The 72,089-nt window shown below is 32.7% G+C and overlaps 3 protein-coding genes across 3 annotated transcripts; 2 read left to right on the forward strand and 1 right to left on the reverse strand.

Moving 5' to 3' along the window:
* Window positions 1-27,613: 27,613 nt before the first annotated feature.
* Window positions 27,614-30,388, forward strand: LOC120082572 (RING/U-box superfamily protein). The gene is made up of 5 exons (XM_039037809.2): window positions 27,614-27,901; window positions 28,456-28,606; window positions 28,888-28,954; window positions 29,103-29,337; window positions 29,918-30,388. Exons 1-5 carry the CDS (start codon window positions 27,834-27,836, stop codon window positions 30,126-30,128), a joined length of 732 nt encoding a protein of 243 aa, XP_038893737.1. The 5' UTR covers window positions 27,614-27,833; the 3' UTR covers window positions 30,129-30,388.
* A 4,370-nt stretch (window positions 30,389-34,758) lies between these two features.
* On the reverse strand, window positions 34,759-37,188 carry OTP81 (Tetratricopeptide repeat (TPR)-like superfamily protein). The gene has a single exon (XM_039037595.2). The coding sequence runs from the start codon at window positions 37,052-37,054 to the stop codon at window positions 34,853-34,855; it is 2,202 nt and encodes a 733-aa protein (XP_038893523.1). The 5' UTR covers window positions 37,055-37,188; the 3' UTR covers window positions 34,759-34,852.
* Window positions 37,189-62,536: 25,348 nt separating this feature from the next.
* Window positions 62,537-65,304, forward strand: LOC120083571 (large ribosomal subunit protein uL10-like). Its single transcript, XM_039039390.2, has 5 exons — window positions 62,537-62,874; window positions 62,960-63,028; window positions 63,739-63,837; window positions 63,917-64,309; window positions 64,901-65,304. The coding sequence occupies exons 1-5, from the start codon at window positions 62,617-62,619 to the stop codon at window positions 65,048-65,050; spliced, it is 969 nt and encodes a 322-aa protein (XP_038895318.1). The 5' UTR covers window positions 62,537-62,616; the 3' UTR covers window positions 65,051-65,304.
* Window positions 65,305-72,089: the final 6,785 nt, after the last annotated feature.

A 72,089-nucleotide genomic window follows, 5' to 3' on the forward strand; every position in this document is an offset into this window, starting at 1 on the left:
TGCTTTAGAACCCCGATATGCATTTATGACTTGATAACGACAATATTTACAACCTCAGAGCTTAACATACTAAACGTACTGAATAGATTAACCAAAACTTAATATTCTTACATCAACAGGGTTTCATAGCTACTATTCACATTCACAACTATGTATACTATTAAATCCAGTGAGCCCATGACACTAAGTTTAATCCTTATACACATAAAACATGTGTACTAGTATTTACAGAACAAACACATAGTGTTCTTTTAGCCTTGGGTTTTTGAGTTGTAGAGCAACAACATAGCTTCTAGGGAGTTGATTGCTACCTGAGGAGGAAAAAAATAGGGTGAGCTACTAGCTCAGTGAGTGACTCAATAAAACAAAAATCTCATGCTTAAACTGAAAGCTAGAAAATTGAATACTGAAATTAAAAACTTGCCAAGCAAACATGTACATAAAATTTTTAAAACCATCATATCTGAAAACATAGTTGAACTGATTCCCGGTTGAGAGAGAACCCTTTCACTCGATCTCTCAACGTCGAATATCCTTGTTTAAGAGAGAACCCTTTTGCTCAATCTCTCAAACATAAGCTTGAGCTGGGGTGAGAACCCTTTTGTTCGACACCTTTCTGCCAATGCTGGGAAAGAACCCTCGTGGTTCAATCCTACTGAACTGATTAACTATCATACGTGCACGTAGAGAAAACTAAATCCTGACGTCAAGGATCATAACTGAAGCAGGGTACCACTGCTTATTACTAAATGTGAATTATTCTGATACCTTCTCTAAGTACTTCAGTATCGGAATCATAACATAACTGAAACTAGGTAGTACAGCTCAGATACCTTCTCCTTATACTTCAGTATCAAGTTGAAAATACCTTATAGGAAAACATTTTCATAAGATAAGCTTACTGAAAACCTGATCTCATAAAACATAGTTTTCATAAGAATATCATTTTCTAGTGCATTCTCAACAATATTAAGAGCACATATGCTTTAAAACATAATACAAATACTTGTAACTTAAACATGTCATAGAATCTTCTTTTGAGAGCTACCATGGCACAACCACTGTACCAAAGCATACTTCATAAACTTTGTAACTAACATGCATTTATAAACTTTAGGAAAATGTGTTGCTTGGAACTTCTTGTAAAATAACTAGCATAAAAGTAATAGTCAATGAAACATGGATTATTTAAACATTTATAAAACATTTATACACTACTACAAAATCTACATTACTTAACACTTGTAGTTTTTAATTACTTGATGTTTCTTTGGAAAAAAAAGTCAAGTAATGACCTTTTAAAAAAGAAAATGTCAAGTAAAAGGGTTAAAAAAAGCGGAGATTGACGGGATGTTTCGGATATTTTCACGCGAACCATTACTTGACACGTTTTTTGTGCCAAGTAATATAAGGTCTTACCTGACACGTTTTTCATGTCAAGTATAAGAAGCTCTTACTTGACATATTTTTCGTGTCAAGTAAAATATAAAAAATAATTGACTTATTATTTTAAAGAAGTAAAAGTGTTAAATGCCCTAGATTTAGTCGATCAACCTTCAACCTCTTATGCACAGCCGCTACGTCCGTTCGACCTTTCCTCCCTTTATTGAAAAGAAAAAAGTAAAAAGTAAAAAGAGAGAATAGAAGAAACCTTAATCCCCAAAATCCCTTTATTTTCTTTTTATCTTCTCTCCGTTTTTACTTTATTCTTGTTATGAGGGAGATTTATAGAAAATAACAAATTATTTAGGTGGGTTTTTATTAGGAAATTGGTGGAATTAAAGGCCCAAAGGCAAACTTGTAAATATGGGCTAATGGCATTTTTGTAATTAATCTCAATCTTCTTCTTAGGCACCCATCGTGTACCACCTAAAATAAGAGATTGGAGCTACCAATTTTGAGCAAGAGAGAACACACGAAGCCGTCTGAAGTCGTCCATCGTCGACGCTGGCGTTCGAGGTGGGTAAATCATGTACCACCCATCTGAAGTCGTTCGTCATCGACACTAGCGTTCGAGGCGTGCAGTGTCCAGTCTGTTTAGTGCAGCCACATGGGTTTCAGTTCGCGTCCGGCGAGTGGGTTTCCGATGTGGGTGTTTTTTGGGCAGATTGATTCCAGTTTCAAGAGCTGTCTTTCGCTAGTGTGTCTCGCTTTCAGAGGCGTTGTTGTCCGCGGATTTCTCGGTATCAGCGGGTATTTTTGGTCGGGGTAGAGTTTGGTTTACCTCTTTCTCTTAAATATCATTTTATTCCCTATAATTTGAGATTTTTTCAATTCTAGTCCCATACTTTCAAATATTTAATTTGTGATTTGGGCTACAATGTAGCATCTTCTATAATAATTTAATTTGCTTGTTTGAATGTTTGATGATGAGATTGATTCTGAAGTGTTGGAAGATCTTGGCAAGGTTTTGATAAGTTTGGAGGTTAGTATTAATAGTTATTTGTTATCTATTAAAGTATTGGTCTAATAAATGAGTTATTTTTAATTTTTTATGTTCAATTCAAAGATTTTAAGGGATTGGAGTCACTGTCCAACAAAGTTAACGATGTTTGGATGTTTTGATAGGTATTAAGGTCTTGAAACTCGTTTGGAATTGTTATATAGTTGCTGGAATTTGGGTTTGTAATCATTATTATTGAACTTTTCGTAGGTTGGATTACTTAGTTTTAAAGTTGTATTCGAATCAAGTCACACTTTAGGTAATATATTTGGAGTTAATTAGTTAGTTTTTTTATATTAATTTTCCTTTAAGAAAAGCTTGTTCCATAGTAAACGGAATGACAATGGCGCTACTGTAAGTATTTATACATTTTCATTCAATATTGCTTCCAATGATTTGGTATGATCCTTGCTGATGAAAATATAAATTCAAAGTTCAGTGTTTCCAAAAGTACATGGATTGATATTCAAGTCAAAATGACAAATCACTTGCTTTGATTTGAGAGAAGCCATGGGAGAACTGATTTGCAGGTGCAAGCTTTCGGGGTATTTGGTGAATGTTAATACAAACATTGATGATTGTAAGGTGGCCTGCTTAAACAACTGCTCTTGCTTGGCTTATGGAATAATAGAGCTTCCAACAGGCGGCTATGGCTATGTTACTTGGTTTCATAAACTGGTGGATGTTAAATTTGTTCTTGAAAATGGACAAGATCTCTTTGTTGAGAGGTTATTTAGTTGATCCTTAATTCTCGATCTTTAGACTTCAAAGCTCAATGTATATATTAAATATAGTACTTTGTTGAGAGGTTACTTATTAAACAATTTGTCACTTTTGTGTTTGTTGAAAGTTGAGTTTTGTATAAAAAAACAATAGTTGAGATTTTATTTTGTGCATGTACATGTGAGAGAGAAATATTGTTGTAATCTATGAGGAGTGTTCATATGAAAGATCATAGTTGACCGTATGGAATTTTTAGTGAATATATTGAGTTGATAGATCTTAAATGTATTTATTTAGTTGATGTAATTGTATTGTTGGAATACAAGGCAGAAAATGAGAATATCAATTGGGGTATTTAATATAAAAAAAAAAAAGACATATACTTGACAAATAAAAAACGTCAAGAGTTATCATATATGATACGTAATCAATGTCAAAAATCAATAAACTTGATATACCACCAATGTCAAGTGTATTATCTTTCTTGACACAAAAATTGTATCAAGAAACATTTGTATTGACGTTTTTTCGGAGTCAAGTTATCACATTATACTTGACAATCGAATACTCAACGCTTTTATAAGCGTTAAGTATACTCTTTACATGACATTGGAAAAACGTCAAGTAATCTAATTTCTGTAGTAGTGTATAAATCATTTATAATCAGCCACTACTCGTCTGAGCTCTTAACAGTTTGTAGGCTTCTCCTAGCTCCTCTTGGCCTGAAGCAACATAATTTATTGTTAGATTCCTTAGATTTCTCATCAAGAAGCTTCAAATAGTTTGCTTACTAGCGAGATCAATACTAGCGAGATTGTCACTAGCGAGATCATCACTAGCGAGATCTTCATCAACGAGATCATCACTAGCCAGATCATCTTCTAAGCGAGACTTAGCATGAAAATCAGTGAGATTGGGCACAAAACTAGCGAGATTTTCCATTCTTAGCGAGACTTACAATTATTAGCGAGATTTAGTGTAATTTCTAGCGAGACTAGGTAGAAAACCAACGAGATTTGAGTGACCAACGAGATTTACACCAAAAATTTAGCGAGATTCTCTTCTTGAGCGAGATTTAGCACAAAAACTAGCAAGATTATCATTCTAAGTGAGATTCACATCTTCCTTGTCTCGCTCTCGCTCTCTATGATGAGCTGTTTGCTTGATCTTGCCAAGCAGCTGCCTGTTTACGCACCAAATTCCTGTTTCAACTTCAAAAATTCATAACTCAAAATTCAGAGTTGTTTTCAAGAAACTTTCTTCTACAAACTTATTTAGAATTGAGTTAACTTCCTTACCTTAAAATTTCAGCTCTAAAGTTCTTGTAATTTGGCATGGAGCTTCCAATCTTCACCCTAGCCTTAATTAATCCGAGAATCTGGCCTTTCTGCAATTTCATTACTTTTCGTCCTTTTTCCTATGAGATATGTTGCGAAATCGACAATTAAAGAACACAAAAAGGAACGTAAAGTAGGGAAGATCAACACACAGATATACGTGGTTCACTAACAGTGTGTTAGCTACATCCATAGACAGAGGGAGAACAATAATATTTAAGAGGTTTTCAAAATTACATCATAACGGTGCCTCTAGGGTTAAAGAGTTTATATAGTGCACTATTTTGACTTGAAGCGCCAGCAAACAGATTCAAGGCATTTCAACAAATCTCCACCTTGACTTGAATTCTCTTCCAGATAACAGATGTACCAAATGTAACATAAGTCAATATCGCCAGATGTACCCAGACTTCTCCCTCATGCCTCAAAGTGTCCCACAAAGGGGACCACTAACAATTCAAAACATTCAACAAGTCCAAACAATGTTGGAACTTGCCTTGTGGATGTGAATGTATCAGCAGTACCAATTTCCATCACTTTAACTCTCTGCTCACCTCTTAAGAAGTGATATCTTACATCTATGTGCTTAGTTCTCTCATGATGAACTTGATCCTTGGCTAGGCATATTGCATTCAAACTATCACAATATACAATAGCTTGGTCATGATGCAAACCAAGATCACCAACTAACCCCCTCAGCCATATTCCCTCTTTAGCAGCATCTACCAAGGCCATGTACTTTGCTTCAGTAGTAGACAAAGTAACTGTAGGCTGTAAGGTTGCCTTCCAACTAACAACAGAACCACCCAGAGTGAACACATAGCCAATCATAGACCTCCTACTGTCAACATCTCCAGCATGGTCAGAATCAGAATAATCAGTCACCAAACACTCTATGCAATTCCCATAAACAATACCAACATCAGATGTACCTCTAAGGTAGTGAAAAATCCTTTTAACGGCTTGCCAATGCTTCTTCCCAGGTTGACCCATGAACCTGCTGACAACACTAACAACATGGGCAAGATCAGGCCTAGTACAGACCATAGCATACATCAAACTTCTCACTACACTAGCATAAGGAACTCGAGACATGTACTCCTTCTCAGCTTCAGATTGTGGTGAAAACTCAGATGACAAACGAGCATTTACAGCACTAGAAGTATCTATAGGCTTAGTTGATGACATACTAAACCTGGACAATATTTTCTGAATATATCCTTTCTGTGATAAGAAAAGCTTATTCTTATCTCTGTCCCTATAAATCTCCATACTCAAAATTTTCTGAGCAGCACCCAAATCCTTCATATCAAACTCGATACTAAGAAGATTCTTCAATTTTAGAATATCAGACTTGGACTTTGCAGTTATGAGCATATCATCTACATATAAGAGTAGATAAATCATCAAATCATCATCAACTTTGTTGTGATATATACAACAATCATACGGACTCCTGTTATAGCCAAGTTCAATCATATAGCTGTCAAATCGTTTGTACCACTGCCTTGGAGACTGCTTTAACCCATACAAAGATTTCTTCAACTTGCAAACATATTCTTCTTTACCTGGACACTGGAACCCATCTGGTTGGGTCATATAAATCTCTTCCTCTAACTCTCCATATAAGAAAGCCGTCTTCACATTTAGTTGTTTAAGTTCCAAATTCTGATGTGCTACTATAGCTAGTAACACCCTACTGATAGAAGTATGTCTGACTACTGGTGAGAAGATCTCATTATAATCAACTTCTTCCCTTTGTGTGAACCCTCTAGCAACAACTCGAGCTTTATATTTAATGCCCTCTGAAAGTGATATTCCCTCTTTTTTCTTGAAGACCCATTTACAAGTGACAATTTATCTCTACTTAGGTCGTTTAACTAATTCCCAAGTTTGATTTTTGTCAAGAGATTCCATCTCATCTCCCACAGCAGCAAGCCATTTAGCAGACTTACCACATGACACAACTTTTCTATAGGTGGATGGCTCATGAGGATCCACCTCTTCAGCAACCTGCAATGCAAAAGTAACCATATCTTCAAAAACATACCTCACAGAAGGTTCAACACCAACTCTTCTAGCTCTATCACGAGCTATGCTCGGTTGATCTACTCGTGATCTAGAGTTCTTAAGCAAATCAACTTCTAACGTTCTAAGCACATTAATTTCTGGTTGCATATCAGTTTCTGTAGTAACGTGTTGATCTTCTCCACCTTGATGTTGTAATTCATTCACAGTTGAAATGAATTGCATCTTCACCTGTTTATCAACACTACTACTTTCTCCCACATCAGTAGACGTCACAAAAGGCTTTACAGTTGAGTTAAGCATGGAATTTTCATTAAATATCATAGTCCTACTAAGTATGACTCTATTCTCAGAAGGTGACCAGACTCTATATCCCTTAACTTCATCCCTAAAACCCACAAATATACCCTTTCTAGCTCTCGGTTCTAATTTACCCTCAATAACATGATAGTAGACAGTACAACCAAAAACTTTTAATAAAGAATAATCTGCAGGCTTACCAGACCGCATCTCGTAAGGTGTTTTACAATCAATAGCTGTGTGAGGTCCACGATTGATCAGATAACATGATGTATTTACTACTTCTGCCCAAAACTTTCTAGCCAACCCTGCATTAGAGAGCATGCATCTTGCTCTTTCTAACAACGTCTGATTTATACCTTCTGCAACCCTATTTTGCTGTGGAGTATTCCTAATAGTGTGATGGCGAACAATCCCCTCAGCTTTACAGAACTCATTAAATTCAGATCCACAGAATTCCAGACCATTATCAGTTTGCAGCCTTTTGATCTTCTTCCCAGTTTGATTTTCAATCAATATCTTCTACTGCTTGAAATTTTTGAAGGCTTCACTTTTATGTTTCATCATAAAAACCTAAGTCATTCTTGAACAATCATTAATTATAGACAAAAAATACCTACTGCCTCTAATAGATTCAACTTTGGAAGGTCCCCAACAGTTTGAATGAATATAATCAAGTGTCTCTTTTGTACGATGAACATCTCTTGGAAACTTGCTGCGATAGAGCTTCCCAAATACACAATGTTCACAAAATTTAAAATCCTACACCTTATGCCCACAAAGAAGATCTTTTTTTGACAGAATTTGCATCCCTTTTTCACTCATATGACCAAGTCTCATATGCCATAACTTAGTCATATCATCCTTGTGAACGACCGACGATGCAACAATAGCATAACCTGTTATCGTGGAACCTAATAGATACAGTGTTCCACGCTTTATGCCTTTCAGAACTACCTCAGAACCCTTATAGACATACTTGCTCCACCTTTACCTTCAAAATTGTAACCCTTGCTATCGAGTACACTAAAGGATATCAAACTCTTCTTCATTAGTGGAACATGCCTAACCTCTTTTAAAGTGTAGAAGGCACCATTATGTGTTCGTATCTTGATTGAGCTGATTTCAACTATCTTGCACACAACACCATTAGCCATACTAACATTTCCTCCATCTATTTGTTGATAGGTTGAGAACCACTCTCTATTTGGGCACATATGATAAGATGCCCCAGAATCAAGAACCCACACATCATTAGAATGTGACTGTTCATTCACAACTAAAGCTAGATCTCCTTCAGAATCGATCTTGACTTCTTCAAAATCAATCTCAACTTGTGCAACAGAGGCGGATGCTTCCCTTTTGTCACTCTTTTCCTTCTTTTCTTGATTCCTTTTTATCTTAGCACATTCAGTTTTCCAATGCCCTTTTTCTTTACAATAGTTACAAATATCATCTGATCTAGAACCCTTTGACTTCGAAGACCTTTTATTCTGGTTCAACTTCTGCTTACCAGAATTCCTATGTCCCTTGCTTCATGTAACAGCTAATCCAGATGCTTGACTTTCTGTAACTGAACTTCCTGTATTCTGACGGTCCTCTCTCATAAGCAATGTGGACTTTGTATCTTCTAAGGTCAAAATTTCTTTCCCTCCAATATACGAGTCAACGAAAGTCTCATAAGATAGTAGAAAAGATGTCAACAGAATTAGAGCAGCATCCTCATCATCAACCTTAACCTCTACATTACGCAGATTTAATAAAATTTTATTTAATTGATCAAAATGGTCTCATAGAGACATACCTTCCTGCATACGTAGATGATACAAATGTTTCTTCAGAAACAACTTCTTGGTTAAAGATTTTGTCAAGTAAAGACTTTCCGACTTCAACCAAAGACCAGCAATAGTTTCTTCATCTGCGACCTCAATAATGACGTCATCAGCCAAACATAGCATGATCGTCGAATGAGCCTTCTCCTCAAGAGTCTGCCACTCTTCGTCATCCACGGTAGCCTTCTTTGACTTACTCGTCAGTGGCGCCCACAGCCCCTGCTGCTTTAGCAGGGATCGTATCTTGATCTGCCATAAACCAAAACTGTTTCTCCTGGTAAATTTTTCGATCTTTACGTTCATGCTAGACATCTTCAATTGTCGAACAAATGCAGAATTTCAAAAAAACCCTAACAAAGGCTCTAATACCAGTTTGTTGCGAAATTGACAATTAAAGAACACAAAAAGGAACGTAAAGTAGGGAAGATTGACACACAGATATACATGGTTCACTAACAGTGTGTTAGCTACATCCACGGGCAAAGGGAGAACAATATTATTTGAGAGAATGTTTTCAAAATTACATCATAACAGCGCCTCTAGGGCTAGAGAGTTTATATAGTGCACTACCTTGACTTGAAGCGCCAGCAAACAGATTCAAGGCATTTCAATAAGATCTTCCTTTGGAAAACCAGCCTCAACAACTAGATTTTCCCAGCTTTCAAATTGCACCAATCTCACTTAATTCGCTCGAGTCATTTGCCAAAACCGAGCTTCTGAAATTCATCTTTCTTTTATATTTCTGGCCAGTTCCCATGAATGAATATCAAACTGCCACCTCACCCAGCAGTATCTGAATGCTTTTTGGCCAAGTTCCATTAATAAATTTCTTTAATTTTTTTTCTTTCCTTCATTCGTAATTTCCTGTAATTAAACCATAGATTTCCTCTTATCAATTAATTAACATAATATTCTCATGGCAAAATATACTTATATAGAAAATATAGAATTCGGGGTTTACAATTACCTCCCCCTAAAAGAAATTTCGTCCTCAAAATTTACCTGATATTTCATTACAGAAGTTAAAGATATCTCCTTCTCATTTGCTCTTCGGGTTCCCAGATTGCTTCCTCGATTCCATGATTACGCCATAGTACCTTTACCAAAGGTATCGTCTTATTTTCGAATACTTGGTCTTTCCTATCTAAAACTCGATAGGCACTTCCTCGTATTATAAATCTTCTTTGAGTTGTATTGGTTGTGCTACTAGTATGTGCATAGGATCAGAGCATAAGATTTTAGGAAGAGAGAGTTCATGTATGAGTCTAGGTCCCTTAACGTAAGTTCCTAACATGTGTACTACATAATTAGGAAAGGTTGCTGAGAAGAACTGGCGTGCAGAGTAGTCAGACAGCAGATGGGGACCTTGACCCTACCTTTAGAAGTTCTAAGATTCGAAGGAATCCAGATTCTAGCGAACAGAAAGGTAAAGACCCAGTAACTCAGGAAACGACTTCAGACGGGGAGTCAAGGATTCCGCAGATAGGAATAAATCCTCAGTTAGAGGACAAAATATTTAACAGGATCACCAAGAGGTTGGCGGAAAGTGTTGAGTCCATTCTGGCGGATTCAGAAAGGAAGTACGGTATTGAAAAGACCTAACAAATATTGATAAAGGACAAGGAGCAAAGGAAGAACGACAGCGAGCTTCAGCAAAGTCGAGAGGTGAGAGTTATAGACCACCACTTTCTAGTTAGGTAGTTAGGAAGAGACAGAGAGCTACGAGTCAGCATAGTGTAAGTTAGGCAGTAAGTACCAACAAGAGGGTCGGATTAAGAGGGTAATCTAGGAGGGGGTGTGACATAGGTGGTGATCCCAAAAGGACTCTAAATCAGTCATAAGTAGTGAACTCGAAAGTCACAAGCCTAAGATGTACACAGCCTAATAGGAAAGCTAACAGTCACCATCTAATCTAGCATGCATCGGACAACTAATAGGCCTCATTCCATAAATCATAATCATATTATCATAGCCATCATATCCAACATGCAAAATACAAACATAAGATCTCGTGTTATGTTCATATCAATTTAGCCCATAGGCTTACAACACGTCCAAAAACAAATCATACATCATGAAACATAGCTAGTCAACCGAATACATTCAGAAGCATGCTTTCATAGTAGGTATCCAATCCTAACCGGCAACTTGATTAAGGCGCCTGGCTTGAGAGTGAACCAGTAGTAAGACATTTACCTCGATATCAACTCCTAAATAAAATCTGAACCTCCAAATCCCTCAAATCCTTTTATCCATAACTTAAATTGAATTACCTAATCAAGTCAATTTAATTTTAAATTTCCAAATTTCATAAAAAAACACTTAAATAACTAAATTTTTAAAAAAATATATCTGAAAATTTTGGATGTTACAGAGCTTATTGAGATATAAAAAATTTAGATGACCAAGACGAAAGTGTCATAACATGACTTGATTTTCACTAGACAAAGACCTAGAACTAGAAGAGGACTTGGGATGAAACTAACAGAATGAGAAGAAGATAATTATTTAATTATTTTAATTATTAATTATTAATTAATTATATTTATTTAATTATTTTAATAATTGAATAAAATATTTAATTAATGTTTAATGTAAACATATTCATTTATTTTTATTTTAGGTGGTCAAATAGTTAATTAATATGACAATATATATTAAATAATACCAAATTTAATTTATGACTATATTCATTGATCTCTTACATTAATTGTCATTATTTAATTTTGGTTTCTATACATAAAATTGGTAAAATAAATTCAGATATTTAACTTCTCGATATTAATTATCTTACATATCCAAACACAAACATTAATTATCCCATACATTTCAAATATATTTGGTTTACTATCCAAATTTTATTTCATGTCTTTTAGATTAACTGAGTTTAGCAAATAAATGTTTGTTAGTCAATCTGGATAACTAATATCCATTCTTGTTGATGCCAAATTTGGCCAAGGAAGACACACGTCACCTTCACGTGGCAACAACGTAAATTTGTAATTTGAGGAAGAAAAACCCTGCAAAATAAAGAAAATGGCTCTTATGCCTAAGTCAATATAAGAATTATAGGGGAGAAAAGAAATCAGAACTTTTATTTACCTTCCTTCATGCTTTCATCCCTTATTTATAGGCTTCTTCGACTCGGCTTTTCCATGTCCCTATTTCTATTTGAAATAGGGATATTTCCTACCCACTCTCCTAAGGAAATATTTCCTTGAGCTGAGCAGCACGGTATGGGCTCAACCTATACCGTTCTTCTTTCCTTCTCTTCCTTTGACTCTTGCTATTCCCCTTTATAACCCTAAAACCAGTATTTTGTTTGTTAAATGTCTATTTGCCCTTTAGTCAAATTTTAGCCTATAACAATTCCCATGAAACAATATTATATGATCTAAATGAGTCGTAAGGGAAAAAAATGTATTTCAATTATTATTGTGCTAAGCTCACCTTAACTAGATTGCCTTTTAATAAACTATCAAGTATCATTTTACCGATACAACTTCATCAAATTATTGATTGCCTATTATATCTTTACATTTACTTTGAGCCCTACTCTAAAATTTTAGTGATACATCTTGAATGGAGGGTTTACAAAATTATTCAATGTTGTTAATTACGTTCCTAACAATTTGATAGAGAGTAAAAATACAACCTTTAATTTATTACTCAAACATCAAAAAAATTGAAAGTATAGGCATGATTACTCCCAATTCTAATGAAAGGAGTTTAAAGACAATAAATCTCAAAAAGATAAATATATGATAAAAACCTGAAATTTAAAAATCTTATAGAATTAACATATATAAAAAAAAAAAAACTATCTATATTTAAAATTCAAAGAAAACAAAAGATAATCATTTTTAAAAATCCAATAACCAAAATCTTAGGGTTTGAAACAAGTGTGAATTAAGGTTACGATGTAATTGCATGAGCGTCATTAGCAAATATGATATAATTTCAACGTCATGTTGATGTCACTAAAAATCAGACGTTTGTATTTCAACCTTGTATTCAATCTGGCACCCCAATTTTGAAAACTATAATTCTTATTTTAAAAAACTATGTTAATTATTTTAAAATGTATTCTCTTCCTTATTTATATAAGAAAAATGTAAAAGAAAAAAAAAACTTCAACTTGGAGAGAAGTAACAAATTTTAGACCATGATACAACTTTGAATTTTGTAACAATTTAATAGTTAAACGTTAGTATGTTCAAATTTACTTTAATTATTTTAAATTTTGTAATAATTTAATTTTTATAATGCACACAAGTATGGTGGTGCTCACCATACAAGTTTTGATACTTAAGTTAGAGAGCAAATAAGTATAGCAAGTTAAGAGTTACCTTCCCTCCTAGAGTTATAATGATCTACTTATTGAAGTGATTCACCTAGATTGTCACGATAGGGTCTCAAAGTATTTTCGAGATAATTCTTCATCTCACTAGGTCGAGAGGCTACATACCTCATTTCGTGTTTGGCCAAGATCGACCTCGGTCGAAGCCGAGGCCGAGCACCTTTCCCTAGGCCTATTTTGGTTCTAAGGTGATACTTTGGGTTGGAGCATACATGAGATATGCTCCATTAATTATTTTGCTAGACTCGATCTCGACCTTGATTTGAGATTGACAGGAGTCAGCCCTTTTCCTTAGATCCAAAATGGGCTTGGAGTACTATTGTTTTGGCTCCAACCTTGTTATTTATTTAACTCGATTGCTCTATCTCTATTTTATGTCGATTATACTTTCAGTTCAAAATTACCCATAACACATAATGAAGTTAACACAGAATTCTTTAGTGGTGGGGTTAAATGGTTATAGATTATAATTAAAAAAAAAAAAAAAAAAAAACCTAAAATTATTACTTTTTTGTGAAAATGTAGGGATGACCGAGAGTGTTTTTAAATCCATACAAAAATCCTCATACATTATTTTATTGAACAAACTAAAATTAAAATATATCTAGCTCACTCTGACAAATTAAAAAAAAATTCTTTAACATAAAAGAAATATAGTTTAAAGTCAAAACTCTATGAAGTACATAATGAGACAAAGAATCTATATCAGATACGTATCAATATCAATATTTCTAGATACTTCTCGAATACGTATGTGACATGCGATTTGACATATCTATTTTTATTCTTACATTTTTTTAAGAAAAAAGATAACCAACTCATTTAATCTTTCTCAATCTAAAATTAGGAAGCCTATTTAAAAAACTTACTACTCGAGATCAAAACTAAAAAGAAAAGAAAAATAAAAGACCAAACCCTAAAATCATCTAATCTTCATCTTCACATTTGAGTTCCCACAAAATCCACCAAAATATAACTCACTTGAATATCTTCAACAATTCAACGAAGAAATTCTTCGCTTATCTTCATACTTCTCCGTCTAATCTTCTTCTTTTTCTCTAATCAATATGAGTCACTTTTTTATTATATTTTATTGATTATTTTATTTCAATATTTTAGATGTTGATTTTTGTATTGTATTATAGTGTTTGTACTATATTTGTATTATTATCATTAACTTATATGCTAAATTTATCTATATCCTAAACTTTTTTTAAAAAAAATGTGTATTCAACGTATCAGTATCTTAATTTTTTATAAATTAACATATAACTATCATATCGTACCTATATCTATATCTATGCTTTATATTTAATAATTCTCTCTACGTGGAGTGCTCATAGGCATTATCCATTTAAAAAGTGTTTTTATTTTTCTTATTTTATTCTGTGGTTGAAAAAATTGTCATTCTAAGGGTTGACATTCCATGGGTTAGGTATAGTTTCACTCTTCTTTTCTTTTCTTTGTTGTCTCTAAAAAAAATAATAAAAAGCCTTAATTTGTATAACATCAAGAACTTTGACTTTTAATTATCTCTCTATATATATTCTTAAAAATATCTTCTAGAAAAGCTATTCTTATATTGTTAAGATATTTCTCTAATTTATTGATAAGTTTTCTTACATTTTTTTTAACTTTTTAGAAAATATTTTAAATTCTTCCTGGTAAATATTTATATTAAATTTACCTTTATTCATCAACTTATTTTTAGGTCAATTAGTAATTTAAAATGATATCAAAGCAAATAGTCCAAGAAAGTCTTATATTCAAGCCCCTGTATTGTTTTGTTTCCTTCCCAAATTAATATGCATTTCTATTTGTTGGGTCTTTTTCATATTTTGTTTAGGATAATTGGTGATTTAAGATTCACTAAAAAAATATTTTTTTAAAACAATAGTTTTTTTTTTAAAAAAAAAATAATATTTGACCAGAATATAAAAAGGTATGTTACAAAATAAAGAAATAATAGAATAACTACCCTAAACTTTAAGAGTATGGATATTAACAAATTATGTCAATAAACTATGCATAGATCCAATTAAAAAAGCAATATGCTTATTTATTTATTGTATTCGACTATAGTTCATATAACAATTTTTATTGTTGATGGAAGACGTGTTTAAGTTGTTAAACCTACGTAATGGAAACAACTAAGAGAAGTTTGAATATTTTAAATATTCAAAGAAATTTAAATATAACAAACGAAAAATAATTTATTGCTATAATAAAAAGAAAAACGGACCCAATACAAATAGTTTTAAGTGAGATAAGGTACCAAACCTCTATTTTAAAGGTGAATAGTTCGATATCATGCTCTACAATTTTCTAATTAAAAGAAGATTAAAAGAAAAATCGTTCAATACCATACTACTATCTCAAGTTTGATCAATTTAATGCTCAGAAAACGATTTTAATTAGTGGCAAATATAGAATTTTTGTTTAGGGGGCTAAGTTTAAGGATTTTTTTCCCTCAAATATTGCAAATGTGAAAACTCTTGAGGCAAAAAAAGCTAGCATTTGTTTTAAAAAGGATAAAAGATCGCAGGTGAAAGATGTGATCTTTTTTTCTCAATACATCACGTCACTTCAACATGCGACCTATTCTAAATTCAAAACTTTCAAAAGATAGGAAATATTCGGAGAAAAGGGTTTTAAAAAATTGAATTTAGAATAGGTTGTAGGTTCTTTTTCCTTTTCTTTGAATTTAAAAATGATTTGATTCAAATTTAAAAAAAGAATTGAATTTGGAGAACAAAAAGATTTTATTTAAATTCAAAACTCCGGAGTTGATTTCTTCTTTTTTCACTCTTTTGATCTCCAAATTCCATTCTCCCTTAAAGTTTTATTTGTGGAATATAAATAGAGAAAAGAGGCCAATTAATTTTGAGTCATTAATTAGATCGTTACTAATTTAATTTGATGAGTACAAATAATCGAGATTATTTCATTGGGAATCCCTATAGATCTAGAAATCAAACATTTAGACACATGTAGTAGCCTCACAAAGTAAATACTAGGACATAAATTTCTTCTCATGGTCAGCTTTATGGATCGGACTTCATGAAGTCTTTGGCCAATTCATTCATAATTTTCCATTGATTTTATGATGTGAGTTGATCTCTTCAACCTTTGTGATTGAACTTAAGAGTCGATTTCTATACTTGACCAAATAATTCATTTATTTTCGAACGACTTATTGGGTCAACCTCTTAGAACTCTTAACCATATTTTTTTACTCATAACAAAAAGAGGCATTTGGGATCATTTTATAATGTCCAAAATCTTTATGCCTATAGTTTACATATTGGAAAAATAAAATAGCAAAGTAAAAGTGAAAGTTGAATAAAATCATTCATCCTTGTTAATTGTCAATCCAAGATTTTTGGATGAAATTTTAAACTTGGACATTTGTGCCTAACAGACTTTTAAAATTAAAATTTTAGTGCACAAGCTTTTGAAATTTATAAAATTTATATAATGAAATAATGTTCAAATTTATATCTAATAAACCAATTATTTTTTTTAAAAAAATAAATTTTCACGATTTTGTTAGACATAAAAATAAAAGTTCAAGAATCTATTGATTAGACAATATTTTTTAAAGGTCAAGAACCAAATAGACATAAATCTTTAAGTAATTGGCTAAACTTCTACTTTAAGTACATGTTTTGAAGTGATTTTGAAATTATTAAAATCATTTTTTACATATTTAAAATCACTCAGAACACGTTTTTAATAATTCAAAATTAATTTTATGTTTAATTTTACATTTTTAAATGCAATTTTCATATAATCAAAATTGATTTTGATAATTAAAAATATGAGTGATTTTGAAAATGTTAAAACTGATTTTAACCATTTTAGAATCACTCGTGAACATGCCCATAGTAGAAGAAAGACGTGAAAGTGAAGATAACATATGTAACAAAATTAGATAATACTCAAAGTGCATTTATTGTTTAGGGAGATTTCTAAAAATAGAAAAATAAAAAAAAACTATTTACATAAAATAGCAAAACTTAATCTTCTTTGATGGAGGCCGATAAAAGTCTATCAGTGTCTATCAATGATAGAAACTAATACATGTTTATCATTGATACTATGTGATAGACGTTGATAAAATGTGTATCAGTATTTTTTTTTCTGTAAATAGTTTGACAAATTTTTATCTGTGAAAATTTACCTATTGTTAATTTGAAAAATATGTGAAAAAAAAAAAAAACAAACATATCAATAGGATGGTCAATAGCAACTTTGAATCGCCAAACATAAACATAATTTAGTTGACATAAGCTTGTAGTACTATCAATCTCGAGGTAATACACGTCAATTATTGTTGAACTATGCTCGCATTTTTGTGTCTTGCTCTCTTTTATAATCTAAAGGGATTTAGGGCTTGTTTGATAGAAAAACTGAAAATATAAATTTGAAAACAAGGGATTTGATAAAATAAAGTTGTATTTTATGTTTTGATATGCGTTTGGTAGCATATTTAATTTAAACAATTGTTTAAAATGTGTTTGATACTAAATTATATAACATAAAACTAGTTGTAATTTTCTATTAAATATTAGTTGACAACAAGCTATTATTATTTTATTTATGAATATGTTTTATATAAAGAAAAATTGTATAATTATTCTCTTGTAACATTAGATAATACGTATTTTAATTTTTAAAAAATGAATTGAGTCTATAACATGACATGTTGTATTTCTAAATATTTTTTTTATCTTCATATAATATAATTTTGCACTTTAAAATTTAAAATTCAAAATCTAGATTGAAAAATATAAAAACGTGGTTGACAATACATTAAAATATAAAAATGTGGTTGACAATACATTATTATTAATTTATTTATGAACATATTTTATGTTAAAAAATTGTATAATTATTATTTTGTAATATTATATAATTTGGAATACACTATATAATACATATTTTAATTTTTTTTAAAAATGAATTGAGTTTAAAACATAACACACTGTAGTTTCAAATGTTTTTACTTTTATTTAATATAATTTTGTACTTTAAAGTTTAAAATTCAAAATCTGGATATAACGAAAACATAAAAATGTTGTTCCAAAATTTTGCGACATTTGGATCATAAAATCTAAAAACAGTTTTTAGAAACAAAACTCAAATTGTTTCGAAACACATATTTGCTAAACCCAGTAAATCTAAAAGTATAAAAGGAATCTAGATTGTCAGCCAGACAATATACGATAAAACTATAAACTTCAATTACCCACTAGAGAATCATTGAATGAAAATATATAACAATAGGGTCATAAGAAAAGGGAGATATTTGACAAAACCAGTCCAAGAAGATTTTGATTATGTCAAACCGAACATAATTCATTTTACATATTAGTGTGCTAATAACCACGAGATCTGTAGTTCGAATCTCTTACTCTTATTTCAAAAAAAAAAAAAAAAAAAAAAGAGAAATTAAACGTGAACAAAAACGTATTCCCTGCAATTGATCAAAATGGGAATTTTATTAAATTGGAAGATAAATTTTGAATTGCTGCATATTATTATTAAATGATCTGGATAATTCCTGGATAAATACTAATTCATATTTAATTAAGATATAAATACTCGAGAATGAAATTATTTAAGGAACCAATATTTGAGGGGAATTTATTTGAGAGAGAAATTATTATTGAGTAATAACAATTTGGGAATTTATGATGAAAGATTGGTTTTTTTTCCCTCTCATTGAATAGTTAAAACGAGCCTAAATCAATTCACATAAAATTTATATCATAGATTTTAAAGTTAGAGGTTACATTTTCTCATACTCATTTACCATATAATTTTTATATATACTGAAAACTATCTTTGGAGAGAGAGGCACATTAAGTTTCAAAAGAAAGATAAAAAAAAAAAAAAAAAAAAAAAAAAAACTAATAGGGAAAAAAATCAAGTTACATAAATGAATGAAAAATATAGTTCTAATTAACTAATTTCGAAGTACAATCAATTTTTTTCAAAAAAAAATCAGAAGTTTTAATTAGGGTTAAAACATAATTTTAATACAACTTAAAAGAATGCAACTTTTAATCTTAAAATAATTTCAACAAAAATACTTATTTTAAAAAAGAAAATTTTCATAGATAGAAAAGATGTCAAACTATTTATAGAAATAGCAAAAAAAAAAAAAAATGATGGACATTGATAGATTTTTATCAAAGTTTATCATATAGTATCAATGATAGACTTCTATGAGTTTCTATCACTAATAGACACTGATAGACTTCTATTATCCTCTATCATTCTTCATCAAATAAGATTAAATTTTGCTTGTGTGAATATTTTCTTTATTTTTCTATTTTTGAAAATTCTTCTTTAAAAAATTCATTTCTTTTATCTCACACAATATTTTTCTTCATTAAAAAATGTGGCATATATTGTAATCTAAGTGTAAAATTATGAAATTAAAATAATGGGTAAATGATTTCACAATATGCATACTTTTCCAATAGAATTAGAAAACTTCATCTTTTAAGTGAAAAATTCAACTTTTGTCAAATATGGAATTCTTAATTACAAGCATCAAAGTACCCATTTAAGATAAATAAATTATAACAAAAGTATTAAATTTATAATATTAATCACAAAATATATGAAATCCTTAAATTTTTATTGTACTATATGCGTGCAACACACGTAGCCATTTACTTGTTGTATATAATAAAAAGTGACCATTCTCTTACCCTCTCTTTACTTTTTTGTTTTGCCATTTACCTATAACTAGATAAAATATATATTTCTGTTAAAAGAAAAGTTAGAATTATTCAATTTTAAAATTCTATATTATTCACTTTCTTTAATGGAAAAAAAAAAAAAAGCACACGATAATTATTTAATTTTAAAAATCTATATTGTTCACTTCCTTTGTTAAAAAAAGACACATGATGGAAAAATTTCATGGAGAAGAGTTTATTTCATAGTAATCTAAAATTTCTATACAATGAATATCTATATTATCTTGTTTCGATTTGTAGGAATCTGATCCCTTGACATTTCAAGATATCCATATATTTGAGCATGTCCATAAGAGGAGATATCTAACTAATTTTTTATACATTTTTAAATCATGGTTGCTAAGTTTTTCATATCGAGGATATTCTCTAATGATATTTTTATCCTTAATTTTTCTTTTATTTATTTTTTTCTTATTCCACATTTTTTTTTATTGTTATGAAAAAATCATGTAAATACTACCAATTATTTTTTTTAAGAGAAAAAACGTTAAATTGAATTAACATTTGATAATTTATAGGAACCTCAAACTAATATATAAATTAATTTATCGTACAAAATATAACATAAAGTTAGTATAAACTAAAATCGATATATAAATATAATGTTAAATTAATAAAGACCAAACTGCTTGTGATAATAAATTTATTTTATATTCGATTAATATGTAAAATGCTTAAAGATTAGTAAGAACAAAATTGTTCTTTTGAAACAAACATACTTATCTAAATATTTATCTAAATACCGAGTGTATGTTTTTCAGGTATCTATAATTTCAGACATCTAAGAATTTTTATTATTTAGGTCCCGTATGGTAATTTTGATTTTTTTTTATTTTGAAAATTAAGTTGGTTTCTTTCCTATTTCTTAGGATGATTTAAATAGTTGAACTCTTAACCAAATTCTAAAAATAAAAACTACTTTTTAAAAACTAATTTTTTTAGTTTTCAAAATTTAGCTTGGTTTTTTAAACCATTGATAAAAAAATAAATAACAAATGAAGAAATTTGAAGGTAGAAGTTGTATCTATAGACTTAATTTTAAAAAACGAAACAAAACACTAAGGTCACGTCTAGTAACCATTTTGTTTTTTCTTTTTATTTTAAAAAACTAAGCATATTTCATTCACATTTCTTACCATAGTTTGCATCTTTCTTAAGTACGATGGTTAAATTATTGGCCAAATTTAAAAAACAAAAACAACTTTTTGGATGCTACTTTTTTTAGTTCTCAAAATTTGACTTAGTTTTTTAAACCATTTGGTGAAAAGTAGATAACAAACGAATAAATTTGGAGGTGAAAATAATGTCCATGGACTTAGTTTTCAAAAACAAAAACAAAAAACAAAACGGTTATCAAATGGGACATAAATAGTTATCAAATTCATGTTAGATTTTCAAAAAAACAAAGAATCCTTTTAAGATTTTATATCTTTTATATTTAATATTTTAATCTAAGAGAAATTACGAGGAAAAATAATTTTCTTATCCTCCTTTCTTTCTCATTTTACCTGAGTTCATCTAAATTAACTCAAATGTATATGAAATACAAAATTTATATATATACACTTTAAAAGTCTATATTCTACAGGTTTCACTTTGTAAATTTGTAATTTGTAAAATTAAATGAAGTAATGTAGTTAGCTTTGATGGTCACAAGCACAACTTATGAAATTGCAACTTGTTGTCCAATTTCAAATTGCATTATACTTTTATTACAATTATAAAATATGATGCATTAGCATCTTATAAAAAATAATAATTAATAAAATACAGAAATAGATGGGATACAAAAGACATTCCCAATTGCTATACTTTATTTACTCTTTTTTTTTTTTAATTTTTGGAAAGCAATTGTAATACTTTATTGTTTAAACATATGGAAAGTGACAAATATGTCAATTATTTATCCCAACCTTATCCATAGTTTAATTTAACAAACAACCATGATTAATACTTTAATTTACAAAAATTCCAATTACTTTTGACCAGAAATACAGTCAATTATGTCATTAACATTATGATTTTGACTAATTAATTATCTTTAAATAATAAATTAGGTAGTTAAAATTCTATTTAATCTTCTGCACTTTCATTTTTATTCGACCTTATTCTCTAAACTTTTAAAATGTTAAATTAATATTAAAATTAACTATATTTGAGTAGATAGTGGAATGTATTTTAAATTGACTTTTCCATAAATATAATTTTAATTTATCTAGTTAGCTACCTCTTTCTATCGTCCATTATAAATCATCACTCGTCTATGTGCAAAAGAAACTTATTTTATTACTTAAAATAATTTATTAAAATCAAATTAAAAACTTAGGGGGGGAAAAAAAAGAAAGAAAGTAGGACTTAAAAGTTTTCTAAATTAAGGAACTATATAATACAAACAAACCTATCAAAGATTAATCTCATAATTGAAATTTAATAAAGTTAACCACTATATAAAAAAAACATTTTGAAACATTTGGTGTGCTTTTAATTGTCTAATTTTAATATTTTTAATAAATTTTAAATTTTGGTCACATTATTGGTTATCATTGATTTCTTTTTTCTTTTTTTAATCCATTAGCATTTTTACTATACATTTTGAAAACATGTTCACATATTGTATTTTCTTACATAAAAATATTATTATTATTTAATTAATTCCTGCAAAAGTTAACTTCCAATGACTCAACTTAAGATTTATTAAAAATACAGAAACTAAAATTGGATAATTAAAACTATAAGGATTAAAATTGAACAAACTTTAGAATAAGAGACTAGTTTTTTAGTACAACAATTACGAAAAGAAAATTAATATTAAAAATACATAAACTAATATTAATGAAATAATATACCAATATGAGTGTAGTTCAACTGGCATCGTGCTTGTACTATCAACCTCGAAGTTTAGGCAAATTTCACAAAATGACCCAAAAACCAAAAACTTTTCTTCCAATAACTTCTTCCTAAAAATTTTTTTACTACTAATCTTTTACTTATGCAAAATTTCAAAAATACCCCCAATTTTAAAAATCCTTTAGACCGTTTGGTATCCATGCTCCACTATGAATACTTTACAACGATAGGTCCCTTCATTTCCTTCTCAAAGCATTTCTCTTCGAATAATTTTCTCTCAAAAGTGCTATCGTTTTCTTTTCGAACTTTAGCCGAGCACTCCTTGCAAGTTTGTCGCCGATCATCTCTACGCACTTGCCACTGTCGTTGTGATCTGAAAGGTATGAGACTCTTCTCCTTGAAGAATGGCCGACCCGGACGTTTTCAGGATGCTCCTAATAACCAACGAATGGCAAGTGCTTTTCCTTGTTGATATTCGAGGTTTGACTATCACATATTCATTCGTAATTAATCGATCGTTGAGAATACTAGGCGATCAGATAGAGAACACTAAGCGGGAGTTTAGATAATATTAAGCAAGCAATTAGATATTACTAAGCGATCGGATAGAGATTACTAAGCGATCGAATAGATAATACTAAGCAATCATTTAGATATTTATTGTGTGATTGTTTAGGTTTATATCGTGCGATCATTTAGGTTTATATCGTGTGATCGTTTAGCTAACTATTATGTGATCGTCTAGATATTTATATAGTGCGATCGTTTAGGTTTATATTGTGCGATCGTTTATCTATTTGTTATGTGATTGTGTAACTAACTGTTATGCGACGTTTAGGTTTATATCGTGTGATAGTTTAGCTATCTATTATGTGATCATTTAGCTGATTGTTACACAATCGTTTAGATATTTATTGCGTGATTGTTTAGGTTTATATTGTGCGATCATTTAGTTATCTATTATGTAATCGTTTTGCTAACTGTTATGCGACCGTTGAGATATCTGTTATGCAATCGTTGAGATATCTGTTATGTGATCATTTAATTTTGGTTATGCGATTGTTTACTAATTGTTGTAATGTACACACTTGTCAGATTGGTAAGATGGGCATCCTTGCTGAGAAATATTTCCCTGCTACAGTCTCTTGTCAAGTCCACAAAACTGCCTATGTGGTTAAGAATAAGTTGACAGATGAACAGATGAGATTGGATAGGAAAACTGTCTTTGGTCCACTGTTGGATATAAATCTTGTTTCTAATGGAAAACTTTTGCACCACTTTCTCTTAAGGGAGGTAGCATATACGAACCCAAACATTACACCATTCAACATTTTAGGGAAGAAGGTAACATTGTCCCAAGACGATTTTAACTTGATAACTGGGTTGTGACCGACCAGGGAAACAGTAAAAAAAGAAACAAGCAGTGAAAGGCTGCGATAACTCATTCTTATACCAAAGAACCTAAATGAAAAGGATAGTTCTTGTAAGGATGTGGAGACCGCATTCGAGAAGTTCAATTTTACTAATGACGGAGATCTTGTCAATATTGCATTGACATTATTCATCGAAACGATGATGATTGGAAAAGATAAGAAAATCCAATTCGATGTGAATATATTTGGTTGTCGATGACCTTGAAGTCTTTGTACATTATAACTGATCTTCTCTCTTTTATAAACGTATATTGAATAGCATGAAGACTATCATGCGCAGGAAGAAGAAGGTATATGATTCAAAGAAAGCAGAAAATGATCACCTTACCTCATATTACCGTATAAAGGGATTCACACTTGCATTCCAAGTATGTACTTTTGTTTCTGATTCACTTTAGTATGCATTGAACCTGTGTGTTATGTACGTGTAACAAAGTTCCCATATCGTAGGTTTAGGCTTATGAAATTTTATCCACATCAAGTAAATTCATAGCCACCAATGTCAGCAAGGTTGCAATTCCTAGAATTCTTATATGGACTTATTCTCGTGCTCCATCTTACCAATCATTTAGAAATAAATTTTTCCAGCGAAAAAAAGTAAATAACCGATCGCTTTTGACTTGTTCATTTGTTTATAGTTTCATGCATTCTGACTTGCTCAGTTGTTTATGCACAGACTATTGTTGTGTCGAGACTTGTACCTACTACAGAGGAGATAAGGTACAAAGAGGCCTGACTGGAAGGACTTAATGTGGTTCATGTTGTTGGAGAAAGAAACATCGAAGGGGTTGAACACTCCATCGGTACTCACGAGTCCTCTGAGGGGCACAAAGAGCATGAACCTCATGTAGATCAACATATAAATATGCAACGTATAGAGCCAAAACCATGTATGTCGGTTCAGACTAACCCTCTGAAGGGAAAGAGGCAGCAGAAGTCCTCAAGACGTCGTCATTCCAAATCCTACAAGGTCCTTAGGGAGGAAATTAAAGAAGTTCACAAAGATTTAGCGAACTTGACAACCATGGTTCGTCAGATGGGAGATACATTTACCGTCCAACATCATTTGATGGGCCAACAACTGAACAAAATAAAGATGATAGCCTATCGTCTGAATGAGATATGTTTGTGTACAGTCGTTTAGATATTCTCAAATGATAATGATCGTTTACATAGTCTTATAAGATTGTTTAGATAATCTAAACGATCACTTATATTTTCTAAATGATCGTTTACATATTCTTAAATGATCGTTTAGAAAACATAGACGATCATTTAGGATTATTAAACGATCACTTATATTTTCTAAGTGATCACATAATCTAAACGATCACATATTCTTAAAAGATCACTTATATTTTCTAAATGATCATTTACATATTCTTAAATGATCATTTAGAAAATATAGACGATCGTTTGAGATTATTAAATAATCGTTTAGATAGTCTTAAACGATCACTTATATTTTCTAAACGATTGTTTATATATTCTTAAATGATCGTTTAGAAAATATAGACGATCATTTAGAATTATTAAACGATTGTTTAGATAGTCGAAACGATCGCTTACATTTTCTAAACAATCATTTACATATTCTCAAATGATCATTTAGAAAATATAGACGATCGTTTAAGATTATTAAACAATCGTTTAGATAGTTGTAAACGATCGCTTATTATTTATATTTTTTAAGTGATCGTTTACATATTTTTAAATGATCGTTGAGAAAATATAGACTGTCGTTTTGGATTATTAAACAATCATTCAGATAATCTAGATGATCGCTTACATTTTCTAAACGATCGTTTACATATTCTAAAATAATCGTTTAGAAAATATGGACGATTATAAGAGTTCCTTCAATATCAAACAAATTCGAATCGATATTCAGTCGTTGGTGTATGATACTCACTGATTCACCGACTGTTATATAATTTCCATAAAATTTTAGAAATCGCCCAATAATTGATAAGTGATCACCCAACTATTTATATGTGTTCGCTTAGTATTATATATGAGATCATATAAATTTATGAACGATCATTTATACAGTATTACACTATCGTTTGTACAATACTACACGATCATTTATACAGTACTACACGATCTCTTATACAGTATTACACGATCATTTATAAATTACTACACGATCGTTTATAACTTACTACACGATCGTCTAGTAATTCATGAACGATCATTTATATTGTAGTGAATGATTATGTATATATTACTATACAATCGTTCATTTAATGTTAAACAACACTTATTAAGAAAGCGATATGGGACAAGAAATATTGAATATCACTTACATTCTCTCTGTTTCTAAATCTGACGATGAAAGCGATTGACGAGAATATTGGACTGAAACTCTGAGATAACACTCCAAGAGAATAATGAGAGGATTTCGTGGGGAGTTCGATGAAAGTGAGTACTGAGAGTGACCTTGCATTGATAGAATATTAGTTGGGAATAAATGCTTCGGTGAAATGTTGATGTTGCATTGAATACATATTGAAAGCTTGAGAAATGGTTGGAGGAACAAGATGGAAGGGTTTGGTCTAAAGACTTTTTAAAATTAGAGGTAATTTTGAAATTTCACATGGACAAAAGGTTACTGATAACAAAATTTTTAGGAAGAGGTGATTGGTAGAAAAAATTTTGATTTTTGGGTCATTTTATGAAATTTTCCAATACTTAATTCTAATTAATGAAAATTAGAATGTAATTTAATATTAGCCAACATAAACTAAAACATTGGGCGTCGCCCGCTGTTTCTAGGAATTACTTTTAACAACTGAAAACTTGCCACGTCATTTCAATAATCATATCCTTTATTCTTGTGGGCCCAAACTTAATTTCTCTCGACAATTCCCTGCCTAAAATTCTGAGAAAATACTTATTAATTATATGTCATTTAATAATATATTATTTTATTTTATACCTTTTACGCCATTTTTAAATATACTTTTTTATACTAAAATGAGTATAAATTCAATTGACGTAGTTTTAATATCATTGCAGCATTCTATTAATTCAATACACAGATGTAATATGACCAATATAAAAAGTTTATATTATTGTAGTACGATAAAATTTCTCTAAAATATCATATGGAAGAATCTATTAAATCATACTTTAATTACACCACAATCCACCATTAAAAGAATTGGTTAAAAATAGTCGATTTTATTTCATTTTAGTAATAAAATTTTAGAAATAATTCATTTTAACTTTCAATAAATTTTAAAATTAGCCTCTATAATTATTTTATTGTTAATTTTTCCAAAATAATAAAACTCTCTTTTAGTATTTCTATGTATAAATTGTAAAATTAAATTCTTAGTTTTATTAACTAATTTTGATTAACAATTAATTTTAATATATAGCTTTAAGATTTATTAAAAGTATGGGTGAAATCAAAAGGAAAGATTGTTTTTATAATTCAAGTCGAATTGTAATTATTTGATGAAAGGAGGGTAAGATGGTAAATTCAGTAAATTGTGTGGATATTTATAAAAGAGAGCGGCTTTAGAAGGAAGCTGAGAGAAACCGGCGTTTGCTTAGAGAGAATTTCTGCTTATAATCTCTTTTTCGGATTTTCCATTTCGGAAGAAATTTTCTTTCTTCAATTTTCTGTTTGAATATGATGATAATCTGTAGGGTTTCATCTCGAGATTTTGATTCTATTTGATTCATCGTTTCAATTTTTTGTTGGATTGTTGAAACTCTGTTTTTTCCGGGAAATTACGACGCCATGGGAAAGCTTTCATTCAAGGATTCGCTTAAAGCGCTTGAAGCCGATGTTCAACATGCCAATACTCTGTAACTCTCTTCCTCTTTTTCTTTGTGAATCAAAATTTTTTTGAAATTTTTGTTTCTGCAACTGTTTGGCTATAAATTCGAGAATTAAGAAACTGATGCTGAAATGTGTATTGCTTGATTTACCTTGTTAACTATCTTTTTCTAGCTATGATTTTCAAGACACATGTTCTACAGTCGACAGTACAATGGACTGTTTACTTCTTGAAACAGTCTACATTGTTGAATGTTGGACAAGGAATATAAATATCCTTCAGTGAATTGTTGAATCAAATTAAGAATGATCTTAATTGCTGCATAGTTGTTTAGTTTCACGATTTCTGTGTGTGTGTGTGTGTGTTAATTGATTGTGGTTTTTATCAGGAATAGTAAGGAAATTTAATTATTGATTGCTCTTTTAGTCGGCTGTGTAAAAGTTGAGCAGTAGGGAACTGAAGAAATATCTGAAATTTGGAGGGGGTGAGGAAATTCATATGAAATAGCAAAAACAATCATCAAATTTTCTCTAACTCTGTTTTTTTTTTTTTTTGGTTGATCTTTTCCTCTTTGTTTTGCAGTGCTTTAGACTGTCCAAGAGAGAGTGATGGAGCTTGTGTTCAAATGAGATTATCATACAGCCCTGCTGCTCCCTTTTTCCTTTTTCTTGTTCAATGGACTGATTGTTACCTTGCTGGTGCATTGGGGCTGTTAAGAATCCTTATCTATGTGGTATGTATGATGTATGCCTTTTACATTTTGGTTCTATTTGGCAGTGATTACCAGTTGGCTATTGGTCTTAGTTTTGTGTGTTTTTTGTCTTGATATATTTTTTTTTTCTTTTCCATTGAAGACCCTTTATCTTTACTAACTTTAAAATATATCCTGATTGACAACTAAAATAAATTTTTTTTTTGAAACAAAGAAGTCTGATTGTGATGTTCAATTTCTTGACAATGGAGGTAATTATAATTTAATTAGTTCTTGTCTTGTGCAACAATGCTTTGATGCAGACTTATCCAGATGGAAAGACCACCATGTCCATTTACGAGCGAAAAGCAAGCATTAGAGAATTTTATGGTGAGTGAGTGCAGCCTAAGTGAATTTTTAGTTTATTTAGTTAGAAATTTTGGTGCTATAAATCTGTTTTGGAACTTAGATTTCTGAACTTTTTCTTCTTGTTCTTTTCTGGTTGGGGTTTTAATGGATTTGGCCTTCTCATCCACAGTGGTAATCTTTCCTTCTCTTCTGCAACTTCAAAAAGGCATCACAGAATTGGAAGATAGAAAGCAAAAAGAAGTCTGCAATGCCAGGTACAACAGAAGGGATGAATTTGGAAGGGGGAAACTGTCCGAAATCGACATAGAAAGAGAGAAGGAGTGTGGAATTTGTATGGAGTTTAACGGCATGGTTGTTTTGCCCAACTGCAACCATTCTTTGTGCTTGAAATGTTATCAAGACTGGTAAGTATTTGTTTGTGATTAAGGTCATGTTTGATAGCAACTTTCATAAGTGAATAGATAAGTTTATTCGTTAGATGTCCTTAAAGTTATCCACATTTTAGACCAGCAATATTTTATCAAAGTGAGCCTAGCTTAGTTGTAATTGACATAGCCACTTTGAGAAGTGAATAGATAAGCTTATTCTTTTAGACGTCCCTGAAGTTCTCCACTTTTTTTAGGCCAACAATATTCTCCCAAAGTGAGCTTAGTTTAGTTGTAATTGATATAAACTCTATCTAAAGTCGGAGGTTCGATCCCCGTTCTCACAATTGTTTTACTATAGAAAATAATGAAAATAAAAAAAAAAACTATGGATTTAACATATCTGTCGGCAAGTGGAAGTAGGTCTAGACAAAATGCACTCTCTCTCGTGGGGTAAAATTAAATTCTCTTGTTGGATTTGAAAAATCTTCTTTAACCATCCTGATGTCTATATAGTTTTGCATTTATTGCTAGCATTCTCAAATTCATATCCAACCTCATCTTCTTTCAATCTTTCTATGAATGACTAGAATCTTGTCTGTCTGTTTCCATCTTCCAGGCGCGGTCGTTCTCAGTCGTGTCCCTTCTGTCGGGATAGCCTCAAGAGAGTCAACTCCAGCGACCTTTGGATCTTCACAGACAAGAGTGAAATGATTGATCTAACTTCGATTTTGCAGGACAACCGGAAGAGACTATTTGCATACATTGATAAGTTGCCATTGGTTGTTCCTGATCCAGTGTTTCTTCCTATTGATTCTCATATTAGGTGAGAGAATGGTGGACAAAGTTTTTTCAATCTGTGAGTATTAATTAGTTCTTATCCCATGAAATGTGTGAGTATTAGGTGAACTTTCTGTATATATAATTATAGTTTGATGAGATGAGTTAGGAAATGTAAATAAGGGTTCTCTGGCTAATGCTAGGATGTTGCTAATTTTCAGTTTCTTAGCTTATCAAAGTGAATGATTTTGGTTCACTCAATTGTCACATTTCACCCTCCCCAATCAATCAATGCAAATCTTTATTGAAATATCTGCAAATCAAATTATTACTATATATATAAATACACATAGTTGTGGATAGGGACAGAGATTTGTTTTGTAATCTTATGCTTAGGTGGATCTGGAGGCTACTTGTTGGGATATTTTGGGCTTGTCTAGATATTTTGGTACTCCAGCAACCAAAAAAAGAACAAAAAAGTTTGAAGAATGGTCCTGCATCCTAAATCTAGTTCTTTCTTTTTATTATTATTATTATTGTTGTTGTTTCTTCTCAACTTTTTAGACTTTTAGCCTGGACATGACTTTAAGCTTCGACATGTCAAACATAAAGTAAATAGCTTGAAATGTTGGGGTTTTAATCTTAAATTTTGATAAAAATGTATGAATATTCTTAAAAGAAATTATAAAAACAGAGCAAATTATGGAAGTAATTTTTTTTAAAAAAATATTCTATTGTGTCAAATGGCAAAATCAAAATGTCATTATAAGATCTATTAGTGTCTGGTATTTTACTATATTTGTAAATAAGCTTGTTCATTTTCTAATATTTGAAAATAATCCTTGCATTAATGTGATTTTTTTTTTTTTTTTTATGCATCATGGTTTTTTTTACGATAATAGGTTGATTCACCTCTTATATAGATGTCAATTTCATAGAAATAAGAAAATATCAACAAAAATGTTGACATGTAGTTGGAAATTTAATAACATGATTTTTTTGACAATATGTGGAGTGGGAGATCGAATCTCAAACCTCGAGATTGATAATATACGTTCATGTACTTTAATACTATCTCATTTTAAGTTTTATTAAAATTTAAGTCTAAGTCTCAACTGTAAAAACTCTCTTCGCTTATGGAATCGGGTTTTATCTATACATTATTGGTCAAAATAATTAAGATGAAAATGGGTAAAAAAACTTTAAGGTTCCGTTTGTTTCATAGGTTTTCCTATGATATTTCAGATCAATATTTAATATTTTCATAAAATTATACTCTTTAAAATCTAGGATATTATTATCTAGGGAAAATTGAAGATATTATTATTTAGGGAACTTTAAAATTTATCTACATAGATTTTTTAATACATTATGAACAGTAAAAAATATAGTTTAATTAATTAATAAACTAATATCGAGTATCCACTAGACTTAATAAATTTCAACTAATATCTTTACCATTAATATTTTATGTTATCTTAATTATTTAATATAAATTATTATTATTAATTATCAATATTCTAATTAATTTGATTGTTTTTAGTAATTAATTTAATTATGTTTAATTAAAAAGTATTTATTTAGTTTTTTATTATTTCACTTAAAAAATTAATTAACATAACAATAATTAATGTTAAATTTAATTGATCTCTTATGTTTAGTTAAGTAATTATTTACTTTTAGTTTCTATATACAAAATATTGAATTGAACACAAATATTTAAATACAAGACATTAATGATGTATATCCAAACACAGATATTAATTATCTCAGACATTTAAAACGTAGACATTCAAATCTTAGATATTTAATATCTATATCCACAAAACAATATTTGCCATCGAAACAACTCCTAAAGATGAAAAAAAAAAAAAAAAAGAGGTAAAAATCAATTTTCACACCTAAACTTTATGGGTTGCACCACTTAAAATTAATAAAAACTTAAGCAAATATTGATTTATAATCCTAAATTTAATATTGTATCAATTAAAACTTTTAACTAGTAATTCTATTAATTTAAATCATGAATTTTTGTAAGTCTATCAATTTATATTATTCTCGTGATTTTGTTTGAACAATAACATGTGAAACTTATAATTTGAATTGATCAGACTTCTTAATTTTGATTAGTCAATCAATTTAGACCCTTCATTACAAGTACATATGGAAATCATTCGTGCATTAATTCTCAAATGTGTGTAAACATCTTTAAATATCGTTTTTACAAAATGGACTATTTGAGTAAATGCGTTGTCGATTTTCAAAAGAAAGTTTTAACTAAGAGTCTCAATTTATTTATCTATGAATTTTTAGGGGTTCAATTAATACAATCATAAGTTTCACCGGAAGTTCTTCAAAACATAAGGTAATAGATGGTGTAAATTTTAATACACTTACACAAGTTCATAATTTAAATTGAAATATTTTCTAAAAATTTTGAACTTTTCATAAATAAATCAATTTAGTACCTTGAGATTTCATTTTAAACCCATCAATACATGTGTGTAAAAATTAAAAAAATACTGAAATCATATGGATATTTCCTTTCTTTTTAATGACCAGTTTTTTCATTTTTTTTGTCTTTATTTTTTTCGACTTATATAGGATGAATTATGTCATTTTTTCTACTACTTTGATGAGATTTCGGGGGAGAAATAATTTTATGAAATGATGTTGAGCTGATTCCAAATAAAATCCAAGTAAAAAATAGTTGTAAATTACAAAAGTTTATGTAGATTTTATCTGTGAAAGTTAGATTGTCAACCTCTGAAATTAATTGAATTTTTCTCAACTAAAGTAAATTAAATGGAGGGAAACAGTTGGTTCGGAAGAGGAGAGGAAAATAATTATGTAGTTTATGTGATGCGTTGATCTCCATGCGTCGATGGTCATGCGTTGGACTAGAAAAATATACAATATGCATTTACGCATGTATGCGATGACCATGCGTTCCTGTCACAAGTTTTCTTGCATTTTCGCCAAGTATAACGAGAACGCAAGTTTCTCGGGGTGATCCGAGGTCGGACTCAGGGACTTGTAACTAAATAGTATTTGTGAAGCAATGCGTTTGAGGCGATGAATAAAAGAAAAAAAGGCAGAAGTTAACGGATTATGCGCTACTCTTACTCTTAACTAGATAGATTGAGCAATGGAAGTTTAACTATGAGAATTGATAGAGATGCAACAGTCGTTAACACATACTAATGTTCATTATGTTAGGCTGCCCAAGTAATCCCAGCTCGCCACACTAACACATCACGCACCTCTCGGTGGCTGGCCACATGCTTATATCTCTATAATGCATAGTTGCGTCGAACATAATAAAAACAATGCATACTTTGCTTTGGTGTGTTCCACCACTCACCCTCTCAGGCGGTTAGTCGCGGCTAATCAACTCATAGACAAGCATTGCGACGGCTCATAGACGAGTGTTGCTACCGTCTCACACTTAAGCGAAGAAGATTATCTCACTATACTCGCACAACACACACCTCTCAATGGGTTGCTACATGCGTTCTATCTATAGGCTACACGATTGAGTATGCGACTGCCTTTGATAACTAAACGATGAAGGTAAATGATGACAAAGATGAAGAAAATGAAGAAGATGGTGTTGAAGGAGTTAAGATATACATTGATTACAAAATGTATTAATGTCTTAAGCCAAAATGTAATACAATATAGAGACAGGAGGAGAAATGGAAGGCTAGATGAAAACAATCTCTTGCTTTTCATCCGAAATGCATCAAGGCTGCTTGTGGTGCCATGGATGGATGATGGAGAAATCTCTCTCAAGCTCTATCTCCGGCAAAAACTCCGATCGTCACTCGGAATGGATTGTGGAGGTGAAGAATCCTCAAAGAAAATCTCGCTCATGCTCTCATCTGTGATCGCAAATATCTGCCTTAAGGCAGAAGCTCAGATGCTTTGAAGTGAAGGTCCAAGGTGCTATTTATAGAGCTTAAACGCCGACAGCCTTCATGATTACGTTCTGCCTCACTGCTATCTTTGTCGCGGTATGGGCAATGTCAACATCATCTTATCTTGTTGATACTCCTAAGGTATGCGTTCATGCTTGTTTCTCCTAAGGTGCCAACACATTCCATTTACCTTGCGAGCAGACTTCTATTACGATTATCACTCTGTGGACGCAACATCTCATGCGGCAAACTAATCAACTCATGCGGTCAACTAGGAATAACGTATGATCTGGGACCGACGCATGCATCAATTCCTATAATATATGCAAAAATGGACACTTTGACCAGGAATAACGCATGGTATAGGTTTAGTGAGGATTTTTGGTGTTGCTTGACGCAAGCTCACTTTTCACATGAATTCTTAATATTATCAACACATATTCTGCTTATTAGCCCTCATAATTCTAAATAGAAGGCTACAATAGCTTGCATTTCTACGAGCTATCAACAACAAACAAAATTTGACCTCTTCCTCTTTGTGAAGGTGAAAGGATAAAAAAACATGTGGCTATTAGTATTGTAATGGTATCAATCCAAAGTTTTTACAACTCTGCAATATCGAACCCAGATTTTAAGGATTAATTTTTCCTAATTTAATTATGTCCCTACTTTGTCATATACAGTATAATTGAATAGTAAAAAGGTTTCCAAATTACTAGAGATCCTTCCTAGTTAGTTAAATACTCAGTTTACAACAATATCAATGAGAAATATGGTAAAGATTGTCATTCATTGAAGTTCAACTCATGTACCAAACAGAGCAAGTGAATATACAATCCATCCTTTTGCTGCTTTTACCAGTAATCCCTACATGAGCAGTGCCCGTCTCGAAAATGATGGAATCGATATCGATCTCGAAGTAATATATCTCTGTCATAAACTCTAGATACAAGCTTGGCAACCTCATGGCAGTCTCCACAAATCCGAAGATTCTTCACAACTCGAATTGGTTGAGATGGAGCCAAACTAATAAGCCCGAATGCGATGGCTAACTTCTCGCTGTGAAGGCTTAAGGCCTGTTCCTTGAGGTCGTCTTCTTCGATGAACTGGAGAAGATGAGATTTGTTTGGTTCATATCCAACTGATTTTAGTTTCGTTGCAATCTCGTCCAACTTCAAATAGATTTTGCTGGATAACGGGTGGGAATTATCGCCTACTAGAAACTCGTGGACGTTGCCATCGACTTCAATGGAACTACAACCTGGTTCCTTTTTCAGTTTAGAGTCTCTCATTAGTTTCCTCAACTCAGAAACCTTTTCCCATCTTCCTGTTTTGGCATATATGTTTGATAAAAGTACAATAGCACCATGATTTCTAGGCTCCAACTTCAGCAATTGGTCACTAGCCAGTTCTGCAAGCTCAACATTCATATGAAGGCTGCAGGCACCAAGCAAAGCACCCCAAATGGAAGCGCTCGGAGTTATAGGCATTTCATTGATCAACTCCATAGCTTCTTCAAGAAACCCTGCACGACCGAGAATATCGACCATACATGCGTAGTGCTTTGTCCCAGGAACAACCCCATAAATTGGCTCCATTTCATGCAAAAACGCCCGTCCCTCATCAACTAGTCCGGCATGGCTGCAGGCACATAATACATTCATAAACGTTACACTATTTGGCTTCACCTTAGCTTCCTGCATTTCGAAGAATAGATTGATTGCCGCCTTCCCACGGCCGTGCATTCCCAAGCCAGCAATCATGGCACTCCAAACATACACGTCTCTCACCTCCACTGAATAGAACACCTCAAGAGCTTTCTCCAAAGCACCACATTTAGCATACATATCCACAAGAGAAGAAATTAAATGGCAATTTAGATCTATCCCCTCCCTTTTTATGTACACATGAATCCAGCCACCCAAATCAATTGCCCCCAATTGAGAACATGCTGATAGAGTACTAACTAAAGTGACTTCATCAGGCTTTGCAATCTTACTGAGCTGCAACTCATTAAAAGTGGCCAGAGCCTCCTTAGGGTTCCCATTTTGTTCATAAGCAGATATGAGAACATTCCAAGCAGCAATTTCTTTCACAGGCATTGCATCGAACACTCGCCGAGCAGCATCGAAGTCGCCCATTTTCGCATACCCATCAAGCATGGTGGTCCAAGAGAAGACGTCTCTTTCAGGCATTTCATCAAACAGTTTCTGTGCATCATCAATGCTTCCACACTTCGTATACATGTCAAGCATGGCATTACACAGAGTCAAATCCACTTTGATTTCTTTCCTTTCAATGTACGAACAAACCCACCTCCCAAACTCCAAATCCAACTTCTTCGCACAAGCAGATAAAACACCCACCATTGTTACAGAGTTGGGCATCACATTTTCCCTTTCCATTTTCAAAAACAAGTCCAATGCATCTTCTGGACAGTTCCCCTGAGCAAAAGCCGAAATCATGGAGTTCCAAGACACTACATCTTTGCAAGAAATACCTTCAAACAATCGCTCAGCCATATTTAAATCCCCACATGTCCCATAGAATCGCACGAGCGAATTAAGAATATAAAGATCCATACCAAACGACAACTTAATCGCCATTCCATGAACAGCTCTGCCGACCCGTGAAGCTTTTAGCTCCGAAGCGGCCTTAATGACAAATGGGAAAGTGAAATTATTGGGTAAATCGTCACATTTATCAAGCAAATCCAGAAATATTACGAAACTCTGAAAAGGGTCGGAGCTGGAAGCGTAAGCTCGAATGAGGGTGTTCCAAGTGTAGAGATTTGGATGGGAAATTTGGTCGAACACGTTGAGGGCATAGTCGAGAGTGGAGAAGGACGAAAGAGCGGAGGCTGTGAAGAGCTTGCTGGCGGAGAAGGGGTCGAAGAAGAGGCCGGTGCGGAGCATGTGAGCGTGAACTTGTTTCAATTGCTTTGGACTTGAACATTGATCGATTGTAGAGAGAATCTGATGGTTTCTGAAAGGAAGATTGTCGTTCGGGGTTGGGAAATTCTGGAGAGAAATCAATGGAACGCTTAGAGCTTCCATAGCCCATCACAAATGGCCGCCTAGTGTCGTATCTCTGCTGTCTGCATAGCCCACGAAGCCAATGACCCGCTTTTTGAGGTACTCTCTTGTCTGACGTCTTTTCCTCGTTAGTCTAACAAAACTCGTCTTTTCTTCTTTCATTCTTCAATATTATTAAATATGTTTTTAATACTCGAATCAATATTTCCATGGATATTTACACATTTTTTCTAGATTTAATAAAATCTATCGATATTTTTATTATATCTAAAAATACTTCACCAAATATATATATATAAAAAAACAATGAAATGTCATAAATTTAAGAAAATAATATATTTTTTATCTCTAGATTTTGGCTCTAATTTATATTTGGTCTCTAGGTTTTAAAATGTCATACATTTAGTAAGTTTTGAGTTTTGTTTCAATTTAGTCCATAAATTTTAAAATGTTACAATTTTACGCTTGAGGTTTGAATTTTTTTCAATTTGATCCATGAATTTCAAGATTTTACATTTTTAACCTCAATTTTTCATTAAATATTTATTTTCAATCATTGACGTCAATTTCTATTAGTTAATTAAAAATAATTAGAACTGAAATTTTAAATTTAATTTAAAAAGTGATAAAAATATGAAAACTTAATTAATTATAATTGAATATTTAGAGAAAAATTGAGATTAAGAACTAAATTTTAAAAGTGATAAAAATATGAAAACCAAATTGAAGATAAATTCAAATGTCAAGAGTAAAATTATAGTATTTTGAAACCTATGGATTAAATTAAAACCAAATTCAAAATTTAAGAACTAAATGTGTAACATTTTGAAACTTATGGATTAAATAGAAACTAAACCCATAACCTTTTAATCAAAAAGATATTTTCCCCTAAATTTAAATATAATATAATTAAATTAATGTTAATTTGTTTAAAAATCATAACATGTTTATTTGCTAATTTAGATTTATTTTTTCAATTATATCCTCAACATTTTCATAAAATTAAGATCTTGAAATTTGACATCGATATTTTTTATGCTTTATTAAAGTGGTCTCAGTCAATTAGAGATTATTCTAAAGGTAAAATTCTAATGATTTGAAACTATATTTCTTCAATTAAGACATGTAGCAACTTGAAAATGAACCAAAATCCCCCACAAATGGGTGATTGAAAGGATATGGTGGAAGAAAATTGAGTTATGATGTATTGTTTGTCAATTTTAGTAAAGGGATGCTAAAAAGCTCACTTCTTGTTTACTTTGTGTGTGTTTTGGTTGGAGATTGTTCTCATGAGAATTTTTCAAATATTTGAACCATAATCCTTAAATATAGGACCTGTAACATCCAATAAAAAAACAAAAATTCCTACCACGAATAATTAAAAACCGTATAGTAAAAAAATGAATGGTTTAAGAGACCAAGCCAAATTTTGAAAACTTAAAAAAGTAGCTTTCAAAAAGTTTTTTTTTTGTTTTTGGAATTTGACTAAAAATTCAACCATTGTACTTAGATGATATGGACTTAATTTTCAAAAACTAAAACTAAAAACAAAATGATTAGTTATAATGATTGTTTTTCAATTTTAGTGTGGGGGATGTTGAACTTTCATGAATTCCATGTTTTCAAATAAAAATTCATTTCAAAGCTTTATACTTTTTTTGGCTTGGTCATTGTTTGGTCATTTTTCAAAGAGGTAGCATGGTCCATTTTTCGTCAATTTTAATGTAGTGGCATTGACCATTTTTAAAATCCTATTTTTTCATTTTAATTTTCGTATATATTGATTAGAGACTATTCTCTAGAGGTGGTCATTCAAACTGCAAAAACTGATTCGTTTCTAAAAATCGAATCGAAAATTCAATGAAACTGAAAAATGCGGTTCGATTCGATTTTAAAACATTTTGAAACTGAATTAATTCAGTTTGGTTCGGTTTCACTTTCGAAAACCGAATTTGAAACCAAATTGAACCGTTTTTAACTAATATATATATTTATTTATTTATATGTTTAAAAAAAGAGTTAAACCGAATTTAAAATCGAACCGTTTTTTTTAATTAAAAAAGAATATAACATTTTAAAACCGAATTTGAAATCGAACCACATTTTAAAAAATTCAATTCAGTTTGGTTTGACCACCAAACCGGTCAAACCGAACCATTTCCACCCTTAGTATTTTCATGATAAATTTTCAAATACGTTAAACCATAACCCCTAAATATATGACCGGTAACACCCGGTAATAAAGTAGAAACCTCGCAATAAATAATTAATAGGACGTGAAAAAATTGAGTTACAATGATCGTTCTCAATTTCAGTGTGGGGATGTTAAACTTTTATGAATGTAAGCCCATATTTTTAGTTAAAAACATATTTCAATTTTTTTTTTACACTGGCATTATTTGGTCATTTTTCAAATGGATAGGATTGCAAATTTTCATCGGTTTTAAGTTGGTTGTTGAAAAGTGCGTTATTTGCCTTGTATTTGTAATGATTTTTACTTTGATATTATCAGATGATGTTGTTTGCTAATGTCTTTGGAGATTTGAATATGAGAATGAGTTAAAAAAAAAAAAAATTAAGATGGATCAATTTTGCCCAATAAAGTCAATGAGGGGCAAAAACTTCAAAATAGGAAAGAAAGAAGACTATTTTACCTGAACAAGGGTGGCCATGTCGCCCTAACCCGACAGCACGGGTCTGGGTGGGAAGCACAACGTCGTGGAGGACGCTGCAACGTCTTACTCACAGAAGAAAATGTGCATCTCGCAGTGTCGTAGCCTTGTTCTTCCTTTTAAGGGAAAATGTAGTTTTGGAAATATTTTTCTATTTAACTATGAGGGTTTCAATAACGTTAAACATTAAATTACAAAGCCTTAGAGAGTGTTTTGCTATAGAAAAAGTGAGAGACGGTGAGGGAGATGCTTGGAGGTCATTCATTGATTTCAAGGTGAAATTCGAGGAGTTCCTCATACCTTCTATCGACGGGATTCACGATGATAGTATTGTTTTCTTATTTCTATTTACTTTTCATTCTTTGTATGGTTGTTGCAATGTGTGAGAATATGTGTGTAATAACGATGAGTGGCTAAACATTATAGTTTTAGGATATTGGTGAATTTCTTTATGGATTTAAGTTAAAGTTTAATATTTTCTATGGATGTTGTGGACTTGATTGTTTTCCAATATTATTATGCTTTTTACATTGATTGATTTGATGCATGCTAAATTAAATGTTCAACTAGAAAGATTGTATGTTTATTTGGACCTATAATATTAGATCGTTATTAATCTATCATGCGAATTCTTAACTTGGTTTCAAAAAATTAGTAATTAATTAAGTTTGCATGAGAAAAGATTATTGTTTTTATTTAAAATAATTCGGAAAATATTTTTTAGACGTAAACATATCATTGACACAATATCCATCTAAAATATTTACATGACTTAATGAAGTAATTAACGAAATCAATATTCTTGAACACATTTGTCTCTTGAGTTTCATGTTAGACGTATTTAAATAATAACATGTTTTATTAAAATATGAGTTATGTATGTGGATTAATAATCTATCACATTGGATTATTGGATTTAATGGATAGAAGCTCATTCGTAATTAATTAAGATTTAATGGGAACCTAATTGAACTAGTATATAAGAGATCGTAGGCTATGGTTCCCAATATACCAAAATAATAAGTTTTTCTTGAATTTCATCTAGAGAAAGATCCCAATAAGGGCATTTAGAGTTTTGGTTGAGGAAAACCATAGTCATCTATCTATCATCTTGAAGCTATTATTAGTTTTTCAATGAAATCCGGTATTTTATTATTCTTGACAATTTGGTATGAATGATCGTAGGGTTTATCTATTCAATATAGATATAAAGTAATTTTGATAACAAGTGTGGTTTTTTTTTTTTTTTTTTTTTTTCATTGGGCATGAGATTAAATCCTTGCTTTGGGTAAATTTGATTAAAGAATTAAATAAAATTAAAAAAATAAAATAAAATAAAAAAAGGATGAAACCCTCACTTCACATCAACAATTGCAAGAAAGCAATCGGGGCTGAGAACAATCTTTGGTGATGATTAAAATGCACGACCAATAAGGTATTGTCGGCAGTTGGTTTCATGGGTTTCGACGTGAATGAGAGTACTGGATCGGTTGTTCTTGCTTTGAAGAATTAATATTATTTAATTCTTAACAGATAACTTTGTGATTTTTGAACCTAGAGTTTTAGTTGATAACTTTGTGCATCTAGGTTCTAATTTGATTGATAATATTGTGAATTTGATTTTTTTCAAATAAAATTCATTAATTATGTCGTGGATTCAAGTTTGATTGATCATTTAAATTTGATTAATCATACTGTAAATTTAGGTTTAAATTTGATTAATCATATGTGGATAATTTTAATTTGATTAATTATGATGTGAATTCAAGCTTAATTGATCTTATTTCGGTTTAAGTTAAATTTAGTTGATTATTTTATGGACTCGAGTTTGAATTTGGTTGTTGATTTTTTTATTTTTTTATTTTTTGTAATATTTACATGTTGCTTTAATTGTAATATGCAAATTTTTGGCGAATTTACAATAAAGATTATTTGTGTTTTTTTCCATTATTTTTATTATATTATTGTGTCTTATATTTTAGAATGAATTATTCAAAATAATACGTTACTAGAGTAGCCTCTGTTATCTAGATTAATTTAATTCTAAAATATAAGATGTGCATATCTATAAATTTATGCGGATAATTATCGGCTCAAAGGAACATACTTATTTGGCCAAATTGTGGATATGTATGTGGTAATGAGTATTTACAATTATAAGAATTGCTCATGTGAAAAATAGTCGGTCTAAAGAAAGACTATTTTTTTTACAAAGTTTGTTGTTAGTATTTTGATTAGAGAACTATTTATAGTTGGTGTTTTTTGCTCAAAGGCTGGATATCAATGTCGTGTTAGGTATCTTGTTAAAGGGGTCCACTACATATGTGAAATTATTTTATTATATATTAGTTGTGAGTTCATGGTTTGTTGTTTATTGTTTCAGTTGGTATATGTTTGTTGTTTATTATTTCAGTTTGTCTTACTCAAATATCTAGAAATATGAGTTCAATCCCTAAGTTAAATGGATCGAACTTCAAGATTTGGAAGGAAAGCCTAGAGATACTTCTCGGGTGTATGGGTTTGGACCTCGTATTAAGGATCGATAAACCTACTTCTACCAAGGAACAATCAAATGCGGCTAATATAGAGAAATGGGAACGGTCAAATTGCATGTGATTGATGATCATTCGGCACTTCATTCTGGAGTCTTTTTGGGACTCTAAAGTGAAAATGTCAATAAGTTCCTTGCTCAAATTGAATATTCTGCTAAAAATGAAAAGGGAAAACAATTAGTCTTTTGACTTCTTTAACTTCTATGAGGTATAAGGGCAATGGAAACATGAGGGAGTACATTATGAAAATGTTTAATCTCGCAGGTAAATTAAAGGCACTTGATATCGAGATAAATGAAAATTTACTCATGCCCTTGGTACTTATCTCTCTTCCTGCACAATTTACTTAGTTTAAGATAAGTTATAATATTCTGAAGGATAAATTGAGTATTAATGAGCTTATCTCACAATGTGTGCAAGAAGAAGATAGGATTAAGAGAGAAAGGATAGAGAGTGCTCATTTGGAAATTGGCTCTCATGATAAGAAGAAAAGGAAATTTGTGGATGTTGTAGAAGAGACATCTCAGTAGAATAAAAACAAGAAATAAGCTACTGAAAATCCTTGTTTTTTTGCAAAAAAAAAAAAAAAAAAAAAGTCCCAAGTACACCAAGTGGCGTTTAAAGAAGGGTAAACTTCTTACTTTGGTTTGTTCTGAAGTTAATTTAGCTTTTGTATCTACAAATACTTGGGGGATAGATTCTGGTGCTACTACTTACATAAGTATATCAATGCAGGGCTGCCTATGGAGTTGGACACCAAGTGATGCTGAAAGATTCATCTATGTGGGCGATGCAAAGCAGTTACAGTTGAACATATTAGGAATTTTAGATTACATTTAAAAATTGGTTGTTATTTATATCTGAATGAGACTTTTGTTGTACCGCCATTTAGATGGAATTTCGTTTCTATTTCCAGTCTGGACAGATTTGGTTTTTCTTGTTCTTTTGGAAATAATAAAGTTAGTCTCTTTCAAGATTCCAAACTTATTAGTACTGATTCTTTAATTGATAATCTATATATGTTTGATTCTTTCGATTCATTTAACAAGATCCTGTTATCCAATTCATGCGGTATAAAGCGTAAATTAGATGAGAATTCTACTATGTTATGATACAAACGTTTAGGTCACATCTCTAAATAGATAATTCAGAGACTTGTGTCAGATGGAATTCTTGATTCCCTTGATTTAAGTAACTTCGACATTTGTGTGGAATATATTAAGAGAAAACAGATAAACATAAAAAAATTAGGTGCCAACAGATACTCAGACGTCTTAGAACTAATACATACAGATATTTGTGCTCCATTTCCTACAGTTTCTTGGAATGGACAGCAATATTTTATTACGTTCATAGATGATTATTCAAGATATGGATACCTATATTTAATTCATGAGAAATCTCAATATTTGGATGTTTTCAAGTATTTCAAAGTTGAAGTTGAACTTCAACTTGGAAAGAAAATTAAGGCTGTCAAATTTGATTGTGGTGGTGAATACTACGGTAGATATGATGGATCGGGTGAACAACGTCCAGAGCCCTTTGCCAAATACCTAGAGGAATGTGGAATCATCCTGCAATACACTATGTTGGGTAAAGCCAACATGAATAGTGTAGCAGAAAGGCACAATAGAATATTTAAGGATATGATAAAAAGTATGATTAGTCATTATTCTCTACTATAATCCCTCTGGGGTAAGGCACTAAAGACTACAATATATATCCTTAATAGGATACCTAGTAAAGTAGTAGCTAAAAACCCTTATAAGCTATAGACAAGAAAGAAGCCTAGTATTAGGCATCTTCACACCTGGGGTTGTCCCTGAGGCTAGGTCTTACAGGCCTAATGAAAGAAAATTGGACTCAAGAACTATTAGCTGCTATTTTGTTGGGTATTCTGAGTGCTCTCGAGGTTTCAAGTTTTATGATCTCACTTCTAGATCATTGTTTGAGACGGAAAATGCTAGATTCCTTGAGGATGTTAAGTTTAGGGGTAGGAGAAAGATAACATAAGGAAAGTTGCCTTTGAAGAGGAATTAATTTCTTTTTCCTAATATGATTATAAATGATGTTCACACTCCAATTTCTGACTTCACTATTGAACCAGTTATAGAACAAGACAACATTAAAGTCTCCGTTGTGTAAGGTGAAGTTCAAACTTAAAAACATCAAGAAGTGCCATTAAGGAGATCCATTAGAGAAAGAATAAGTGCAATTCCAGATGATGATATTGTATTTCTTCAAGAACATTGGGATGATGTGGGCGTAATGGAAGATGATCCAATCAACTTTCAACAAGCTCTACAAAGTCCTAACTCTCAAAAGTAGATAAATGGAAGAGGAAATAAAATCCATGAAAGACAATGACATTTGAAAACTTGTCGAATTACCACCAGGAGTGAACCCCATATATTGTAAATAGCTACTTAAAACCAAAAGGGATTCACATGGCAATATCAAAAGATATAAGGCTCGTCTTGTTGCAAAGGGTTTTACTCAAAATGAAGACATTGATTACAAAGAGATTTTCTCTCGGATTTCATCGAAAGAATCTATTAAGGTAATCATGGCACTAGTAGCTCACTTTGATTTAGAGCTACACCAGATGGATGTAAAAACTGTGTTTTTCAATGAGAACATTGATGATACGATTTATATGGTGCAACCAAAAAACTTTGTATCTGGTAATTCAAAGTTTATGGTGTGCAAATTGAAGAAATCCATCTACAGTTTCAAGCAAGCCTCTCGTCAATGGTATCACAAATTTCATGAAGTGATAACCTCCTTTGGTTTTGAGATGAATATAATTGAAATTTGTGTATATCATAAGTTTAGTGAGAGTAAATCAATCTTTCTAGTGTTATATGTTGATGACATACTCATAACAAGTAATGATGTAGGTTTATTGCATGACTCTAAAAGATTTCTCAAAAAAAAAAAAAATTGAGATGAAGGATCTTGGTGATGCTTCTTTTGTATTAGGAATTGAAATATTGCGAGATTGTTCTCAAGGTGATTGTCACAAAAGAACTACATTGAAAAGACTTTGAGTAGATTTAGCATGAAAGATTGTGCACCAGAAGATACCTGATCGCTAAAGGTGATAAATTTTTCATTTAGGTCAATGCCCCAAAACCAAACTCGAGACTAAGGAGATGCAAATGGTTCCATATGCATCAGTTGTTGGAAGTCTAATGTACGCTCAAGTATGTACGCGTCCAGATATTGTGTTCATAATTAGAGTGTTAAGCAGATATTTGAGCAACCCGGGGATGGATCATTAGAAAGCAGCCAAACGAGTTATGAGGTATTTACAGAGAACAAAAAATTATATGCTCGCTTATCGGAGATCAGAAGTTTTGGAGATCATTGGGTATTTTGATTCTGATTATATTGGATCCAAGACACTTTGCGATCCACTTCAGGTTATATCTTCGTATTAGCTGGAGGAGTTATATCCTGGAAAAGTGTTAAACAAACATTTATGGTTTCTTCTACCATGGCTATGGAGTTTATAACATGTTATGAGGCGTCCAATCATGGAATATGGTTTCAAAATTTTGTCATTGGACTGTGGATAATGGTTGACATAGAGAACCACTAAAATTATCTTGTGACAATAAGTCGGTAGATGTATTCCAACAACAACAGAAGCAATATGAAGTCAAAGCATGTAAATGTGAAGTTTTTGGTTGTTAAAGAAAGAGTTCAGAATGGTCAAATTTCGATAGAACACATAGGAACAAACTCTATGGTGGCAGATCCATTGACTAAAGGTTTACTGCCTAAAGTTTTTCATGAGCATGTTGCTCACATGGGTGTTAGTCACTTTCAGATTTCATGGTTTAGTGGGAGTTTGTTATTGAGGACGTTCTTTGACCTTATTTTGTTTATTTTTTATATAGAATAATGTTAATGGTTTATGTTTTATTATCTGAACTTGTTTATCACGAATGCGATTTAGCATAAAGTTTTTTAAGAATGATCTCATTAAAGAATTTGGACCAATTGAAAACATGCATGATCTAGATCACTTTGTATGTATTTTCCATGCTATCCATCCATACTTGATCTATATCATTGAATGTATTGAAATTGATGATCAAGAAAGGTTTAGTTACAGGGGTAATGAAGAAAGCTGCCTTGATTTCGTGCTAATACAAGAGATAGACCAGATTGAACTAAAGGAGAATTCTATTATTGAAATAACTTGTTTATGTGCACTTAAGGTTTATGTAATTTAATTATATCAGGTATATAGACATAGCCCAAGTAGAAGATTGTTAGACATATTTAAAGAATAATATGTTTAACTAAAGTATGGGCTATGTATGTGGATTAATAATTTATCACATTGGGTTATTTTATTAGATTGGGTCATGTTATGTGATCTAATTAATTAAGGCCCTAGATTCCTAATTGAGTAGGGACTTAATGGGTAGAAGTTCATTCCTAGTTAATTAGAGCCTAATGGGAACCCTAATTGAACTAGTATATAAAGAGACCTTAGCACTATGGTCTCCAATACCAAAACAATAAACACTCAGTCTTTCTTGAATCCCATCTAGAGAGATATTCTACTAAGGGCATTCAGAGTTTTGGTTGAGGAAGACCATAGTCATCTATCATCATCTTGAAGCTATCATTACATTCTCAATGGAATCTGGTATGTTATTATTCTTAACAATTTGGCATGAATGATCATATGGTTTATCTATTCAATATAGATATAAAGTAATTTTGTTAACATTTTAGTCATTGTTTTACTTATGTTTTCTTTTATTTTAAAAACCGCATTATCTAGATTTTAATCCTTAAATAAAATTGACACGATTTTAGAATAGCTAAACTTAATTTGGGCATTTGATCTCTAGGTAACGATATCCAGTCCCTCAAGACCATTATATTATATTACACTTAACACGTGCACTTGCGTAAACATCAGTCGTATCGACCATTTTCAAAGAGCTCACTTCTTGTTTTAATTTTCGTATGTATTATTAGTGACTGTTCTCATGAAAAATTCCCAAATATTTGAAACTATAATCCTAAACATATAAATTGTAACACCTAATTAGAATAGGGTTGGCAATGGGATCGGGCCGGGGCGAGGGGGGGGGGGGGGGGGGGAGGGGAAGGTGAGGGGACTCCCCATCCTCGTCCCTACAGGAGGTATTTCCCCTTGAAGGATCTCTTACCGAAGAGTTCCATGAGCGTTTTCGGATCGCTCCGATCTTATCGTGACCGAAATACACATTATATATTCATGCGTATAGCTATGAAAACAAATCTTAATTAACGGCATGCTATGAACAAGAAAATAACAAGGAAGAGAGTGTCATACTAGTTGAAGACGTTCTTCAAACTTTGGCACTCAACGCAATGGAACCCTCCACCAGATCAACCAACACCCAGCAGCAGCGTCGACTACAGCAGCAAGAACAACTGCATGGACATGAACGCCGCGGGGACGACACCACCAGAAAAGAGCCCCGGGTATTCTCGGAGTGAGAACCTAAAACGTGGTCTTTTGTGAATTTGGTAGAGGAAGGAGAAAACATAGATCGTGTAGGCGATAAACAAGTGGGAAGGAAAAATATGCTATCGCATAGCAAAATACTTAACGTTTTGGAGAAGCTACATGATCGTGTAGGTTTTACTGAATGATCGTTTAGGAAAAGGTATACGATCGTTTAGCAAACTCGACACACACTACGATTGTTTAGAGAAGCTATGTGATCGTGTAGGAACTAGTGTGCGATCGTTTAGGTGCGAGGTGGACGATCGTTTAGACGGAGAAGGAATATCGTATAAGCTCTCGTTTCTTTTAAGCGATCGTTTTCTTTTCACCAACACGCGCTTTCTCTTTTTCTTTTGGACGATTTGACGAACGATTCAAAAATGAAAAAAAATTATTTTTATTTCATTAGTTACAATAACCGACTCATTCCCACTAACCCACGTCCAAACATGATTTTTTGCTTAATTATCATATAATTAACTAATTAATTAATAATAAATATAATCATAGTATATTTTTACCCTATAGTTTGATATCACATATCTACTAGAGTATTTTCTCCTTTACTTGATACAAATCATATTTATATCTAATTTCCTCCAAAATAATGTATCTCATACATTTAGTCAATTATATCATATATAATTAACCAGCCCAAATATATCATATATAATCAAACTTCCTCTTGTCAATTTGAACATTTCAAATTAACCCAAACACTCGCTCTCGACTTTATCCAAGCTACCCAGGGGACCTAGTGGACCTGTGGCTCGAAGCTTCAATAGTCTGTGAATAGCTGACTAAACTCTTTAGCCACGAGATCGACCATCCGTTAACTGTCAGGCATTCCACTAAAGACCAATAGCTGAACTCTTCTTACAACAAATATATTTCTGTGTCCATTAGATATAACCAATCGTGAGTACGATGACCCTTCACAGATGCTCGTAAGTACAGCTGGGCCAAATTACCATTTTGCCCCCGTAGTTACATCTCACTCTTTAAGTACCACTAATTTCTCTAATGAACAATACAACATAGTCCAACTATGTGTGAACACCTCTCGGGCCAAGAGAAGATGTGTGGCGTTACATCGTTCAAACCCCAGAATCAGCCCTTAAGGGAGTTATCTATCTACTTACTCCTGCCTCGGGGAAGGAATGAATTCCATCTTGTGTAGCTGAGTTCCCAGCTCCCAAATCAGATGAATCCCCAAAATGATATGTTTGAATCGGCGACCTGACCACTCGCACCTATACAAATCAAAGGACCGCCCTCAATGGCAGGAGTTCCCAACTCACTTAGTATTGAGGACATGTTGCCTATGGTCATCCTAGTGAAGTGAAGTCTCTGTTATGAACGTTGTTATATAATGAGACGTTAACACTTCGTGGTCAGGTCTTATACAAACTCTTTGTATAGGATGCCCCCACTCGCATGTCCCCAACACGAATGATCAGGATCAGACCATCTGTGACAAGTCACAATGCTTGTGACCATTCCACAAAGCGGGCCGCATCTGTAGCGTTACCAGGATAAGGTGTCCCTCCTATATCCGTATACTACAGACCATTTTGGTTATCACTCAAGACATGATCCACTTGTATGTTACCGAATACATGCTTGAGTCATATACAGATAACCAGGGATTTTATGTTTATTAGTTTATGGTAAAGCAAATAAAACATGCAACTGAGCAAAATACAAGATGTAAAGTAAATATCATATATTATACAACACAAGCGTTCGTACAAACTGTTTGCAAACTACAGAACACGAGACTTTAGGGCATCAACCCCAACAATCTCCCACTTGTCTTAAAGCGAAGTAGGGTGTACAAGAACCTAGTACAAAACAAAAAACTAGGGCATAAAAGCCCAATACAAGAAAATCTCCTACTTGCCCTAATCCAGCTGCGAGCGATCCTGTAGACCTATGCTCCGTAGGTGACTCTCAAACACTGTAGCCGTAAGAGCCTTCATAAACAGGTCAGCAACATTATGCTCTAAAGCGATCTTCGTGATGATCACGTCCCTTCAATGCACTATCTCGCGGATCATATGATACTTCCACTCTATGTGTTTGTTGCACCTATGACTCCTCAGCTCCTTAGAGTTCGCCACTGCCACACTATTATCACAGTAGAGGGTAACGGGTCTAAACATAACTGGAGCAACTTCCAGTTTTGTCAAGAACTTTCTGAGCCAAACGACCTTCTTAGCAGTTTCGCAAGGCGCTACGTACTCCACCTCCATAGTGAAGTCGGCAATGCACCCCTACTTAGTGCTTTGCCACACTACAGCTCCTCCATTAAGAGTAAATACTGACCCTGATGTGGATTTGCGAGAGTCTCTATCAGTCTGAAAGTCAGAATCTGTGTACCCTATAAGGATCAAATCCCTAGAACCATACACGAGCGTGTAGTCCCTCGTTATCAAAAGATACTTGGGGATGTTCTTCACTGCAGTCTAGTGACCCTGACCTGGGTTAGACTAATACCTACTGACTATGCCCACAGCGTAGTAGATGTCTGGATGAGTACAGAGGATCGCGTACATCAAACTTCCAACAGTAGACGCATATGGGACCCATCTCATCTCCTCAACCTCTTGAGGCGTCTTAGGACACATGTCCTTAGAAAATGTGACTCCATGCCTGAACGACAGTAGGCCCCTCTTGGAGTCCTGCATTGAGTACTTGAGCAACATCTTGTCAATGTACGATGCCTGAGACAGAGCTAGCACTTTGTTTTTACGATCCCGAAAGATCTGTATACCTAGAACAAACTGAGCCTCTCCCAAATATTTCATTTGGAATTAGGTCGCTAGCCAGTTTTTAACTGTAGTCAGTAGACCTACATCATTCCCAATGAGTAGGATATCGTCTACGTACAACACTAAGAAGACTACTAAAGTGTTGATGATCTTCTTGTAGACATAAGGTTCATCAACGTTTTGGTCAAAGCCATACCACTTGATCGCAGTATCAAACCGTATGTCCAAAGATCGAGATGCTTGTTTCAGTTCTTTTGCTCTTGACCTTGGACTATGAATCCCTTAGGTTGCACCATGTAAATGGTCTCCTCAAGATTGTCATTAAGAAAGGTCGTCTTGACGTCCATTTGCCAAATCTCATAATTATAATAAGCTACAATGGACAGAAGGATGCGGATCGACTTTAACATGGCAACAGGTAAGAAAGTCTCCTCATAGTCGACTTCCTCTACCTAGGTATAACCCTTTGCCACAAGTCGAGCCTTGAAGGTCTGTACCTTCCCATCAACACCTCATTTGCGGTTGTAGATCCATTTACAACCTATAGGGCGAACCCCATCAGGCTGATCTACAAGATCCCATATTGAGTTGAAGTACATCGACTCCATCTCGAGATCCATGGCCTTGACCCATTCATCCGGTCAACATCCTCCATTGCCTTCTTATAAAATAACAGATCCTCAACGTCGCCATCTGCTACCATAGCAAGGATTTCCATGAAACCCAGATAGCGAACGGGTGGGTTCGTAACCCTCCCACTACGTCGAGGTTCCTTTAACTCTTGAGGTGGAACCGACCTACTGGATGAACTCCCATCAACAAATCTTGCTAATGTAGTAGACTCTTCAACAACTTTTGTTGAAGTTTCAATAGTTTCATTGGAAAACTCACCAACACGACTTTGCTTCATGGATTGTGCTCCCTTATATGATCCTTCTCAAGGAAAGTAGCGTTTGTTGAAACAAACACCCTATTTTTCGTCGGATCATAAAAATAACCCCCTCGAGTACCTTTGGGGTAGCCTACAAAGAGGCATAACCTCGACCGTGGTCCCAACTTCTTGGGATTAGCCTCAAACACATGTGCAGGGTAACCCCAAATGCGGAAGTGACGTAAATTAGCTTTACGCCCATTCCACAACTCCAGAGGTGTTCTTGCAACACTCTTGGAGGGAACACAGTTGAGTATGTATACCACAGTCTCCACTGCGAAACCCTAAAACGAGTCCGGTAAGGAAGCGTAACTCATCATCGAGCGAACCATGTCTAACAAGGTTCTATTTCTCCTCTCAGCTACACCATTCTGCTGAGGTGTACCTGACGCTGAGAGTTGGGAAACGATTCCATGTTCTATCAAATAGTCCTGGAATTTTGAGTCCAAAAACTCTCCATCTCGATCCAATCGAAGTGTTTTAATTCGTCTATCTAAAGCGTTTTCAACTTCAGCCTTGAACTCTTTGAACTTTTCAAAGGATTAAGACTTCCGTTGCATAACCCATTCCCACTAACCCACGTCCGAACGTGAAATTTGGTATAATTAACTTATAATTAATCAACTAATTAATTAATAAATATAATCATATGATATTTTTATCCTATAGTTTGATATCACATATCTACTATATTATTTTTTCCTCTACTTGATATAAATCATATTTATATCTAATTTCCTCTAAAATAATGTATCTCATACATTTAGCCAATTATATCATATATAATTAACCAGTCCAATTATATCATATATAATCGAACTTCCTCTTGTTAATTTGAACATTTCAAATTAACCCAAATACTAGTTCTCGACTTTATCCAAGCTACCCAGGGGACCTAATGGACCTGTGGCTCGAAGCTCCAATGGTACATGAATAACTGACTAAATTCTTTAGCCATGAGAGCCACCATCCATTAACTGTCAGGCATTCCACTAAAGACTAACAGCTGAACTCTTCTTACCACAGATATATTTCTGTGTCCATCGGATATAACCAATCATGAGTACGATGACCCTTCACAGATGCTCGTAAGTACAGCTGGGCCAAATTACCATTTTTATCTCGTAGTTACATTTCACTCTTTAAGTACCACTGATTCCTCTAATGAACAATACAACATAGTCCAACTAAGTGTGAACACCTCTCAGGCCAAGAGAAGGTATGTGGCGCCACATCGTTCAAATCCCGGAATCAAACCTTAAGGGAACTATCTATTTACTTACCCCTACCTCGTGGAAGGAGTGAATTCCATCTTGTGTAGCTGAGTTCCCAGCTTCTAAATCAGACGAATCCCTAAAATGGTAGGTTTGAATCGGCGATTTGGCCACTCACACCTATACAAATCAAATGACCGCCCTCAATGGCAGGAGTTCCTAACTCACTCAGGATTGAGGTCATGTTACCTATGGTCATCCTAGTGAAGTGAAGTCTCTGTCATGAACGGTGTTATATAACGAGACGTTAACACTTCATGGTCAGGTCTTATACAAACTCTTTGTATAGGACGCCCCCGCTCACATGTCCCCAACACGAATGATCAGGATCAGATCACTGTGACAAGTCACAATGCTTGTGACCATTCCACAAAGCGGGCCGCATCTGTAATGTTACCAGGATAAGGTTTCCCTCCTATATCCATATACTACAGACCATTTTGGTTATCACTCAAGACATGATCCACTTGTATGTCACTACATACATGCTTGAGTCACATACAGATAACCAGAGATTTTATGATTATTGGTTTGTGGTAAAGCAAATAAAACCAGCAACTGAGCAAAATACAAGATGTGAAGTAAATATCATATATTATATAACACAAGCGTTCGTACAAATTATTTATAAATTACAGGACACGAGACTTTAGGGCATCAATCCTAACACAACTCATACATACATACATACATAAATATATTAAAAAAAAAGTTAATTGAGGATGGGGACGGGGACGAGGTGGGGACTTGATTATAATCCCCGATTTGAACCCCATCCTCGATCAAATCGGCCGGGGCGGGGTCCCGTTGAGACCCGTCCCGAGGGAGATTTTTACCAACCCTAAATAAGAAAAAAAAGCTATAGAATGATTGATTAAAAGCTATAAAAAAAAGCTATAAAACTATGTTACAATGATTGTTTCTCAATTTGAGTGTGCGATATGTTATATTTTTATCAACGTGAACCCATGTTTTCAGTTAAAAACATATTAAATTTTTTTGCACCGGTCATTGTTCAGTCATTTTCAAAATTGCTAATACTGTCAATTTGTCATTGATTTAAAATGGTGACACTGGCCATTTCTAAAGATCTCACTTCTCACTTTAATTTTCATATGTATTTGTTAGATACAGTTCTGATGATAAATTGTAATGTTCAAGTTTATGAGGGGTATATTAATAAACCAATATCACGTCTAAATGAGGGGGATCTTGAGGATATGAAAAAAGTTAAGTGTGCTTAATTTGGAGCATTATTATATTAGATGGCCTATTGAAAAATTTCCTAGGAAACATTGTGAATGAGAACAAAGCATGTAGAATGGACCTGTATCGGCTTGTGAGACAGTCTTCATCCTTAAAAGCAATTAAAAGTAAGTTGTGTGTGTGTCTCTCATCCTTACATTATACTAAAAAAAAATGATATAAAACAAGTACTATGATGTCGAGGCGGATCGATTCACCTTACATTATAACAAAACCATCTTTGATAAATTCACCTTAACTATTTAATTGATTAATTTTGACAATGCTATAACTATAATTTTGTAGCCAACATGAACATAGCTCGATTGTCATAAAAAGTTAATGCTTTCAACCTCGAGGTTAGAGGGTTCAATTCCTTCAATCCACATATATACACCATTTTGTTCAACCAATATGTGTGAAACTTATAATTTGAGTTAATTTAACTCTTAAAGTTTCATAAGCCGATACTCTTTTTTATGATTACATTTCAAAATCATCCATACATTTAGTCATAAACATATATAACTTCTTCAAATGCAAGTTTTACAAAATGGACGATTAGAGTAAATGAATAGACGATTCTCAAAGAAAATTATGATTAAAAGTCTAAATTGTTTCGTATTTATAAAAGTTTAGGAGTCTAATTAATACAATTATAAGTTTCAGACGACGGTTTTTTACACAAAACATAATGAATAATATAAATATGACCCACCTACAAAAATTTAAAGTTTAAATTGATATAATCCTAAAGTTTATAAATATAAATCTATATCTACCTAATACTAATAATAAAAGTAAAAACACATCCAATGTTAAATAACAAATTAGCAAAACTTACATGCTGTGGTAGCCCAGCCACATGTTACGCATCCATTAGCTCTTTTAAAATTGTTTTTTTTATAAATAAATCTCATAGTCAGCCACTTCTTCATTTGTTCCTCCTTGGACTCGGGTTATCTTCTTCTCGAATCGCTGGTGGTCTTGTTTTTCTCTCTAGCTCACTGTCTTCGTCCGACCAAGCCTATCGCCTCGTGACTTCAGGATTGGATTCTTATTTTTATTTTGATGACTTTATTTTAAAGTAAGTGATGAGAGAAATGCATTTTCTATACTGAGTTACACTAATGTTGTGGGATTTGTTGTTGTTGTTGTTTTTTTTATTTTCTAATGTTATGTAATGAATTTATGCTTTGATTGTTGTGTTTTGAACACCATTTGCTTGAAGTCATGGAGAAGAGAAGAGATACAAACTTGCCTATCGGCAATTTGGATGATGAAACTGAACTCACAACAAATACTCAACTACTCAATTTTAGGCCTTTCATTTGTAATTGACTATCTAGAAAAGGTTTTGTAATTTACCGTGTATAGAACCCAATCTCTAATTTTTGTAAAGTGGATGGACAATTGAATTAGATTTTGAATAAATGTTTCGAATTTTATTTTTAATAGCAAAAATGTGTATTTATATGTCATTAGGTGTACAATTGAAAGTGTTGAGAGGAATAATTTTTTTCATTTTTGAGAGTTCCAAAAGAAACGGGTATGTTGAAGAGTAGTTTTTTATTTTTTCAGAAAGTGGGCAAAATGGAGCAAAAAAAAAAAAAAAAAAAAAATTTAAAGAAAGCTTTTAGTAAGCAACCAAATTCTAAAGCTTTTAGTAAGCAACCAAATTCTTACTTCTTTTTCACTTGTATATGTTATAAAGCAGTATTGAAGTTTTGAAGAAAAAGTTGAGAGAAAATTGAAACATGAAAAATACCGGAACATGATTGAACGTGGAAAAGTTATTGCTGATGTTTTATGGTTCATCTCGTAAAGTTACTTCACAAGACAAAAGACAAAAATGACGTGAAATTGAGTTCATTTTACATGAAGTTTAATTTCACAAGAAAAAAGATAGAAATGACGTGAAGTTGAGTTCATTTCTCGTGAAGCTTGTCTCCTGCAATTACTTTACAAGACGAACATCACAAGACTATTTAATGAGGGGCAAAATTATCTTTTCACGTGGTGGGTCTCTCCATTTAAATTTGAAAAGTTGGAAATGAAGTTTAAAAAATAGATTTTAGAAAGAATGTTATTCTTGAATAGGAAAAAACTTTTTGGGTTAAAACTGACAATATTCCTAATTTTGAACTATTTCATAAATTAAAATTTTGAAGAGAAGAAGAGAAGAAGAAAAAAAAGTCCCACAATTAAGGAAAAAAGAAAGTTATAAATGTAAAAATATAAAAAGGAAAAAAAGAAACCATAACCTTATAGAGTGGAAAAACGTTGAAAAGTAAAAAATTAAAAAACCAAGAAAAAAAAATGGCAAAAACGTAAAAAAGAAGAATAATAATAATAAAGGAAACAATAATTGCAAAAACATTGAAATGAGGAAAATTTGGAAAACTTAAAATAATTTTTTCTAACTTAATCGAACAGACGCTAACTGTAACAGGAAAGTAGATTATTACAAAAACCATAATTTATACACCAATAAATATTTGATACATGGCTAGGCTACAAAAGATAGAGATAGCCCAGCCAACATGTAGGGATGTTCAAAAAAACCCGATAACCCGACCAATCCAGACTACTCAACCCAAACCATAACGGCTGGGTTGGGTTAGATTTTATTTTGGGTTAGGTTAAAAAATATTAAAAATTAAATTTCGAGAATGGGTCTCGAGTTACCCCGTTTTAAGGTCGAGTTGACCTGACCCAACCCGAATATATATATATATATATATATATATTTGTGTGTTAAAAAAAAAAGAAAAAGAAATCCCCACGGTCGCAATTGCAAAAGCTCACGCCTCACGGTCTCAACTCGCATCGCACGACGCATGAAACCCTTGACGGCTTGACCTTCACACCTCCACCATCCATGCCCCACGACCACGATCTCTTAGCCATCCACGCCTCACGGCCCCGATCCTTCTGCCGTCCATGCCCCATGGCCCGATCCCTCTGCCGTCCATGCCCCACGGCCCGATCCCTCTGCCATCCATGCCCCACGGCCCGATCCCTCTGCCGTCCTACACGTCTTGACCCACAATCTGTCGTCCTTCATGCCTCTGCCTCATATCTGTCGTCCTTCATGCCTCCGCCTCTGATCCAACGTCCTTCACGCCATATCTTCGCCGTCCATTTCAGTCTCATAAAAAAAAAAAATCGATGACCCAACCCAAAATTTTTGGGTTGGGTTGACTCTTAAAAAATGAACCGATAGGTTCACTTTAAAAGAGTTTGGACTTAAAATTCAAATTACCAATAAAAGGGAATGATCATAAAATGCTTCTATTATTAAGTAGTAAAGTGACCAACATAATAAGTTTATATAGAAGACTCATTATGAACAAAAAATAAACAGTTCAATAACTACTTAACAAAATTCTTAGAGCTGATGAAATTAGCTGCAACAAACATAATAAACTTACAAACAAATTTACTATTAATGAGCTCTCTTGATACCTCCCTCAAGTCTATGTGTTGAGAAGAACACACATTGAGCTTGTCTTTTAATGGAAGACAGGACTTAGGAGATAATGGCTTGGTGAAAACATTTGCAATTTAAGCACTAGATGGAAGATGTTGAACTTTGATCTTCCTTTGTTGCACAAGATCTTGAACAAAATAAATGTCTATCTCAACATGTTTTGTACGAGAATGAAGAATAGATTTGCACTTAAGTGGACAACACTCAAATTATCACACCATAAGGTTAGAGACTGTGAGAGGGTAATATGCAAGTCAGTGAACAAGGAATGTAGCCATACTAATTATGATGTAGCAAGGGCTAAACTTCTGTATTCAGCTTCAATGCTTGATCGAGAGATGATCCTTTGTTTCCTTGAAGCCCATAAGTTACCTCCAAAATATACACAAACATTAGAAGTTGATTTTCGATCATCTGGATCTGAGGCCTAGTTGGCATCAACAAAACCTTGAATAATCAAATCTTTTGGCTTCTGGAACAACAATCCTTGCTCAAGTGTTCCTGCTAAGTACCTTAGAATACGTTTGACAGTTTGCTAATGAAAATGATTTGGAGAATGCATAAATTGATAAACTTTATTCACATTATATGAGATTTATGGTCTTGTTAAGGTGACATATTGTAATGCTCCAACTATACTCCTATACAACCATACAACAGCAAACCTTTCACCATGAAAAGCCGATAAAATTACAGGCCCACTAACCATTGGAGTAGCAATAGCATTGGCAGCTTATATTTATACTTTATGTAACATAATTCAACAAACCCAAATAAATCACCAGACTATATATTTCTTCTGGGATAGAAATAAATCACCAGACTCAGGGTAAAAGACCTCAACACCCAAAAAATAATTCAACAAACCCAAATCTTTAAGAGAAAATTTATTGTCCAATGCAGAAATCAGCTTATCAATCATAAAAGAAGAACTTCCAGTGATAACAATATCATCAACATATATGAGAATATAGCAAAATACCCCATTTTTGTTATAAATCAGCAAAGAAGAATCAGCCTTAGATTTTTGAAACCCTTGCTGATGAAGAAAGGATGTTAAGCACTCAAACCAAGCACGAGGCGCATGCTTTAAACCATAAAAGGCTTTCTTTAGCTTGCAAACCTTCGTAAGAGCTGACTTATCAATCATTCCTGGTGGTTGAGTCATGTATACTTCATCTTCTAATATACCATGAAGAAAAGCATTGTTAATATCAACTTGTCTCAAATTCCATCCATAATGCAATGTAAAAGTAAATAACACACGAATAGTAATTGGTTTTATAACCGGACTTAAAGGTTTCTGTATAATCAAGATCAGCAACTTGATTATATCCTTGAGAAACTAACCGAGCTTTATATCAAGAAATAGAGCCATATGAATTTCTTTTGATTTTGAAGACCCATTTGCATCCAATGACCTTTTTATCAGAAGGTTGAGATTCCAAGGACCATGTATCATTAGTAATCAGAGCCTTATACTCTTCTGTCATGGCTTGAACCCAATGAGGACATCATTAGGCTGCTTTAACATTTGGAGGCTTCTCTTGTACATACTCCATAACAAGTACGTTGGGTTTAAAAATACCATTTTTTCTTCAAGTAACCATGGGATGTTGATTAACAACAAAGGAAGAATTCGGCAAAGGTGCAGGAGTGAATGATTGTTCTTGTTCATGTGGAACTTTTAAGGTAGGATGCTCAGATTGTGGATATGAGTTTGGAATAGAGGGTATGGAAGACACCTAGGGTAAAGAAGGATCATTTTGTGGAGAAGAAGAAATGAAAGAATCTGAAGGTGCAGTCAAAGAACTGTTAGAGGAGGGATCAGAACAGGAAACAGGAGGCTGGACATTAGTCTTTGGGCAATCAGATATTACCGCAGGACTGTTGGGTAAAACAGTGATGATAGGACAATGGACTGACGAATTCAGCTGGTTATTTAATGGCTGATGTTGATGTATAATAAGGGGTTTTGAAACAAAGGCTGTTGGAGAAGACTTTTGTGTACGATTGTGAATAAAAGAGGAAGTAAGAAACTGTGACTCATAAAAAAGGACATGTCTTGAAATGTACACTCTTCCTGATTGAGAAAACATTTATAGCTCTTGTGAAGAGAGTTGTATCCTAAGAATAGACATGGAGTAGATCGAGGATCAAGTTTATGTTGGTTATAAGGCCTCAAGGATGGATAACATAAGCAACCAAATGTTTTAATAAAGGAATAGTGAGGTTTAATGCCAAAATTCTTCTTTAAATGAGATATTTGTTGATGGACTATTGTTGGAAGTCTATTGATCAAATATACTGCAGTAGAAAAGGCATCATCCCAGAACTCAAAAGATAAAGAGGAATGTGACAGCAAAGCCAAACCAGTTTCTACAATGTGTCTATGTTTTCTTTCTACCAGACCATTTTGTTGGGAAGTATGAGGACAAGTCAATCTATGTTGAATACCTTAAGATTTTAGATAAGGAGTGAAGGAATAAAAATCACCTCCTCCATCAGTTTGAAGATAAAGTAAAGGGTGCCCTAGAAGTTTTTCTACAGTTTGTTTGGAAGATAAGAAAACATTAAAAGCCTCATTTTTAGTTCTAAGAAAGTAAATCCATGTAAATCTTGAAAAGGCATCAACAAAACTAATATAATATTTGAATCCATTCCTAGAAGTTTGATAGGATGGTCCCCATACATCTGTTACAACTAATTGTAGAGGTCTTGAATAAGTAGTTTGAGAGTTGAAAAAAGGAAGATTATGAGTTTTAGCTATTGCACAATCATGACAAAGAGAGAATGTATTTTTATTGGAATTTTAAATATTACAAGATTGAAGAACATGCGTAACAGTAGGTAAGCTTGGATGTCCTAATCTATTATGTCATATCTCTAGTAAAGAAAGAACAGAGGATTGATTTTTATTACACTTGGTGATTGTTATGTGAAGAACTTGATGAGTAGCTTTAGGTACGAACTTGTGCTTGGAGAGAAACTTTTGGGACTTAGCCTTTTCCATTGCAAAACAATAGAGTCCATCAACAAAATTTCCTTTGAGAAGAGTTCGGCCATTGAGATCCTTCACAAAGCAAACATTAGAGTGAAATTCAAAGTAAACATGGTTGTCTTTAACAAACTGACTGACACTTATAAGACTTTTGGTTATTTTGGGAACATGAAGAAGATTTTTGAGCTGAAAGACAGTGTTTGAAAAGGCATAAGATTGTATAAAGGAAGTCCCAATACAAGAAACATTCAAACTTGCACCATTGCCTACAAAAACCTTGCTGTCACCAAGATATTCAGTACCAAAAGTGAGATTAAATGCATCATTTGTGACGTGATTAGTGGCTTCGGAGTCTGGATACCACTGGTTTTCCCTGTTGAGATCATTTTGTATAGACAGAGTATTCACATATGAATTCCCTATATGTTGTCCTTGATGATTGGAAGAAGTACGTTGTGTATTATTGCTTGAGTTTGGTCCATGAAACCATTTCTCAAGAAGAAGATAACACTTAAGAGCAGTGTATCCAAACTTGCCACAAACTTGACATTGAGGTTTACTATTATTGTTCCAAAATCTTCTATTCTACTTGCCATTTAAATTCTTACTTCTTCTGGTACCTTCAGCATTATTATTATTGGGTTGAAAAGGAGAAGAATAAGGTTGTTTGGATAGAGTTTGTTTGGTTAGATTGACTGAAGGGATAGAACCATCAATATTCACAAGGCTATGTCTCACAACACGATTTTCTTGAGCAAGCAACTGAGAATAAATCCTTTGTAAAGAAGGGTATTCATCCTTGTCTGTGATGACAGAAACAGTAGAGTCATACTCAGGTCCCAAACCAGCTAGAATATGCATAACATGATCTTCATGAGAGATAGATCAACTGACGACCTTTAATGAATCAACCAAGTTTTTAATCTTCTGAAAATACTCCTCCAACTTCATATTGCATTTCTTCATTGTCCCCAATTTTTCTTTTAAATCAAGTACTCGAGCCATATTACGTGAAGCAAAACGTGCAAGAACACTCCATAACTTTTGAGATGTAGAGCAATCCAGCATTTTGGACAAAATTTCTTTTGACATTGCGCCAAGAAGCCAAGAAATGATGGGATTTTCTTGTCGTACCCAATAATCATATTCTGGATTAAGAATCCTTGAAGAAGAAGAAGATGGGGAATCAGTTGATGGAAATCTTGGTGGAGCAAGAGATCGTGGATCAATAAATCGCTCAAGCCCATACCCTTGTAGTGTCATTGTAATCTGAAGCTTCCACGATAGAAAATTACTTTCTTCCAATTTCATGGTAGTAATTTTGCTGCCAGGATCGATTACTTTAAGGGGCAGGGAAGACGAGATTGTTTTAGAAGAAAATTGATCTCTAATTAGAGTATCCATGTCCAAGAAGGCTTGCCAAAGAAGAAGAGAGGGAATTTTTTTTTTTTTTTTTTGATAGTTTAGACTTAGAGCTCTGATACCATAAAAGAGTTTGGACTTAAAATTCAGATTACCAATAATAGGGAATGATCACAAAATGCTTCTATTATTAAGTAATGAAGTGATTAATATAATGAATTTATATAGAAGACTCATTATGAACCGAAAATAAATAGTTCAGCAACTACCTAACAAAATTCTTAGAGTTGATGAAATTAATTGCAACAAACCTAATAAGCTTACAAACAAATTTACTATTAGTGAACTTTTTTGATACACTTAAAGTCAACCCGAATTTTCAAGTTGATCCACAAAATGCCTCCAATTCGATCCAACCTAACCCATGTACATCCCTACCAACATTTAAACTTTGCTATTTAGTTTTGCTCATAATAAATAGACAAAGAACGATTCTATTGCCAAGGTCTCACATTTTCCCGTTCACTTTATCGGGATCCAAACAAACTCCAACAATAAAATAAATTAATTATTTAAAAAAAAGTAGTGGGCCCACTAATCAAGCCCGCGAAAAAGAACAAAAAATAATCACACGATCCAGCCCCGAAAAAAAATAAAAATAAACTCCTCCATATATATTCATGCAACGATCTTTTCCTTTTTCCCATTCCTATTAGGGTTTCTTCTTCCGGCAAAATTTGTCCCCCAAATCTTCCACCATGGTTCTCAAGCCCACCAGAGCTCAAAAGAAAGCTCAATACGACCAGAAACTCTGCCGTCTTCTCGAAGAGTATTCTCAGGTCCTCATCGTCGGCGCCGATAATGTCGGCTCTAACCAGCTTCAGAGCATTCGCAAAGGCCTTCGTGGCGATTCCATTGTTCTTATGGGTAAGAACACCATGATGAAACGCTCCATCAGAATCCATTCTGAAAAGACTGGTAACTCCGCCGTCACCAACCTCCTCCCTCATCTTGTGGTACGGATTCTCCCCCCATCTCTTTAACTCTATTTTGATTTTTGTTGTCTCGTTTTAATTTGAATGAGTTTTCTTCCATCTATAGGGAAACGTTGGCTTGATCTTCACTAAAGGAGATTTGAAAGAAGTGAAGGAAGAAGTTGCTAAATATAAGGTATGGGTTTATTTCATTTTCGCTTTCTACATTGTCTGAGGTTAGATCGGTAATTTCGGTAAAAGTTATGTGCTAGGTTTCTGATTTGTCTTTTACTTATTCTTAGGTTTTATTGTTCTGATTAAATATTTATCATTGTAAATATAATATTCTGCGGATTATTTCACGATGATAACTTTATGATGGTTTGTTGATAAAAATGAATTGATCGTTGAGAGATGTATAGGACTTGAATGATACTGCATCATAATGTAATAATCAAGTGTAGTTTTCCCTTCTAAAAATTGAAACCACTAATTGGGTTAGGAAAAGAAAATGTGACAAATTTGAATAATAATGTTCAAGCAAATGTGACCCATAATTTATTATATTGATGCCTGCAGTTCATGGTTCAATTTAGTTAGATTATTTGGAGGAAGACTGTTTTACCTATTTTGGTTTTAAAGATTCAACCTTTAGTTTGTTTTGGTTTTTAGAGTGCACGTGTTGATTTCACATTGTTTAATCTAATTTGTTAAAAAAAATTTATTCAACGGGGTTGCCACAATGCAACTCGATATAAACTTGAGGTACTTCTGTCTTATATGTCAAGGATGAAAGTGCCTAATGACCTCCTCGAATAATTTCAATGCTTTACACCACATATTGTTTTTTTTTTTTTTTTTTTTTTTTTTTACAATTTTTATACATTTATGCATCTGTGGAAACAGGTGGGAGCCCCAGCTCGTGTTGGCCTTGTTGCACCAATTGACGTGATTGTTCCTCCAGGAAACACTGGACTCGATCCTTCCCAGACATCTTTCTTTCAGGTTTCTTATAAACTAATTACCTCCATTTTAAACCATTCAACTTCGAAAAGGATCAACTTGACAATCAAATTGATCTCAGGTGCTGAACATCCCAACAAAGATTAACAAAGGAACAGTCGAAATCATCACTCCTGTGGAGCTAATCAAGAAAGGAGACAAAGTTGGCTCATCCGAGGCTGCTCTTCTCTCTAAGCTTGGGATAAGGCCCTTCTCTTATGGTCTCATTGTCCTCTCTGTCTATGACAATGGTTCTGTTTTCGATCCAGAGGTGCTTGATCTTACAGAAGAAGATCTTCTTGAGAAATTTCTTGCTGGGGTTTCCATGGTCGCCTCTCTGTCTCTTGCTGTGTCTTTCCCAACTCTTGCCGCTGCTCCCCACATGCTCATCAACGCCTATAAGAATGCTCTTGCTGTCGCTGTCGCTACTGACTATTCGTTCCCTCAGGCTGATGAAATCAAAGAATACTTGAAGGTTCGTTAGCTTCGAGCTTTTTTAGACACATTTATATATCAAAAACTTATATATAATTTTGGTGTCTGAAGTTTTAGTTTTCAACCGCGTTCTATTTAGATCCAGTTTTGGTTTGATCTCATCAATTACTTTCTAAATTGAACCTTCTTTTAATAGTTAAAACGTCAACTTTAGCCTTCAAATTTGTTAAGTTGTACGTTCTTTAGTCCCTATGATAGAAGTTATGATCTGAACAAGTTTGATTGTGATAAATGTCTGGCTTATTAGTATACTGCCATGTTTTTATAGAAAATACTGTATATATATATACACGTCAAATACAAAAATGTGTGTTATGGGAATTTGAACTTCCAGCTAGTACATGCCAATTACCACATAAGTCACTACTAACTTTTGAATATGGCGTATTTTTATTGGCATTTTAGTGGGATCCACATATGTTAGACATTTTTGTAGGGTCCATCTATCTGTTAAATGCAATAGTCAAAAGTATATATTAACTGGAAAGAATGCATGTGTATTAGGAGATACAAATGAGTTATATTTTAAAATGATAATGTGACATATTTGGTATGATGAAAAATGTTGTAGGATCCAAACAAGTTTGCAGCTGCAGCAGCTCCTGCTGCGGTGGCCGAGTCCGGAGGTGCTGCTGCGGCGGCCCCTGCCGCCCAGGAAGAAAAGAAGGAAGAACCGGAGGAAGAGTCGGATGAGGATATGATCATGGGTCTGTTTGATTAAGTTCACAGTTAAGAACATTATTCTAATCCATCTAGTTTGTATGTCTTTTTGTTTATATGGTCAGAGATATTTTCCGCTGGTTTATCAAATTTGTGGTGAGAATTTGATGCCTTTTTCTGTTTATTTTGTGAACATAACCACACATTTTATCATGAATGGTGGTTGAGTAGTAACTCCTTTTTTAAACATTAGAACTCTACTTTATAATATGCTCCACTGAAGAACTAGTCCTTAAAAAAAACGTGTTTGCAGTCTTTTACGACCAAAATATTTATTTAATTGAAGCTCTTTTTTCCCTCGTTTTTTCCAAGTTTATGTTGTCTATTATCAGTCAGCTTGGCGGCATTCTATAATGGTTAAAATGTTAAAATATCCTTTTGGCATTGGACTTTAAAATTTTTTCAATTTTTTCTTTTTTAATAAAACAAAAGGATTGGTTACCTACCACATTTTTACTATAAATTTTGAAAATATATTTACATATTGTATTTCTTTACATGAAAATCAGTATTATTGTTTGATCAATTTCAAAAAAAAGGATTATCCTTGAACGACTAAATTTGAGATCTATTATAAGTACGAAAAATAAAATTGGATTATTGAAAGTGTAGGTATCGTTTGGTAATTATTTGATTTTTTATTTTTGGTTTTTTGAAAATTAAGCCTGTTTTTTTTTTTTTTTTTTTTTATATTTTTTATTTTTTTTTTTTTTTTTTTTTCTATTTTTTACAATGATTTGTATTTTTATCAAACACAATAGTTGAATTTTTAGTTAAATTCTAAAAACAAAAACAAGATTTTAAAAGTTAGTTTTTTAGTTTTAAAATTTTGGTTTGGTTTTTTAAACCATTTGTAAAAAGTAGATAACTATAAAAGATGAAAGAATTCTGGAGACTAATAGTTTTAAAAAACCAAAACAAAAAAATCAAAATGGTTACAAAACGAAATTTTAGGGATTAAAATTGAACAAATATTAAAGTACGAGGAAGAAAAAGGTATTTTAACTTGGTTAAAATTATTAAATTGTCTTGTGGTTTATATTTGTGCAGTTTCATTTTTACCCTTACTATTGAGTATCCACACATTGATAGGTACCTAATGAATTGGAGCCTAAATTTAAGAGAGATTTTAAAGCTAAAAGGGGCCGTTGGGTGAGTTGAGTTAATAATTATTATAGGAGGAGAGTAATGGAGGGAATTTAATGAATAACGAGATCATAAACCTCTTTAATTATTGGTCCAAACTTAGGGACCAAATGCCTCAAAAATGATTAAATTTTCAACTTTTTGTTTAAAATAAGAACTATTTTTTTAGTCCCTAAATAGGTGCATTTGATCATTAACTTTTTTAAAAGTCCTCCTTTCATTAGTTAGATATTTTTTTATTTTTATTTTTAAAATAATAATTCAAAAAAAAATTATGCACTATTGTGAACTTGAGGAGTTTGGAATACGGATACTAATAAAATATAATATTAAAATTAATACAACTTAATATAATAATAAAATAAATTAAACACAATATATAAATATATGAAATAAATAAATAACAACTGTAAATAAAATAAAAATGATGAATTTCTCCACTTTCTCCGATCTTGTTGAATTTTATGTAATGTGTGTATCCCAAAACTCGGTGGGGGCATGACACATAGTCAATGGATGTTAAAAATGAGTATCTAATGAGCATCTATTATCATAATATTTATAATACTCCCTCTTAGATGTCATTATATAAATAAAATATGCCTCGTTAAAACCAGAAAAAAAAAAAAAAAACTATTAGAAACAAAATCCTAGTGAAGGAAAAAGAGTACATATTTCATATAATCTAATGCTCTTGAAAAGAATATAACATATTTACTCCCTTCATAGACACATCATTTGAGATCTCTGAGTCGCCGCATTCTAATATTGTGCATTGATAGCTTGTAGAAATACAAGCTATTGTAGCCTTTTACTTAGAATTATGAGGGCTAATAAGCAGAATATGCGTCAATAATACGAGGAATTCATGTGGAAAAGTGAGCTTGCGTCGACCAGCACAAAAAATCCTCATTAACCCTATATCATGCGTTATTCCGCATCAAAGTATCTATTTTTGCAAATATTGCAGGAATTGATCGCATGCGTTGGTCCCAGACCGCCACAAGGCTGACCACAAGTGTTGATCGTCATAAAGACTAGTTCGTCGCATGGAATGCTGTGTCCACAGAGTGATAATCGTGATAGAAGGCTGATCGCAAAGTAGGTAGAATGCGTTGACACTTCAGGAGAAACAAGCATGAACACATACCTTAGGAGTATCAACAAGATAAGGTGATACTGACATTTCCCATACCGCGACAGAGGCAGCAACGAGTCAAAATGGGGTATCAGAGTTGTCAGCGTTTGAGCTCTATAAATAGAGCCTTGGATCTTAACTTCAAACTATCCAACTTTCTACCTTAAGGCAGATTCTTGTGATTACAGATGAGAGCATGAGTAAGATTTTCTTTGAAAATTCTTCACCTCCACAGCCCCTTCCGAGTGACGATCAGAGTGTTGCCAGAGATAGAGCTCGAGAGAGACTTCTCCACCATTCATCCATGGCGCCACCAGTAGCCTTGACGCATTTCGGATGAAAAAGCAAGAGATTGCTTACATCTAGCCTTTCACCTCTCCTCTTATCTCTAAATTGTATTACATTTTGGCTTAAGACATTAATACATTTTGTAATCAATGCATCTATTCCTTCCTTCAGCACGATCTTCATCATCTTCTTCTTCTTTATCATCGTCTACATTCATCGTTTAGTTAAGTATTGAAGATATTTGCATACTCAGTCATATGGCCTGAGGATATGATGCATGTAGCAACCCTTCGAGAGGTGTGTGTTGCACGAGTATAGTGAGTTAATCCTCTTTGCTTAGTATGAGGCTGTTGCAATGCTTGCCTATGAGCTGATTAGCTGCAACTAACTGTCCGAGAGGGTAAGTAGTGGAACACACTAAAGCAAGGTAAGCTTTGTTCCTAGAGATAGGAACGGTATTTTGCTTGACGCAACCATGCATTATAGAGATATAAGCATGCGGCTAACCATCGAGAGGTATGCATGCGTTAGTGTGGCGAGCTAGGATTACTCAAGCGACCAAACATAAAGCCACCTTATTATGCGTTAACAGTTGCTGCATCTCTACCAATTTTCATTGTTAAACTTTCATTGCTCAATCTGTTTAGTTAGGAGTAGGAGTAGCGTATAATCCTTTAACTTCTATCTTTTTACTTTTATTCACCGCCTCAGACGCATTACTTCACAAACATCATTTAGTTACAAGTCTCTGTATTCGACCTCGAATCATACCGAGAAACTTGCGTTCTCGTTATACTTAGCGAGACAACAAGAAAACTAGCGGAAAAAATGCATGGTCATTGCATACGCGCTTAATGCATATTGCATATTTTTCAATCCAACGCATGACTATCGACGCATGGAGGTTAATGCATAGCATGAGACAAGTGCATTTTTCCTCTCCCTTTTCCTCCGAACGTGCACCAATTTCTCAAAGGTTATGGTTGATAATGATTTTGTAAATAAGTCTGCTAGGTTATCCTTCAGACAAATTTGTTGTACAGTGATGTTACCATTTTCTTCAAGATCATAAGTGTAGAAAAGTTTGGGTGAAATATGTTTTGTTCTATCTCTTTTAATATATCCTCATTTGATTTGAGATATGCATGCTATGTTGTCTTCGTATAATATCGTTGGAAGATTGTTACTAGAAGAAAAACTACATGTTCCAAGAATTTTAGCATGATTTGAGGAAGTAGTCGTTATGGTCTGTTTCACTGATCGTCATGATATAAAAATTCATCTCCATGTACTAAGGATCCTATTTAAGATCCAGCTTGTATAGTTAGATAACTAACATGCATCTTCACAACCAACTAGATCATAATTATATTTATTAAAATAAAATAAATCAATATAAAAAAATTCTCAAATAAAACGTACCATATGTTTAACTCTACTCCAATATCATCTTTTTGGACGAATATCGTATATATGTAACAAAATTACTAAAAAATACTACAAAGTGCAATGGGTAAACTAGTCAAGCTAATTGAAGGACTGTGTGGTCCGATGCGGAAGCGAGGATCGTTTCCAATTTTTTATTTTCGCAGAAATTAAAATTACAAAGACCTAAATATACATTCTAGAAAGAATTTATAGCATGTTTTTTCAATATGTAGTGAAGAAAAAAATATAAGGTTAATCACACTTACCCTTGAAGCCCAATACTTCTTCACGAATTTCCTCTTAATCGGTCACGAATCTTCCTCCTTATGAATCACAATCAAAACCCAAATTCAATTTGGAATGCCACCGAAAGTGAGACCTCTGTATTCTCCTTAGCGGTTGAGAATCACAGGAGTGTTTTGGGCTCTATGATAATTTTGGGAAGAAGGAGCGTAAGAGAATTTGAGAGAAGTATATGTGTATATATATTACAACGAAGAACTTGGAAGTGTGTTATTGATTCACACAGACCATTTGGTATTTTGGGAAGAATAAGGCGATCTATCCCTCTGCAACCACCTTCATCCTACGATCAAAATTAGAGAGATAAATTTTAATTTAAATAATAATAATACAATAGCTAATTTATCATATTATATATAACTACATATTATATCAAATATAACACATAACATATAGTTTATATTATATCAAATATAATATAAGTTATACTTTATAATCCTCATCTATGGTATTTAATATAAATCAAATTGATATTGAATATAATTATATGAATCCAATTCATATAATTAATATTTGAATCAAATTCAAATATTTATTACCTCTCAAAATAAATTTTATATTATAATGTATCAAATACATTATATTAATTATATCATATATAATTAATTCTCTCAATTAATTTAAACTGTTCAAATTAATCCAAAATTAATTTGGTTCTACGGTCGAGCTACCGAGGGGACCTTATGGACCTGTAGATTGAAGCTCCAATGGAACTTGGATAATTAATTAAAGGGATAATTAATTAAAGCACTTTAATTAAATTATCCAACATCCATTAATTATCACACACTCCACGAAAGCTGCACTCTTCACACTAAAAATATATTTTTGTGTTTATTGGATATAACTAGTGACCAGTGCGATGACCCTTCACAAATTGCTCGTAAGTACAGCTGAGCCAAAATGACAGTTTTGTCCCTGTAGTTACATCTAACACCTTAGGTACTACCAATCTCGCTAATGAACAATAAGTCATAATAGAACTATGACCAAACCCTTCTCGGACTAAGAGAAGGTGTGATGTCAGATTGTTCAAGCCCTGGAATTAACTCTTAAGCGAGCAATTTATCTACTTAACCCGAACATTAGGGAATGAGTTAATTCCTTCTTGTGTAGCTTTGTTTCTAGCTCCCCAATGAGACAAATCCCCAAAATGGTAGGCATATTAAGTCGGTGAACTGGCCACTCTCACCCATGCAGATCAAAGGACCACCTTCGTAGGTAGGAGTTCACAATTCACACAGGATTTAGGTCATGTCCCCTATGTTCATCTAAGTGAAATGTAAGTTTCTACTATTAATGGTGTTATATAGTGAGACTATTCATTTCGTGTTCTGGTCTTCTATAAATCTTTTTGTATAGAACACCCTCGCTCACATGTCTCCATATGAATGATTAGGATCAGATCATTTGAAGAACTATACAATAATTGTAACATCTATAAAGTGGGTCGTGTTCGTAGTGTTACGAGGATAAGGTACCCAGTCTTATCCATCTACTACAGACCGTTCAGGTTATCATTTAAACATGATCCACTCCACATTAATATTTAAGCTACAAAAGATAATCTTGGATATTTGTTTATTGGTTTTGTGGGGTAATGCTACTAAATGTCAAATAAAATACCTCATATTTTATTAATTAAATAAACTGTTCGTATAATACAATTACAAACTACAGGAACCACGAGATTTTGAGCATCAACCCCAACAATATAAGTGCACTTATTTCCCAAAATTAATGGTTCTTCAGAACCTAACATTCTTCATTATCTTTCTAAGATCAGATGATATATCCTTTTCACATCGAGTGAATGAATCACCATAGGAGTATTAAATGATATACATAATCCACAAAAAATCTTTAATGTATAAATTGATGCAATTCGGTTTGCTCTATGCTTTATTTGCAAGCTAAGACAAAATTTATCATCTCAATTTCTTTCTTCAGAAAGTTTATTGTTTTTGAAATCTCTTCAGGGGTTTTTACTCAAATCAACAACACATAGTAAATCTCAGGTTGTGATTTATTTATAAAATGATATAGACAAATAGAGTTATTTTTGTACCCTCATACCAACAAATATTGAACAAGATGATTATATCACATTCGTCGAGAATATTTTATAAGAATCTCTATGATATATATATGATTCTCTAATATTTGAATTATAAAGATATGGTATCTTTAATTCTTCAGGATTTTTCATAAATAAATATCATTATTAATAGATTTATATAAATATGTTGTGATTACATCCCTATCCATAAGATGCATGTCCAGATTTTCATACACAATCAGACCAATTAAATATCTTAGTGTAATTGCATCCACCACCGGAGAGTATGTCTCTTCATAATCAATACCAGGACTTTGTGAAAAACCTTGTGCAACTAGTCTTGCTTTATATCTTGCGACTAATGGGATGAAAACCCTAGACACAGCGAAATTCAGAATACATAATTCAAAGGTATTTAAAATTGGCATTTAAAACAAAAAAATTTTGCATTGGAATAAAACAGGAAAAATAAATTAAGCATGCAATTCCCAAAAAACCTATATTGCAAACCTTTGGGGAATTCTGTGGAATTCGTATGAATTGGGAATGGGCACCACCACTTGGAGTCCTCCATATTTTTGTACTAAAATTGAGGAGATGAGAATTGTGGGACTCTCATTGTTTTCTTTTCAGAATTAGGTGGAAAAAAGAAGAAAAAACACAGAGAATTTTCTCATC

This window comes from Benincasa hispida, chromosome 8 (assembly GCF_027475165.1).
Source record: "Benincasa hispida cultivar pf3 chromosome 8, pf3_genome.v1.1, whole genome shotgun sequence".
Lineage (NCBI taxonomy): Eukaryota > Viridiplantae > Streptophyta > Magnoliopsida > Cucurbitales > Cucurbitaceae > Benincasa > Benincasa hispida.

Coding starts and splice junctions, on each gene's coding strand:
- LOC120083571 (XM_039039390.2), top strand. CDS start 62,617: ATGGTTCTCAAGCCCACCAGAGCTCAAAAGAAAGCTCAATACGACCAG. Junction 63,838..63,916: donor CCCAGACATCTTTCTTTCAG/GTTTCTTATAAA, acceptor AATTGATCTCAG/GTGCTGAACATCCCAACAAA. Junction 64,310..64,900: donor AAATCAAAGAATACTTGAAG/GTTCGTTAGCTT, acceptor AAAATGTTGTAG/GATCCAAACAAGTTTGCAGC.
- LOC120082572 (XM_039037809.2), top strand. CDS start 27,834: ATGGGAAAGCTTTCATTCAAGGATTCGCTTAAAGCGCTTGAAGCCGAT. Junction 28,955..29,102: donor AAGCATTAGAGAATTTTATG/GTGAGTGAGTGC, acceptor TCTCATCCACAG/TGGTAATCTTTCCTTCTCTT. Junction 29,338..29,917: donor TTGAAATGTTATCAAGACTG/GTAAGTATTTGT, acceptor TCCATCTTCCAG/GCGCGGTCGTTCTCAGTCGT.
- OTP81 (XM_039037595.2), bottom strand. CDS start 37,054: ATGGAAGCTCTAAGCGTTCCATTGATTTCTCTCCAGAATTTCCCAACC.